The 57,908-nt window shown below is 40.8% G+C and overlaps 1 protein-coding gene across 2 annotated transcripts; it reads left to right on the forward strand.

The window, feature by feature from the left end:
- The first annotated feature begins 7,127 nt into the window (after positions 1-7,127).
- mtnr1aa (melatonin receptor 1A a) lies at positions 7,128-47,592 on the forward strand. Of its 2 annotated transcripts, XM_055010320.1 has the most exons (3): positions 7,480-7,620; positions 45,299-45,395; positions 46,011-47,592. In XM_055010320.1, exons 2-3 carry the CDS (start codon positions 45,299-45,301, stop codon positions 46,877-46,879), a joined length of 966 nt encoding a protein of 321 aa, XP_054866295.1. In that variant the 5' UTR covers positions 7,480-7,620; the 3' UTR covers positions 46,880-47,592. The 2 variants fall into 2 exon arrangements, with proteins under 2 accessions (XP_023128227.1, XP_054866295.1); XM_023272459.3 differs by lacking the exon at positions 45,299-45,395 and having other exon boundaries at positions 7,128-7,620.
- Positions 47,593-57,908: the final 10,316 nt, after the last annotated feature.

Here is a 57,908-nt window from a genome sequence, read left to right on the forward strand (position 1 = left end):
GAAGGACAGATGCTATTATAAGTTTGCATTCTGTGCTTTTGTCTGGGTCAGACCTCTGCCCTTTCAGCTGAAATATTCACCCTGCATCCCTGCACCCCTCTTTATTATTCATCGTTACTCCTTTTATTCTTTAATAAATTACAAAGACAAATACTGCTGCACGTTGACTATTTTTGCTGTGGCGCATCCAGATTGCTGCAACAAAACGTGCAAAGTCGTCATTCCATTGACTCTTCACGACCACTTTAAGAAAAGTAAACCCTTGTAGTGGCAATGTGCTTCCCTAAAAGCATGAGAGTCAAAACAAAACACAGTATCCCCTGCAGATATGTCTCTCTCCCTCTCAGATGCCTGTTTATTACTTGTCTTGGGGTTGGGTTTCATGTTCTACGCTTGCTTCTCTACCGCTGATATTACAGATTTATAAACTGCTTCAATAATCCATTAGATAAAAGTCTCATTGCTCTGGATGATTATAAAGTCAGAGTAGGGAAAAGAGTGAATCATGGGCTCCACTGAGGAATAGACCGTGGATGCAGAGAGTCTCAGCTCCTGATTCATGGAAAGAAATCTGTCAGCATCTGTGATTGTTGGTATCGCTGTATGTCGCTTCATTAAACAGCAGGGTAAAGTAAGTAATGTTTAGGTTGCAGAACAAACATTTGCTTTGACCTTGGAACAGTCTGTTAATTTGCCGTCACTTTTTCTCGGCCCACAAATGAGAGGCTGCTTACACTGGCTGGACTTCCTGCTTTGTATAAGTGTGCAGAAGCTGCTGCTCCTGACACCACAGTTGTATAACATGAATAACATGTAACGTCTTGTAGAGAATAAATGGTAAGTTGGATAACTAGCTTCTTCTTTTTGAGAGGAATTTTGGTGGCAAAGTCTTTACAAATATTCTAAAGAAGTAGGCGTTGATTTGTTGAGAAAAGAGACAGAAAAACACATCAACCGTTGCAGATTACAGAGCTATAACATGTTGTATCTCACCACAAACGTCTGTTACATTCAAGCCAACAGAATTCACTTGGTGCAGATTAGAGCTTGTCAGCTGCAGGTGAATGTCTTTGTATTTGACAGTAAACTGGGGTCTTAAAACTGGTTTGTGTGGCCACATTGCCATGATGGTGCATCAGTTGTGTTGCAGTAATGATTTGTTTGCCAGGGCAGAAAAGAGAAACAACTGTAGAGACAGAAAAGGCAACTAGCACGAGGGTGGAAAATATGGAGGAAAAATCGAGGAAGTTTTTGATGCTGCAGATTAAAAAAAAATCAAGTTATAGCGTCTTGAAAGATCTCATTTTCATGTGTCATTTTGGATATTTTTGAGTGATTTTCAACAACTTTACATCCTGTGATCTTCCAGTGTTACACACAGTGTGACTAAAAACTGAAATTCCTCAAATGGCAATAAGAGGTCGACTCCAAAAATGAGTCAATTCCCATTAACCTCCATGTTAAAATGCCTAATTTTGCCGCAGAAATAAACATGTTTACAGCTTGATATGAAGAACAGTTTTAGTCTCTATAGCTAATTTCCCTGCTCATGGAAACTGTACAGGCAGTGAATATATGTGTAACTTGGCTGTTTAAATTGTACTGAGGCCTAAAGTTATGCATAATTAGGAGCCTGGATGCCCAGAGACGTTTGCATGGCGATGTTAACACCACTCATGCTGTCATGCTCCACCTGTTTGTATTAGCTGTTAGTTAATCTGCCAAGGAATGCAACGGAGTCATGTGATGATTGGCGTACGGTTGTCTGTCTGTCTGTCTGTCCGTCTGTCTGTCTGTTAGCAATGTTACTCAAAAACGAGCCAATGGATTTGAATGAAATTTTCAGGGAAGGTCAGAAATGACACAAGGACCAAGTGATTAAATTTTGGCAGTGATGCAGCTTATAGTCTGGATCCATGGATTTGTTAAAGATTTCTGTATCATTGCAAATAGCGACACAGCGTCACTGTAACTATAACAACAAGTGAACACTACGTCAGCTGCCTGCTGATAATCACGATTGCAATCCTACTACAAATCGACCACTACAGACTTATAGGGACTTACCCATATATTGTGGGGGTGTTTCCGAATCCCAACAATTCCCACCGCCCGCTACATATTTAGGTCATGCGATTCGGTATCCATACATAACAAAACATGCAGAACACATGCCTGTGTTCAAGGTCATTTTGTTTGTGGGTGCATCTATATTAAATGGCCACATTCTATGGTGCCGTGATTTCTGTCATAAATTTTTCAAGATTTCAGCCGTTGGAAATGATACAACTGAGCAGCCTTGGCAGAGAACTGTGATCTCTGAGTGCTTTTCTTGTTAGTCAAATATTGCAGAGATGGTGATGCCTGCAGCCACATTGAGCTTCTTCAGAAACCTTGTGGGGTGATGTCACGGCAGATTCATCCATCTTTAGACAGTCAGCACTTATAACACAGGTTGTGGAGCTGTCAGTGAATCGACAGGTGGTTTAAAAACTGTATTTTTGCACCCAGCGAACCCTGAACAGCCCTGTGGTCATTCTGTTACAACTTCTGTATTCATCACGTGATGCACAGTGGCCACACAATGGCTGTAAAATGGTGGATAGAGTGCTATGAACCCTCCATTCTGTCCAGTAACACTCGGTAAGTGTAGAGAAGCTGTATGATTGTTTTATTCAGTACCATTAATGTGCATGGGAGATCAACAGGAAGTCGGCTAACCTGAATGATGGGAGTCTCTGTTGCACATGCCAATAGAGGATGGACTGAGAGGCATGCTAATGTGCATGCTCTATGGGCCTAAACTGCTTAAGCGTGCAGAACATCGAGTTGTCTAATGGAGGACGCTGGAATTTTGTAATTCATTATCTAGTTTCTTCTTAATACATCCGTGCGGCCTTGGTGGAATCAGAGCAAACATCGCTTGCACTTTCCAAATAGAACACAAGCTTAAGAGCACTATGAGATGAAGTAGGTCATATATATAATGTGTAATGCTATGTACTGTCAGCTTTTTCAGAGGCTTGTGCTATTTCCACAAAGATGTTTGATGAAAAGGTTTTTATCTTTGTCAGAAAAATTAATAAAATATGCACATCAGCAGCGACGTCATTGTGGTTTATATTTCCTTGCAGATAAAAGTTAAGAGAGAAAAAATACTGAGCTGAAAGCTAAAACGGCATTAAGATTTTTCAAAAAGATTTTAACATCTGAATTTGAAATTGATCTCATTCCACAGTATCCAAGACTCCCACACTTCCTGACTTGTGACAAGTGGAAATGGGTTTAATTTCACCAGTTAACATTTTGTTGTTACTAACTTTCCCCATAGAACTGGAGCCGTGAATCAGAGGATAAGCTGTTCTGATGAAGCAGCTCAAAATGTCCCACTTGTTCTGCTGATGCTGTTAAAGCTTCTTTTATCAACAGCAGAATGACACACACAGATTCCATCTTTCATTTCCGTCCATCTCCATCCCCCCGCCCGCCTCCACCCCCGGTCTCCTTTTACTGTTTCTTACAGTATGCTGCATTGTCTCACTAACTGCGGTGATTATTCAGAATCAATCTTTGCCGCTTCTTTTGTTTTCTCCCTTCACTTTGTTTTGTTTAACAACGGGGTTTTTTTGTAATGATGCCAGCCGAGCAGTACACTGAGAACAACAGGCTGGCCTATGGTGCAGTGTAATATCAGGAGATGAATGGGAGATAATGATCATGTTTTGCTTGAATGCGATTCACAAATATTTTCTAATAATGAGCTTTGCTAAATTTTAAAATGATAAATGATGACAAAAATGACAGAGATGGAGACTAAAGTAAGAGCTCAAAAGGCAGCGGTGGATTATTATGGCTCATAATTCAGGAGCTTTGTTGAGAAGTAGCATCATTAAGTTAATTGTGATGGACTGAGAGGGGTAAAAGATGACTTCTCTGAATAGAAGCATTGTGAAAGTTTGATCACTGTGTTAAACAACACTTGTAAACATGCACAACTGATGATGAACTGACTTCGAAAGCAGCAACGGTGGGAGTTTAAAACTTTGTTTTGATTCCACAATTAAAACCAAAAGAGGTATCCTTGTGGTATCAGCAAAAATGAGCTGCCAATGCTACAATGATGGCAAGACACACACAGTGAAAGTTTCAGGATATTTATTTATTTATATGTTTGGCTTTGTAAACTCAGACTGGTCAGAGCAGTTCAGAAATTACAAGTTTGACTCTAAACATGTTTAGCTAAACATTAGCAGCTGTTGGTGACTTGATGAATAATGTGAAAAGGCCAAGTGTTTTTCTTTTTCCAATGATAGTCAAGGACACAAAGAACATACCGCATCTTATTTTGCACCAATTACAATATATTGCACTGCTTTTACATCTGTAAATATCTATCTACTTGCACACCAGTCAGGCAGTATTGTATTTTATGACTTGCCAACCTACATTTAAAGGAGTGTGAGAGGATTCTCCAAAGTAATCAATCAAAGGCTCAATACCAGACTTGCATAGGGGCATGGAGGTGGCAGCATCATGCTTTGGGGATGTTTCTCAGTGGCAGCGACGGGGAAACAAATACAATTCCCAAAGAAAATCTGCCTCAGAGTTCAGAGACCTGGAGCAACAGTTCACCTTCCAGTGCCACAGTGAATCCAAGTATAACCCTAGAGATGGTTTGGGACAAACCTCTGACTGTCCTTGAGTGGCACAGCCAAGGCTCAGACACAAACCTCTTAAAACATCAGTGGAGAGACAGTTCACAGATACATTTCGGTCCAGCCTGACAAGGCTTGACAGGATCGGTCAGGAAGAATGGGATAAACTGCTCACATCCAGGTTTGCAAAGCTTGTAGAGACTCACCCAAGAAGAATTAAAGTAGGAATTGCTGCCAAACTATTGATTTGCAGAAAGTACGAGATTTTTTGATATGTTATAAATTTGCAAAAAACATGTTTTCACTCTATCATTGTGGGTTTTTTTATTGTAGATTCATGAGCAAAATCAAAACAGTCTGGAAAAAGTGAAGAGATCTGAAAGCGTTCTGAAGTGATTTTAACAAGATTATGGAAGAACAAGACGTTAAATTAGTTTCTGTATTATTACTACAGAGCACATGCCAGTTTTAATGATTACTATAAACTTCCTTAAAGGATTAATTAATCTATAACGTGTTAGTGTGTGATGGTCACAAGCTGGTGTGTCACTGGGTAACTGACAGATTTTTAGCTGAAACCAACTCATGTTCATAAAACTGCAGAAATCCATTATGCAATTGCTAATTTTTACTACTTTACAGCTTTTTCTTTTAAATTTAGTGCTGCGCAACGCTTTGTTGCTACTACTTTTTTGGCTTACTTGGAAATAATCCCTAATCATATGCAAACACATGTTTTGCAAATAGACTTTGTTTTATAAGGTCACAAGTCAAAAACAGTTTGGAACCAGTGCTGTATATTTGAGCAGAAGCTAAGAAACACTTATTTTCTGTATTGATTAATCTTCTGGAAATGTTCCTAATTTATTCATTTATTTCTTAGTTGATAAAATGTCAGACACAGTCATCTTCAGACATCTTGTTCTGTCTTACTGTGTAAAACCTAAATATACTCAGTTTGCAATCATATAAAACACTGAAAGGAGGGAAATGTGGTGGCACAACGGTTAAGTCTCTGGACTACTGATTAGAAGGTCAGATGTTCAAGCGCCGATGTGGCCACTGTTGGGCCCTTGAGCAAGGCCCTTAACCCTTCCTGCTCCAGGGGCGCTGTACCGTGGCTCTGACTCCCCCAATTGGGGAGATATGCGAAAATCAGAATTTCCCCTTAAATCTTTATATTTAAGAAGTTGCACACAGAATCTATGTTGTCTTTTGGCTTGAAAAAGTTAAATGATAAATTTATTATTAACATTTTGCATAACCTTTTTTCTTTCTCTGGTAGTTAACTATTTGATTTATGGATTCAAACTGCTGTAGCTCTACTGTATGTCATAAAGAAAAATCCTATAATAATGGTGACACTGGGCCGGAGGGTGGTAAATATGGTAAATATGTTTTATTCTTTGCAATATGTTACGTCTGCGGCTCTAAATAAGCTTTAGATGAGAGGTTTCGCAATTTTATTATGACAAACTGTCAGTTTCTGTGACAGCTCATGAATAGGCTGCAGAAGCTGCTGGTGCTTATGGAGGAGGGCTGACCCATTTATTGGCACCATCATTAACTAACAATAGCATAATGGCTATTCTTTGTATGGAAACACCATCGGTTCCCAAAGTGAGTCTGGTTATATCATTTAGTGCATGTTTGCGTCAGAATACTGATTGTGAGAGATTGTTTGAATTGTGCTGAAAACACCCTGGGTTGAAAAGAACATTCCTATACAGCAGATTTCAGAAGTGATCGGAAAAAGTTAATAAAGCTGCAGGTTAAATTACAATAGATTAGACATATAATTGATAATCTATTACAATCTGCAATAAATTGCAGGTTAAACAGGTGCTGTATCTGGTCCAGATTTGGAATGAAGATCAGGTTGTAAATGCTCACAGGGTCTAAGAATCAGACTAATTCCTGGGTAGGTTTTCTGTGGGTCAGACGAGGAAGAATCTGGGGTGCCAATGAAATCACAATGTGAGGGATGACCTCCTCAAACAGTGTTCATTTTTGACAGTTTGGTCAATATTTGTGCAATAGTTCTGTCACTGAAATAGGAAATGCTTTTTCAAGATGCATTTTTACATTGACTTTTTTGCACAGTTACTTTTGTAATGTTGAATACAATCTTTCTAAATTTTCCCCTTATGTTTATAGTCATAATCGTGAGAAATGTAAGTTTAGGATCATTTAAACACCTTCCAATCACGCGTCCTTGCGCTTTTACGCACGCCGGAGCTGTCGCATTGCTACATTAACTGCAGGTTTGTGCTTCTTGTTTTCCTGAAAGGAAACTAACCATGAATGATTCTTCAAAATAATAATGAATGGGCTGCTGAAATAAGGCAAGCGAGCTGCCACAAAGCCATGAATGAACACGCAGAAGTAGGACGCTGTCGGAGCTGCGCTTCCACGCGTCGCCACCGAGCGACAGTGTTTCCCCCCCGAAATAAAAGCGCTGCTCTCCGGACTGTCTGGTCACATGCTGGGAAGGAAGTGGCGGCTTCATGTCACACATGCATACCGACAAAGTGAATGGCACACGGGCGCAGGAGTGACAGCGAGGCGAGCAGCACCGCCACAGCGCGTTCACGGCAGCCGGCTGAAGCCCACGCTCCACGGGGGGGAAGGAGAAGAAGAAGAGGAAGAAGAAGGAGGGGAAGCGCGTGCGTGGGAGAGGATGGAGCTGAAACCCACGGGAGGTTAATATAGTATCCCGAGACCGGGACCGTAGCGGGAACTCCACGGGCGGCGGCAGGTTAAATTTGGCACAGGTGCGAAAAGTTGTGTACAATGGTGATAAATGGGTCCCACCTGAACAGCTCCAGTGACGCCGTGCTGAGCCGCCCGCCGTGGGTCACCACAACTTTGGGCTGCTTCCTCATCTTCACCATCGTCGTGGACATCCTGGGCAACCTGCTGGTCATCTTCTCCGTGTATCGGAACAAGAAGCTCAGGAACGCAGGTGAGTCTGGGAAGTAAAAAAAACAAACAAAACAAAACAAACAAAAAAAAAAAAAAAAAACAACGAAAAAATCTAAGTATGGGGCGTGCGTAAAACAGAAAAACAAATCAAAACAAAAACTCTATAGAAATTTTTTTAAAAGTAGGAACCGGAAAACGCACTTATACTGCATATTTTGTTACTTTTACATTTTATTTGGTCATCTTTAACAACCGTGTGTGTCGTAGATACAAACAACCCTCACTGATGTTCTGGAATCAGCCATAAATCAGCGCACAGGAGCCGCATTTACCCCAGAAAACTCTTCACTCGGCTGCTGGGTGTAATGGACAGTTAAACTCAGCTTATAGCCCACTTCTGAAGCGGATATAATTTCACTGACCCACACCAGGCAGCTGAGCAGCTCAACGCGCGGAGAAACACTATAGCAATTATTGACACTGTCAGATCCACGGGGGAAGCCCACTAATGCTTCCCCCACTATCACTGTTATTCCAGCCAGGAGCTTTAACTTAATCATGGCAGCGAAATGTTCAAATTACTACCAGGAAATTGTGTGTGCGTCCGTGCCTGTGTGTATGTGTGTGTGTGTGTGTGTGTGTGTGTGTGTGTGTGTGTGTGTGTGTGTGTGTGTGTGTGTGTGTGTGTGTTGTGCGTCACATGTAATTATGATATGGCTTGTGGATTAAATTGCGGGTCCCCGAGTGCGCACAGGATTGACGGAGCGCTGTTTGTTGGTAAAACGCTCATAAGGTAATAGTGACAGGACGGAGAGCTGCCGTGGAAACCCAAGAGGCTCCTGTCGAGCTCAGGTCTCCTCACGCTGACTGGCAGCTCCACACATCACGCCTGTCATCTTTTTTTTTTTTTGGAGGAGGCTGGTTTTCTAAATACAGTCCTGACGTTACTATTTCACTCGGCGCGCAAATGTTCGGGTCAGAACAGATTTCCATCACAGGGAAGAGCCGAGCAGAGGGGCTCCTGTGAGAAATATTAAATGTTATCTAACAAACGCATGCGAGCTCTGATGATAAGCAGCAGAAGTAGTTGTGAATCTGTGTGATTTAAAATAAATAAATAAATTATAACTCGCGCTTTTTGCATCCTAATTTATGGAACAAAGACAAGAGGGGAGATAAATTTAGGAAAACTGCATCTTTGAAGTTGTTCCATTAATTATGGCTAATCACATGTAAGGAGGTCATATTGCAGCAGCAGGAATTTAATCAAGCATGAGGTTAACTTATATTCAATCCACTTTAATGTTGTGTATGATTGAGCATACCAGCTGCAATTACCAGTGATTTAATCAGCACATTGGACAATACACTTTCCTGTTTCACATCCCATTATCCATCCTGGAGAAAAGGCTGATGTTAGAGGATCAAAAGAAAATGAGAGTTAAAAAAAAAAAAAAAAGACAAACCAGCAGTTTAATTGTGTTTTGCAAAACTCTCCATGAATGTTAACAAGGTCTACGTTGGCTGGTGACGCGTTTCCTCAAGTTCATGCCTTTGAAGCGCATTTGCTACTTTTCATTCAAGTTCTGAGGATGTGCGTGACTAACTTAAGGCTCTTACAATTGTCTGCTCAGAAAGCCATTGGCAAATGGTGTGCGAATTGGCAGACATATTGATTGACACAGAAAACTTTTCCATTCATACTTTAATCTCCATTTGTTTTAACCGGACCTTATCTGTGGGAATTTCATGCCACATTTTAACAGCCACGTTTTCCATCCACAAGGAATTCAATTTCCTTTTGTCGAATAGATGAAATCTCCTTTATGGAAAAACAAGTGGGCATAAATTTTCTTGGCATGAACTAAATGTTGTTAGAAACTGCACAGCAGTCCAACAACAAGGGGATAAATTAAATAACAAGTAATGAAATATACTCAGTGGAGAAGCTGGCAGGCGTTGTGGCCACATATTGCAGTCAGCAGCAGCACTTCTGCCTCTCCAAAGCCAAACCCTCTGTCAGCGCACGGAATGGCCAGAGAGTGAGCGAGCGTGAAGCCAGCAGCACATGGTGAGCGGTCTGGAGCTGCATGGCTGGAAACCGAATCGATGCTGTGAGCTCAGCAGAATGCCAATAAATCATCTTAAATGTACCTGTTCTGATGCATATGGGAAAGTTTTTAAATACGTGCTGAGTGGAAATTAAATCATGCCAGCGAGGAATTGTCTCAACTGATGGTGTTGGCCAGGAGGGGACATTGCCTCATGGACTTTAATGTGAGATGGGATGATATCAGCACGCCTTCTGTATCAGCTGATGAAGGCCTTAAAATCAAACATAGGCAAAATAGGCAGATGATGCATGTTAGGCTAATACAAACAAGACCAAAACCAGCCCGCCAGAGGGTCCAATCCGGTCCCACTTTGCAAGGTGTAAAAGTTACATAGCTGGAAATGAATCCTTACTGTGAAACTATTTAAAGACATTGTGAAGTATGATGTCAGTTGGCAGCTTCAGTATAAAAGAGTTTGGTGGAACCCTGCTGTTCATGCACTGACACAACTTTTATGTATTTTTTGTGTATAAATTTTATAGTTTTCTCAATCTGAAACATTTACAAGACGGGGGGAGAACTTAACCGTCTTCCTTAATAGTGAGTCAGTTCAGGAGGTTAAGATTACTTCACAGATGTGAAAATGAATGTAAATTTAAAATCATTTCTAGATCTTGACAAGTTTTAAAATACTATATTGTTCAGTTCCAGATATCTGTGACTAAATGTTTTGTGCCTTTGTAGCTACTCTGTGATCTGTAAGGTGTAATGTGTTATTGATAAACTGAGGCATAATGCTGATGAAACTGCACTTTTTTTTCTTCAAAAATTTCAGGTTGTTCATAATGTTTTATAAAAAGATACTTCAGTAAATGTGAACATTTTCAGAGTGTACTTTTTTGCACTAAAACAAGGGGAAACATTTGTTTGGAGTTGTGGTTATTTATAGGGTATTATGCTCTGATTTTACTGGTCTGGCCCATTTGAGATGAAATTGGGTTGTATGTTGCCCCTGAACTAAGATAAGACACCCCTGGACTAATAGTTTATAGTTTTGTTTGAAAATGTTGCATAGAATAAACAAGAAAACCACTTAGAGAGCGTAGTACTCTGCCAAGGCTGCTCAGTCGGTGTATCATTTCCGATGGTGAAATCTTGAAAAGATTCATGGCAGAAATAACAGCAATACAGAATGTGGCCATTTAACATAGATGTACCCACAAACAAAATGACCTTGTGCTGAGCACAGGTGTGTGTTATGCATGTGTACATTATGTACGGATGCTGAATCACGTGACCCAAATATGTAGCAGGCGGCAGGGATTGATGGGACTCAGAAACACCCCCACAATTTAATCTATTATTCCTTGTATCATTTCTGACAGATAAGTCCCGATAAGTCAGCAAAGATGGATTTGTAGTAGGATCACAATCATGTGATCGTCAGCAGGCAGCTGACGCAGTGTTCACTTGTTGTCATAGTGACAGTGATGCTGTGCCACTATCTTGCAATGATACAGAGATCTTTAACCTTATCTGTGGATCCAGACTATAAGCTGCATCACTGTCAAAATCTAATCACTTGGTCCTTGTGTCATTTCTGACCTTCCCTGAAAATTTCATCCAAAACTGTTACACTGTTTTTGCGTAATGTTGCTAACAAACAGACAGACAAACGTACGCCGATCGTCACATAACTCCACCATTCATTGGCGGAGTAATAAAACGTTTCAAGTGACGCAGCTTTCTGATTGGCTCAGTGGATGACTTACATTGAAGAAGCATGTATTAGTAGTGGTAGTTTTTTAAGTCTGCGCCTGCTAGTGGGCTGTCATAAGAAGAGTCGACATAACAGCATGTTATTTCCACTACAGAGGAGACTTGATGTTTTCTGCAATTGAGTGGGGGAAAAAAAAGTGCATTCGACATTAGCATTGGCCAAAATGAGTTGGAAAATATCAATATCACATTGGATACCAGCAAATATTCAGTATCTTAAAAACCAAAGAGAAAAACAAGATGTTTGATTGACTCTAAGCTGCTTCTTCTACTCTGAACTGGAGCTGTTTATTCCAACGTAGTGTCATGGGACTGCATGCAAATAGTATGGCACATGAAGCATATTTCAAGTGTTTATTCGATGCATTTGAACCTTTTTTGCTCGTCTTTTATCACCAATGAATACCAACGCTATTATTCCTTGGAAACATTAAGGTTGGGGTTACGTCCAGGACAATCAGTTTGATTGGGCGTGTTAGTCATAGGTTACTTTGTGATCTAAGGCTGTATTTCTCAGAGGACAATAAACAGATAGAATAGAATAGAATAGAATATTCTTTATTGTCATTATACAATGTATAACGAGATTGCAGAGAGATTTGACGTGAAAAAGGGTTAACATTTGAATTTTGAAGCACTGTGGCAAAGTGAAAAACTGAGCAAACCTTGTCTGACGGTGACCTGCAAGACTGGTTGTCGCCATTCCTCGCGAGAAAATGCCTTTTTTTTTTGGACACACGTTCGCACACGGTTCGAGTCAGCGAGTGCAAATAAGACAGGTGTCTTTGAAGAGTCTGTAAATAATCTGAAAGGCCTCATTTAGTGTTTTGTTTTCTTCATTCGTACCGGTCTGAAGGCAGAAAACTTATCGAGTTCAGCAGCACAGGAAAGTTGAAACAGTCAGTGACTTACCTACTGTACCATTCACAATCTGAAGTGACAGATAAAAACAAGCCTTAGTGTACTGATACCTCGGTGTGCTGAGTTCTGCTGCTGCAAAATAAACCAAAGAGCTCCACAGTGGAGCGCGGCTGTCTGTTTTGGAGTGAGACGTAGTGTTTATCCTTTTGCAGCATTGCGTGACTTGGCACGACGGCGGCAGAATGTTATTTCTGATCGTTCATTACACCTCTAGATTCTGTTAGAGTATCATTGGTCTCAGTGTAATGAATATTTGGAGGAATTAATGCAGAATTAAGTGGTATTTGCATGTGTCTCTAATTAAAATGAACATTTTAGGTTTCTAAATATCCATTGGCTTTGTTGAGAGATTCTAAACGGAAATTGGCTCAGCACTGTGGAGCTTAATAGAGAGATGACTGTGAAAAGAAAACAAATCCCCCTCTGTAGATGTTATACAGTAGATGTTGATTTCGCAGCTTCCTGTTTTATTTTCATCATGAGGGAAGCTATTTGAAAAGTTTGTTTTGTGAGAAACTGTAATCCGTCAGGCCCTCGCGCATCTCTGTCAAAGTTAAAACTGTGATTAAACTAAAGAACAATAAGTTTTTCGGGGTGACTCTGTTAATGCCGGAACAGAGATAAAGCAAATAATGTACTTACAGACAAATCCAGAATTTTATTTAATTACAGCAGGAGTCTTTGCCGAGTTGAAACTGGGTGGCAAGCTCTTCTTTTCAAATGGGGCTTTCATGTTTCACTTGCATCTGAAATAGAAATCTGTCTCATCCTTTCCTTCTTTGAAAAGTTCAGGCAGTATGAACATTATTTTCTCTACTCGTGCTGAGCGTAGGAGCCATCTGCAGCGCTTCTCGCTTGAATGGCTGTTTTTACTACACCAGCAGAGCTAAAGTCTGGATGCAGAGTTTAGAATCACAGAGGAGGACTTGTTTGAAAAGGTGGCAGCCATTGTAGAGCCATGCTGGGTAATGTATCCTCTGCCAGCGGTATGGGTATGGGCCGGCTGCATGGTGTGTTCTCACCTCTGATGACAAGGCCGCCTCTTTGTGAGGCCCGCTGAGCCCCCTTCGGCTCGCAGAGCTACAGTTTCACCCACAGCGACCCAGGCACACGGAGCTGTGGATGCACACCACTGCGGCTTGGAAGTTGTGCCACTCTTGTGTCGTCGGGTCTAAAAATAATTTTGCCTTCACAGTTCATTTGCCGCATGATCAAAGCTCCTTGTTTTACAAACTGCAGCTTCAAGAAGGGGCAGTTTTGTATTAAGCGAAGGATAATGAGCTCCACATTATGATGGTGAATCGCAGTTTTGAATTCCAGCCTCTTCCCATTATGAGACCACTTTGATTGTTATTGCTTCAGTTTGATGTTTGACCTCAAGATTTTGCTACAAAGTTCTCCGTACGCACCTTAACCCTTAGACGCATAAGTGGTGAGGTCGTTTTCTTGTACTCCATTTAAATTTTTAAGTTACCTTTTATTCTTTTAAAGAAATTCTAATACTTGTATTACTACTCCAAGCTCTTTATCACTGATAGTATCATACAAGAGGTGAAGTACACAAACTTGGAGGGACAGAGAGCAGCAACAGCTGGAGGAAGAGTGGAAAATGTCAACAAAATGGATGCTGACATTATTCTATTACTGCTCTGTGTAATACTCTTCTTCTTTTCCAATTATCAAAACATTCCAAATCTGTTATGAAGTGAAAAATAAATGTATGTCAAACATGAAATCATTCTTGTGTGGACAAAAATATAATACAAACAATAATACAAATTATTTTCAACCAAAATAGCAAAAATAGCATAAAAACACATTGATCCTTATGCAGGTAATTTTTGACCCATTTGTTGAAGAGTGTAGGGTCCAATTACTTGTGCAGCTAAAGGTTAAAGAAGTTGTAGTCCTGCTTGATTTGGTGCCAACTTAATTGGAGCTGATGTTCTGTTTGCATTAGCAGGAACTTATTACAGCTCCATAAGAACAGTAAACAGGGATCAGTGAGATGAAATTATAAAGCAGTGATGCTGGATGTACATTACTGTTCAAAAAGTTGGAGCCACTTAGAAATGTCCTTATTTTTTTTTTTAAAGAAAGGCATTTTTTCAATAAAGATAGCATTAAATGAATCAGAAATACAGTCTAGACATTGTTAATGTGGTAAATGACTATTCTAGCTGTAAATGGCTGATTTTTAATGGAATATCTCCATAGGGGTACAGAGGAACATTTCCAGCAACCATCACTCCTGTGTTCTAATGCTACATTGTGTTAGCTAATGGTGTTGACAGGCTAATTGATGATTAGAAAACTCTTCACTCAAAGTTCACTCCAACACTAAGAAAACAACGGTATGAAGAGGTACCATATTTTCGCGACCATAAGGCGCACCGTATTAAAAGGCGCAGTCCCAGTTCCGGGTGCTATTTCTGTATTTAACACATACATAAGGCGCACCGCATTATAAGGCGCTCCGTCCATTTTGGAGAAAATTTAAGACTTTTAAGTGCACCTTATGGTCGCGAAAATATGGTAACTACAAACATAAACCTGCTTTGTGAATATTATCAAAACAAATGCACACAATCCGTGGAACGTGTCTCATTTGTAACAATCTGAAGTTTCGCCTTCATGTGTGACACACTTGCAGCTCCAGTTCAAGTGGGCCTCATAGTTTAAGTTGCTGAAAAGGCCTCCGGTTAAGGTGCTCAAGTTCACATAAGAGGTACTTTATGTCTTTTGCTGAGACGTAATCAGATTATTTTCCTAATAAAATACACAGAATTTCAGAGCAGCCGCATATTTCACGCCGTTCATCATGACCAAGGTATTAGTTTTAAACTTGATACCATCCTGAGTATTTATCCCACGGATCATTATAATGTAAAAGAAAATAAAAGCCATTCCAAACATGGCAACGAGCAACATTATTTAATAAAGGCCTCATGCTTAGCAAACGGTCGGCCGGCGGTGTCATATTATTCTTACTGCTCTCTAACAGGTACGTGGAGGTGCAGAAGTCGTAGTTGCTTGCTGGGTTTGTTGGTTTCTGCGGCGATGGCTGTGATAAGCGTCGGAGCGACGCAGTATGGTGGAGCAGCTTAGCGGTGTAAGAACGGAGAGGAAAAGGCTCAGTGGGTGAAAAACACAGACTAATTGGGGAGCCACAATAGCCAGCAGGTCATGACTTTGCAATTAATTTACAGTTTGCCCAAGCTGAATAAATGAACATTGAGTGTGAGAGGATAAGGATCTCCTTCTTTTGCTCATGAGGCACTTAACTCCCAGCAATAGATTAGTTAATGCCCCTACTGTCAGCCAGGACACGAAGAAAAAGAGCGTCTGCTAGCAAACCCCGCGGGCTCCTTTGCACCTGATAACTTACAGTCAGCATTAACCACTTCCTCCGGTTCTCCTGTGTGTCCTCAAACATCTAAACGGCTTTATATGTTTTCATTAATTACGCCCGACTTGCAGATCTGCTTTGTAAAGATTTCCCGTCAGACTGCTTTCTGGCTCTCGTAAAGATTAAAACTCAAACGTTAGATCGCACACAGATCTAATTAGGTAGCAGATATATGCACGGTTGTGGTTCCGCTGCTGGGACTGCATGGATGATGTTATCATTGTTTGTGTTGCCAACCTTGTCCGCCTTGTTTGCTGTTGCCTTTCGTTCTTAGTCACAGCATGAGGGAGAAAGAGAGGGGAGTGTTCAAAGAAGTGCATGATTCTACAGATAAAGACAAAGGGACGCATCAGATTGGCGTGAGCTCGTCATGCAGACCAGACATACGGTGAAAGAGACAGTGTTTGTTTTTGGAAGAAAGCCACTGAATTGCCATTTCAGTCATGTTAACTTGATGCTTGACCGGGTGGGTTATTGTTTGTGTAACATTATTGGTAACAATCATGGGAAATTGCTCTGCAGAAACTGTGTTTTTCTCAGTGCGACTGGATTATTTCAGTCTTGGCATGTGCTACAGTGTCCTGCTGGCTTTAGGCCTCTGAACAGGGTCATTTGAGAAAGAAAAATTGACCCAGCAAGCACTGTTTGACTTCTTCCACTCTTTACCGGGGGCTCCATCATCTCCACGATTTCACGATTTTCTAATATTTACAGGATTACCTGAACACACAAACCCTGCCAGCGGTAATCCATTCTGTATATATGATTTGCATTTGCTGTATGATGCTGTATGATAAGAATGTAGGCTGTTTTCCTCCGAGAAAACACCTTTCCGTTTTTCTTTTCCTTTTTCTGGTTGACATTCTGCGTAGCATTTCACATTCCACTCACCAAGTTTTGAGCCTCATCTCCCACCTTCTTTGTGCTCCTCCTCGCCGTCCTGAGCTTACTCAGCCTCACACATGCACACTTGATTTTTTTTCTTTTTCTTTTTTCTTTTCACTTAAATTTGACCTTCCAGGCTTCATATTCCATGACACCCTGTCTGTTTGCATCACTTTGATCCAACACCCCCACCGTTCTCTGAGGACGTTATGTTGTCAGACCGCATACCTGTGGAGGAATTCTGCCAATAGCGTTTTGCATCAACCCAGTCAGGCAATAAGGCAGTTATCACACGAACCTCGTCCGCCCCAGATAATGGCAAAGTGGATTAAAGCCGTTATTTATGCTACGTCTTAAACAATGACTTGGATTTAACAAGAGCAGGCGTCTGACATCTGTTTTTTTTTCTTTTTTGTCGTGACCCTCCCTGTGCATGTTTCTTTTCTCTCGTTCTGTCTCTGAGCGTTGATAACGGAGAATGTCTTCAACTTCAAAAAGAGAAAATCACAAAATACAAAAGCACTATAAATACTTTCAACATACAAGAGAGCATATTTGCAGCTGCTTGAGATTGCACAGCCCGCCACCACTCCAGCAGCGCCTCCCTCTTTTCCATGCTTCCCTCTGCTATTTTTAATCATTTACAACATTATACAGTGAAAACTTCTTTCTGCTCGATAGGAGCTTGGTATGACGCACATGGGAAGCTTAGGGCTGTGAGATCAAGTAAAGCCTAATGCTCATCCAAGGGGAACTATGCATAACACATGCGTACTGTAGAGTGCCTACTGTAGAGCGGGAACTATTTGATTACACACATACATGAGGCTGCAGAAGCTTAGAGGTTAGAGATGCTAGCTGGTAATGGGAAGGGTGCCAGTTTGAATCCCAGTTGAGAGAATCCAAACAGGGAAGCAAGAAACACTCTCATCTGTGTTCAAGGTGCCCTTGAATGAAGCGCTTGGTCCACCATTGCTAGTCATTGGACAACAGTGGAAGACTGTGGATGGAGTCAGCAGCTTCCAGCTGTGGATGCGTCAGACTGTGTGATTGTTAAAGCAGGGCACTGATGGAAAAAAAAAATATGCAGGCTCAGTCAATCTCCCTTAGATAACATTTTTTTTTTTAAAAGAACAAATACTTTTATCTGCCAAAAGTTTTCTCCCTTATCATTGTCCCTGTTGTTTATTTCTCAATAATAGGTCTGAAAACAGGGCACAGTTCAATGTTAACATGCAAACAGCTCAATCAGAAAGCCTCATCACCCTTTACAAGCTGCCGGGGTGATTCAGCTGAGTGGCGTGTAATGACGGTTATTATGGCAGACACATGAGCACCATTTGATGTAGGCCTGTGAACACTGACCCATTCAGCCCCGTCAGAACCCCGTCACTGGGTTCAGTGTGGTGGCTGTCAGTCTGCACATGCATGCACACACACACACACACACACACACACACACATTGTTCAAAAAACAATTTTAGCAGCTACCCCACAAAGAAGTGAGGGCGCTGCATTCCAAAAATATCCCAGAGGCTACACAGGTCATGTTGTTTGTGTAAATACATAACACGGTTCAAACAAAGCCAAGTCTAAAATAGAAAAAAGTCTTTAGTTTGATATCTCCTAAATCTGAAGCGGAAATGTCACTACTTATGATTTATGACAATCCTCTGATTGGGTACATGATTGTCCCTATTAAACCTTCAGTCTGCACAAGACCACATTCATTCTGAATTTCCCCCCAAACCTTCAGTGAAATTTAGTGTTGGATAATAAGCAGTAGCTGGAAATGTTTTCTGTTCTTGGAATCACTGTGAAACAACTATTTGTTTTAAAAAAAAAAAAGAGTCTTTATTCAGTAAAATATGACCACTCAGCACTAAATGTCAAAAGATTTATTTACAACATGCTGTATTATCTGTAAAAAGCAGAATTAGTTTTTCAACTAGAAAAACACTGGAGACTTTTCTTTTTGGAACATTATGCAACTCATCTATTTACTGAATGAAGTCTTGATATTATTGGGATCTAATGAATTAAGGCATTAAAGCTACTTTAATCAATATCTTTATATTATTAATGGATCAAATGTCCAGTTGTCACAAGAGAGAGAGAGAGAATCACCACCCAGCTCTGCGGTTTCCCAGGGCTACATCGAACATTTCAGTGTCTTTTACCTCGTTGTTTGAGCATTGCAGCCTGTTTTGGTTCACTCTTACCACTTATGGCAGCAGACAGCTGTTTTTTTCAACATAACAACCCCCCAAAAAACCTCTGGCAAACCCCCTGCAGGAGACCAGTGATGAGCAACTAGCCATAAAGAGCCATAAAGTGAATGTCAGACTGATGTCTATCCAACTCTGTGTTGCGTCCAAATATGCATCTGCTTAACAGAAAATGGTATTATCTCTTTGTTTAAACAACACATATATACACACACACACACACACACACACACACACACACACACACACACACACACACACACACACACACACACACACACCTGTAAACATACACATCTGCACATATTTCTTTTACAGTGAAGATGTAGCTTCAGTATTGCACGTACATTGTAAAAAGTAGTAGCTTTTATGTTTTCACAGTGACTACGGGTGCCCAGAAGGATTATTTGAGTTCAAGAGTCTGACGGCTTGGGGGATGAAACTGTTCCAGAACCTGGCTGTTCTCGTTCTGATGCTGCAGAACCTCCTCCCAGAGGGGAGCAGGAGAACAGTCCATGGTGGGGGGGTGTGGAGTCTCTGATGATGTTGCAGGCTCTGCTGAGACAGCGCTTGTGTACAACATCCTGGATGGATGGAAGAGAGGTCCCGATGATCTTCTCTGCCGTCCTCACCACCCTCTGCAGCAACTTCCTATCTGAGGCCCTGGAGCTGCCAAACCAGATGGAGATGCAGCTGGTCAGCAGCTCTCTATGGTGCCTCTGTAGAAGGTGGTCAGGATGGGAGGGGACAGCTGTGCTCTCTCCATCCATCGCAGGAAGTGCAGATGTTGCTGAGCCCGTTTGACCAGAGATGATGTGTAATGACCAGTCCAGACTGTCTGTAATGTGCACCCCCAGAAATTTGGTGCTGCTGACCACCTCCACAGATTTATTGGCAGTGATGAGAGGTGAATGGCTGGACTGCTTCCTCCTGAAGTCAGTGATTAACTCCTTGGTCTTCTCAACGTTCAGGAGCAGATTGTTCATGCTGCAACAGTCCACCAGTCGCTTCACCTCCTCTCTGTAGGACAGATCGTTATTGTCCTGAATGAGACCCACTACTGTTGTGTCATGCACATACTTAATGATGTGGTTTGAGGCGGATGCAGAGCAGCAGTCATGTGTCAGCAGCGTGAACGGTAGTGGGCTAAGAACACATCCCTGTGGGGATCCAATGGAGACAGAGATGGAGCTGGAGATGGTGTTTCTCACTCTCACTGACTGTGGTCTGTTACTGAGGAAGTCTAGCAGCCATTTGCACATTGGGGTGTTGATACCCAGTGGCCTCAGTTTGCTTACCAGCTGCTGGGGGATGATCATGTTAAATGCTGAACTGAAGTCAGCCAGCAGCATTCACACATAGGTGCTCTTGTCCTCCAGATGTGCCAGGCTCAGATGGAGAGCAGAGGAGATGGCATCCTCTGTGGAGTGGTTCGGCCGGTAAGCAAACTGATATGGGTTGAGTTCAGGGGACAGTGTCGCAATGATATGGTCCTTTACCAGCCTCTCAAAGCACTTCATCATTATGGGTGGAAGTGCCACAGGATGGTAGTCATTGAGGCAAGTGATGGTGGATTTTTTGGGCACTGGTATGATGGTGGCGGATTTAAAACGGTTCTAACCCCCTTGTCTTTTTGGAATATTGGTGTTCATCCCACTAACTGAGTTTCAGAGACACTTGAAAGCTGTTGTGGTGGCCTGAAACATTACTAAGACACTTTGTGTTGTTGTTTTCTTAGATTTATCACCAATCTGCTTGTGGCAATGAGCTAAAACTGGTAGACTATGGTGATACTGCATCTACATGTTTAGTATTTGTGGCTGTGAAATGATCCAACCACCAATCTTGCCATTATCTTCCATTAAATCAAGCCTAATCGGTTCAGTTTAGTTTATTTTTCTCTCAGGTTTTAAATGCTTAAAATCACTCAATATCCACTAAGATTTGCATTGTCAAGTGCTCTTATTGTGGAAGCATTTCATTGACTCCTACACTTTGCTTTCATTGTAGAGTTATGAAACAACACTGATTCTGAAATGGCGCTTTTTTAGAGGTGCACGCTAATTCTCATGAGGCAGATTATGACACATTCTTCGTGGCCTGTCATGTTTGTAAAGTAATTAGTCGAGTCCTCCGCTTCTCCCTAATGAGCAGGAGCTTAGTGTGTGAGATTTCTTCATCACAGTATGCTTTCCTTTAATGACCCATAAACATGCTCCCTGCGATTATTGTCTAAATGGGTGTATTTTGTCACACTTTCACACACATTCACACTTAGCTTGGGTTCATTCCAGCATACTTTGGGTGTTGTCCAAAAGCAATGGGGAATTATGCAGTAGGAAGTTGCATGCTCTTGCCGTTAAGCGCTCAGTGACCTGGTCTAAGCCTCGCTATCTCTGAGAATGTGAGACTGAACCCATGTGGCACGCAGTATTATTAAGAAATAATCTGATATATTTTTATGGAAAATATTGCGCTGCGATAGAAACTGAAGATTTACAGTAGATGTGTTTGATGTAATTGCTGTTTTGGGATGTGTATTAAAAGTGTGTTTGCTGATTCTGCGTCTTATCTTATGAATTTTAACCAGAATCGATGCAGCGACAGATTAGACAGTTTTGTCTTGTTGTTGCAACTAAAGCAGACAGACGGAAGGGTCAAACAAAAGCATCCAGCGGTAATAAATCACAGGTAAGATGACATGTTCTCCTATTAATGTGTAGATGTTAATGAGGAGTGACATTTGGACACTTTTGAATATTAACCTATTGTCCTCCCATAATACTGCGCAGACAGGATCACCTTGTATAGCTAGTCAGAGCACTAATGAGAGGACGATGTTTTTGCTGATAGCAGTGAGAGCATGTTGCTGATGAGGTCATTAAGAATGTGATTCGAGGGAGAGATTTGTTTCCATTTAGAGCGGCACCCAAATTGTCTGGATCCTTAAAATTGTTTAGCTCTGATGCTATCAGCTCCTCTATCGAGGCTCTACAGAAGATAAGGGATTTTGGAACATTATTATAGGAGAGCAGAAACACAACATCTCAGTCCCTTAAACGTCTTGTTCCAGGCCAGCTGATACATTCAGGTGACTTGTTTTTGTTTTTTGTTTTTTTTTGTCTTTTCAGCCCAACAAATTTGATATGGTAGATTTTGGACTATATGTGTGACTGAGAAGCATCTTTACATGTATAAGCCTGAACAAATACTCAATCACAAAAACATGAGATAATTTTATAATGAAGTAGTTTCCTTTATGTAAATGCGGCGCAGGGAGTGGAGGTCCGATGCATCACGAAAGTTTCGTTAAACTTCTAAACTAGTCGTCGAACTGAAACAAGGACAGATGCTGAACAGTTTTCGTAGTAAAAGAGAAAGTTTGCAACCGAGCCGTCATGTTGGTCTGTGTCTGTGCTGAGTGCAGCCTGTGCATCTTCTTCATGGCTGGCAAACAGACTTTAGGTTCATTACCACCACTTACCGGGCTGGAGTGTGCATCAGTGTTACCGGTGTGCCAGAAATTAGGGAACTGAGAAAGGCATGGTTAAATGTGATTTTTTTTTAATGTGTTATTTTTTCTGTAATTAATTAATCGGAATTAAGACGTTAAAGTCCTAGCCCTAGTTTGTTTATTCATTTTTTACATCCTCAAAGTTTAGCTCCCCCAGTAAAATAACACAAAATTAAACTAAGATGCACCAGGGTCCATTTGTTCCGTGTGTTAACACAATCGAATGAAAATAGCACCTGTTACATTCAGATTCAGGGTTTTTTTTGTTGTTGTTGTTTTTAGCTCTTTTCGGCCCAACAAAGTTGACCTGATAGATTTTTGACTTTATCTACCACCGAGGGGCAGCCATACAGTCCAAATATAGATAAGATAACCACAAATAATAACTGTGTCTGAAACTCGATTTATTAACACTTGAACAATTGACTCTTTGGTACTTTTTTCAAAAAAATTACTTAAAGATATTATATGTAAGCACGGTTCCTACATTAAACTACCTTAAAGCAAATAGATCAGTGTTCTATATTACATCCATTCTTTTTGACGTTGACAATGTCCAAACCTGGAGAAATCCATCATTTTATTCAGTATAATGATTTCTTTTAACCTGTCAGTGTCATTTCTACATACTAGCTAGCTACGCTGTTGCTTCTTCATTCTTTTCTTTGTATTGCTCACTCATGATGGATCAGGATGATTTCAGTATGATCATTTTGACCACAGACAAGCATTGAGTTCACCACATAATGTTAGTTTAAATAGCTGTCAGGCCAGTTGCCTCATCTGATGGTAAAGCAGCAATTTACATTAAGTTAATGACATACAACTTAGCAGAAATTCTACGGTGTGTTCAAAAGATGTTTTGAGCTAACCAACTACTAACCAACCAAGCAACTTTGTATTTTTAGGTGTGAACCAATAAATACTTTTTGAGCTCATCAGACAGATCCTGCCCAGCAGCTTCAACAAGCAAGTTCATACCATGAGATCACCGCATTACTCACAGAGAGACGTGCAGAGAGGGTGAGGCACGCTGTTATCTTGATACTTTCAAAACAACATGAAATTATCCCCAACTTGGGGTCAAGGTTACGTTAGAAAAATCCCCTGGACTAGATTTGATGTAACCAAAGTGGAGGCGAGTTACATCAAATCATTATATCAGAACAGATTTTGGCCCACAGTAGTCTTGGGATGGGGAAGTTACATGAACTGGCGCTGAGAGATGCATAGTTGGCAGGACAACTGTAGGGGGAGGGTGACGATGCTGCCCGAGGAGGTGAACAGCTTCCCACTGAGGGTGAAAAATATAGTGAAAGCAAAATATGAGTTTGCTCTTTGCTTCTTTTTCTTTTTGATTCAGTTAGGTTTCAGAAAGAGCTGCAGCAGATGCTGTCAGTTTTTCTGTGCTTGGCCTTAAATACAGTATCATCAGAGCCAGAATGAGTAATTAATCATCCATTCATCATCTGTGTCCATTAATACCATCTAAGCTAAATCATCCTGTCCGGAATCCAAATTACTGCCCAGATCAGGTGTGTGTGTGTGTGTGTGTGTGTGTGTGTGTGTGTGTGTGTGTGTGTGTGTGTGTGTGTGTGTGTGTGTGTGTGTGTGTGTGTGTGTGTGTGTGTGTGTGTGTGTGTGTGTGTGTGTGTGTGTGTGTGTGTGTGTTTGCTCGTCCCTCTTAGGAACAATCTCAAGATTCAGACTGAGGACATTTTTGCAAAGTGGGTCATTTTGACTGATCCTCACTTCTTCGCAGTTGAGGTCAGGCTGGAATAATGAGCGTTGGAGGTGGATGCAGGTTAACTTTGGGTGAACTGCTGAGGTTGGACCTGCAGTGCTGAGGGTGGAGCGGAGGATTAATGACTAAAGAATTAACCTTGCACCCTGTGTATGTGTCTATATGTCTATGTGTCTAAATACAAGTCTGTTGCGAATGTGTGTGTTTCTGGGAAGCTGAAGTGAACACATACATATATTTAAAGTAAATTTTACCCAGTTTTTGTGCCACTTGGAGGCTGACCAACTGAGGAAAATACCACTAAACCTTACAACGTTCTTACCCACCTCAACATTAAAATGACTGACAGATAAAAGTGAATGAACCAGATTGTCATACAGAGACTGAAGATTATTTAACATACAGTTTCTGATTAGGAAAACTGCTATTCTATTTGTGAAAATGCAAAAAAAAAATGGAGATTTCATTATTGCGTTGTTTGCAGCTGGACCACAGTGAACCAGGTTTAGATCAAAAAACAGTGAGCTTAGGCAGATCAAGTCTGGAACAGATTGTTGTGCAAAGGCTAAAGACTCTTTAAAACATATTTTTTGATATGTATAATCATGATTTTCTGTGTTAGAATGTAAAAAAAATAGAGATTTTAATATGGGTTTTTTTTGGGGTTTTTTTTGCATCTGGACCATTTTAGACCAGGTCCAGATCAAAAGCCGGTGAGCTTAAGTGGGCCAAATCTTGGGTAGATTGTCATACAAAGGCTAAAGACTCTATAAAACAGAATTTTTGATATGGAAAACCACTATTTTTGTGTCAAAATGTAAAAAAAAAACATGGAGATTTTAGTGTTTTTTTCAACTGGACCACTTTAGACCAGGTCCAGATCAAAAACCACTGAGCTTGGGTTAATTCTGGAGTAGATCACAGTTTTTGTACCAACACAGTTTTTACTGGTACAAACTCAATCCATGAAGGCTCCATCCGGGAACCCAGTGGACCTAAGGGATCTACTGCCGATGTCCCAGGATCAGACATAACAGGACACCCATTGAGGTCCCATGTTTGTGTAACAATGATCAGAGCTGTTGTGGCAGCAGGTGCAGGTGGTTTTAATGTTGTGGTTGACCAGTGTGTGTGCAGTAGTCGTCAGTCTGCCGTTGGGTATTTGGCAGGAAGTGATAAACAGCTGTCTACTGAGGTTGGAAACAAGGTTGACGAGTGAGTGAGCTGAAACAGTGGAATTGTGGCTCGTAAAACCAAGACAGTGAGCTGAAAGATTCAACGACAGCCTGCAGGTCTCAGGGGAACTACAGTCATGAGGTCATTTTCTGCAGATTTCTGCCAACCAATGATTAGTGCAGCTTTAAAGTTGTTCTTCAAACAAAACTGTATAATTTCAGCCTCTCAAATTTAAAGATATGCTGCTTGTCTGTGTTTCATGTAATTACAAATTGAATGACTTTGGTGTTTGGACTGTTTTTAGATATCCCTCTGGGCTCGTTTGGGATACATGTAACAGTTTTCTGACATTGTACAGCCTAAACAATTGTTTGCTTTACACAAAAAATATGAGGAGATCATTTTATACATAGAATTTTCCATTAGCTACAGTTATGCTGTGCTGATTTTAGTTTATTTCCTCACTTCCTTAAGGTTTCACTCCACCAATAAATCAACACAACTCAGATGTGTGTGGGTCCATTTGTTTCCTGCGTCAACACAATCGAATGAACGTATTTTACGAGGAATGTCGTCTCCCGAGAGCACAGTCGTGTTTTGGTTCTTCTTTCCGCCAGCAGCTTGTTGATGCCATTGTTGCAGAATTTTTTTGCGAGTGTGTGAAACACGAAAACTGAAGGAGAGAAGGGTTTTTATGACAAGCGTTGGTGTGTGATTGATGTTTGGCTCCCAGCTGCTCAGAGTGTTTACACATGATGCTTATTTTTCTGTGCATTTACTGTCGCTCTATGAAGCGTCTTTCCACACGCAGATACAGTTTCTGTGTGCTTACGCCTGTGTGACTGTGTACACTCTGTTTAAGTGACCTTTTGATCTTGTCGTCATAAGTATGATGGGAATGATTGCACATGAGAAGCAGCTGAGAGACACAGAAATGTGGAAACTACTAGTGAGGCAAAATGCTAGTTCCTTTTTAATATAGGGATTAGTGAGACTTTGACATTCTGGCTGCTCGGTAGCTGCATGACGCTGAAGCAAAGCTCTTACATTCAGTAAATATGAAATTAGATACTGTGTCCAACTCCTATGCTTAGAGTGACATTCTGAAAAAAAAACATAGTGAGATAAGCCGTTAACCACAGCAATAAAATATGGCTTATCTTTTCAAAGCCTTCAAATTTATGGTATGTAAGTCTGAAAACAAGGTTAAAATGTGACATTCAAAAAATGCAGAAAGAATCCCAACTATGGTATAAGGAGATTACATTGAGCTCTTTCGGGTCAATTGGGGTCAGATAGGATGATGGAAATAACTGCTGCACAAACCAATCATATATAATAAAGCTCAACAGATGCTAAAACTCCGGTCTGACCTCAATTTTCCATGGGAACAGCAACCATATATCAAAATATACAAAAGATTGTTAGCTTTAGGACAGTTACATAACTCGTTACATTACCAGTGCATCACTTAAAATCCTGTCTGCTGCATTTCTCATCAGCAGCACAGCGGAGCTCATCAGCAGAGATATGTACCGTGGATTCTCACTGAAATATCTCTTCAAACATGAGCCTGACTTGCTGCTTGTTAGTGCAGCGCTGTTGTTTTCATGCCAAATGAAAAACACATTTGCATGCTGGGGACATATCAGTAAAGAAATGGAGAGAGAGATGAAGTAATCTTTCAGGATCTGCTTTGGTCTCCACCAACTTCTAAGTGGTCTATAATGTTATGGGGCTAAACATTTAGGCTGAGGGGAACAGTGAGTAAAACAAAGCAGTGTAACTACAGACTTAAACTCAGATAAACTAAGCTACACTAACATGCCAACTACACAGCTGTTGGTCACAAGTGATCTCCGTCGCTGATATTGATCGGTAATTGCGAAATTTTGCAGTGGAATGTTATCACTAGTGCTGCAACTACCAGCTATTTTGACAACGGAATCATCTAATGATTATAGAAGCCAATAGCTGACTATTTGGATAATGAACGGTACAATTACTCAGTGGGTCTTATCTGCTTTTTAAATGTAGCTTGGGATAGTTTTAGGCACATGCAACAAATGATCAATTTTAAATGACTTTGCAGACTATTAAAATCTGGATGTTTCATAACTGCCTTCAGTTAAACACAAGCAAAACAGAAGTGCTTATACTTACCCCTTACAAATGGATAGCATCCATTAAGCAGCATATTGGGCCAGTAAGAGACTGTGTTAAACCTTACATTAGAAATTTAGGTGTGATTTTTGACCAGTCTTTGTCACTAGACAGCCATGTCAGCCAGCTAATTCACCTCTGTTTTTACCATCTGCGCAACATAATTTAATTAAAATCTGTGGTGTCCAAGGTGGAATTGGAGGTGATTTTTCTTTTGTGAGGCAACTGAAAGCGTTTTTATTCAGACAGACTTTTGGTTGACCTGTAACCGCTTTATTTAATTTTTTAACAATTATTACCTTTATCATTTTTGTTTTATTCTTGTTTTTTTTTTTATTGTTGTAAAGCACTTTGTGATTTTGTATCTGTGAAAGGTGCCATATAAATAAATTTTACTTACTTACTTACATACAAACAAGCCAATTTAAAGGTTTGCTGTGTAACCTATGCACTCTTTGTTTTGTAATTTCTGCAATTTCTGATACCCGTCTTTATTATATTATGTTAAACAACTGTTATACTCAGCAGCCTGCACCAGAATGGGCATCTTAGCAGGTAAAGAGAGAGGCAGGGACAATAAAAACTTTATACATGCTTTGATGGGCCTTTTTAAACGGGGACCTGCATGGATCAGTGACAGTCGATGGTATTATTAGGGTTGGGTCGTACAGTTTTTCGTGACGGGGTGCACGGCTGTACTGAGGACACGGTGCTTGTATGCTGCTGTTTGTTGACACAGTTGTTACAGTTGAATGTTTGACGCCACCGGTGATCCTTTTCACCGAGCCGCCTGACTGCAGTTTTAAAAGATCGTCCTCGATGTTTAGGCACAGCTGGGTCAACTTGACACTGGTTGCCTGCCAGAGTTGAAGTCTACTGGCAGTAACCCTGGATGACTTTTTGGTTCATCCAATGTTCGTCCAGTTGTCCTGTGGAAGATTAGCAACGGAACTCTTAGAAGGTAGTCCATATTTTCACCGACTTATCAGCTTGTGACACACTTTCCTCCAATGCATCTGTAAACACAGTTATGTTTTTTTTACCAGCTCATTTAGTCATCAATTTTCGTTGACTGTGTTGATTATGCGCTGCTCCCCCTAGTCATCAACACATCAGCAGCTGTATGGTGACATCCACGCTATGGAGACAGATGGTTTTTAGGTACTGATGAAAACAGTGAATTCATGGTTTCTCATCACCAAGCTCCAAATATTTCACCCGAAACAAGATCCTGAAGTTGTACAGCAGCTGTTGTGAGAAAGTGGAGCAAACAGCACTTACACACACACACACACATGCACAAACACACACACACAGATACACACCCGGCATCAGCTGTGCAGTACGATAAGCTCTGAACTTCCACTATGTATGAAACTGCTTCCACAACTGCAGTCAGCTGAAAATACCTTCAATTCGAGGCATAAATATTTACTATTCCACAGTCTCATACTGTACTCTCATTTACGTCACACAGGGGGAAAACTGTACAGAGAGGTAAGTTTTAATAAACTTGCATTATATAAAATATAAGATAGATTCTTCAAGGTTTTCCTGCTCTGTCTGCAACTGCCACGCATTCGTATTTTCCGCTCTGTCCAGGTTCAGCCTCAGTCCAGGAAGGAATGTGAGGATCGGGCAGTGTGGTGAACAATAAGGGTGTGGAGGTCAGGGAGGCTGATGGGTGTAATCAGCTGCACAAACATGTGGCCTTTGATATCAGCGCAGGTTCCCTTCCTGTCTCCTACCAGTAGTTTAATATTGATTACTTTAAATTCTGAGCAACTCAGGAAGCAACTCCCTTTAGCTTTATTGTTTTATGTTCATTTTTTTTCAGATTTACCGAAATTCCCTTTCCTTTCTGCTTGTTGGAAACACTCCTCCATACGTTTGCATTATTTGCATTCTTGTTTGCAGTTTACAATAAATTTAAAATGTGCAGAAAGGCATGGAATCTGCATTCATAATTATATAATTGCTGTACAGTAATTTATATCATCAAGAATTTAAAACAGAAACATTCTGAATTCCACTGAAGCGGCATTTTTTTTCATTGTTCAATAACCTCAATAACCTTGAAGCATGATGAGTGTGCTCATTTCATAATGAGTGGCGGTAACTCCTCATTAAATACTTGCTTTCCAGGGACCTAAATGACATAAATGGGATCAATCCAATCTTCTGACAGGATCAAGCTGCTTGGTAATTGCAAATGGGAATCCAAGCCACCCTGTAATTGGTTGCTCTGTGTGTGTGTGTGTGTGTGTGTGTGTGTGTGTGCGTGCGTGCGTGCGTGCGTGCGTGCGTGCGTGCGTGCGTGCGTGCGTGCGTGCGTGCGTGCGTGCGTGTGTGACTGGGTGAAATCCAAGCACTTAGAGGAGGCTTTGTGCCATTTGTGCCAGTGTTAACTCTGGTATTTGAGTTTTTTTTTTTCTTTACTCTCATTCTTTTGACAAATTGTTCAAATTTGGTCATTTTGTCTGTTTCTATTTGAAGGAAATTGTACAGGAGTTCATCTGATTCTGTGTTGTTGTGTTGTGCCCTGAAGCTGTTGCTGCTGTAGTGCATATGTGGCTGACTAGAACTGCCCTGTTCTCTTGCTAGCATGTTAGCAGCTAGCTTGCCTGATATTACCAAGACTCCAAGTAGGCCTATTTCATGAAAACATGTATATGAAGTTTGCTGCATCATTTTCTTTGATTTCTGGTGTATTGAAACACAATGTAATCATATTAATATTACAGCAGACTAATCAATCTTTGTGACAAGCATTTAAAAGGCTCATTACCACATACTTGTTATGCCTCCTTTAATTGGTTAATTGTTAATTGTTCTGTTATCTTCGTCCTAATCACAAGATGTTTATTTTTGTCAGTGCTTCCACGGCACAGTTCTGACTTGTAGAATATGCTATTATTACTCCGCCAAGGAATGTGACGATCAGCATACATTTGTCTGTCCATCTGATTGTCTGTCTGTTAGCAGCATTACTCAAAAATGGATTAACAGATTTGGATGAATTTTTCAGGGAAGGTCAGAAATGACAAGGACCAGTTGATTAGATTTTGGCAGTGATGCCGCTTATAGTCTGGATCCACAGATTTGTGAAGAATTTCTGTGTCATTGCGAGATAGCGGCATGGCGTCACTGTAACTAGGACAAGTGAACACTGTCAACTGCCTGCTGATGATCACATGATTGCAGTCCTACCACAAATCGATCATTGCAGACTTATCGGGACTTATCGGTTGGAAATGATACGAGGAACATTTGATTAAATTGTAGGAATGTTTCCGAGTGCCATCGATTCCTGCCGTCCACTACATATTTAGATCATGCGATACGGTATCCACACATAACGTACACATGCATAACCCACGCCTGTGCTCAGCGCAAGATCATTTTGTTTGTGGGTACAACTAGATTAAATGGCCACATGCTATGTTGCCGTGATTTCGGTTCATCAATAATTAATAAACAAATGCTGCATTCCTAAAAAAAATGCTGCATTTCTGACAATGCCATATGGGGGAATGAACAGTTTTGGCAGAGTGCTGCACTCTCTGAGTGCTTTTCTTGTTCTACTACAACTATTACTTTATCCACCACACATTGTGTATCTGTTAGGGAGATCTGTCTCCATATAGCTTGCAGGGATCATCAGTCTGGCGTGCTAGCAGACAGCTTTTTGTTGACAATATTTACTTGTCTTTGCTTCATGTCTGTATTTGTGTGAGTTATGAAACTTGCTTGCTATGGAGCAGTGCTTTTCCCAAGCCTTGGAAAAGTTTACACGATGACTTACAATGCCTCGGAGGCTAAAACCAGAGAACAAAAGTCTCTATGTGCAGCAAACGACACAGATTATATGAAAGATTGCAGCGTGATTGACTGCAGCTCTGCCCTGCGAGATGTGCACTGACATACAGTACCGGGCACACCTCGTCATTCAATGCTTTTTATGTTTTTGTATTATTTTCTACATTGTAGATTAACCCTTTGATGTGCAGTGGGTCAAGAGATACCAATTTTCTATTGGATTTGAGTCACTTTTTTTTTTAAGTTATTTTTTTGGCCTTTATTAGATAAGTGCAGTGTAGAAAGGAGGGAGCAGAGTGGGGGAAAGACATGCAGCAAAGGGCCGTGAGCAAGAATCGAACCCAGGCCGCTGCGTCAGGGACCAGCCCCTGTACATGGGTCGCCTGCATAACCTGTTGAGCTATCCGGGCGCCCCGGATTTGGGTCACTTTTGACCCATGTTGCGCATCAAAGGGTTAGTGCTGGTGAGTAACACTTTTTTGTTTACAACATAATTCCATGTGTATTCTCTTACAGTTTTAATGTCTTCAGTATTAATCCACAATGTATAAAATAATGAAATAAAAAACATCGAATGAGAAGGTGTGTCCAGACTTTTGACTGGTAGTGTACATCTGTGGCTATGTGTAGGTTAGTTTATAGTGTATATCTACCTGCTCAGACTGGAGACATCCAACTTATACCTGAGTATACGCACCACTACACCAACGTCTGCTTGTTTATTGTTGTTCCCCCTTCACATTTGGACTGGTCTTGGCATTAGATGTCAGGTCGCTTGGGACACAAACATTCAACATACTTTAGATTGAGCTGCAGTTCATCAAAAGCACCATCTAACAGTCTACAGCCTCGGGACTCTTTGTCATCCTCTAACCTCCTGGAGTTTCAGAACAACCAGGAGGAGAATTGAATGTTTCAACACCCTCCATGTGACTGTCTGCAGACAGTACCTCTGTTCTTCTATACAGTAGCTCTTCTGTCTGCAGAGTGGGATGTGCACACTCTTAACTGACAGTGACGTTTGTTGTGTTTCAAGTTTTCACGTTCTCGTCAGGAATCGAAGCGATATGTTGTTTTGTTTTTATATTACTGCTCCAGGTGATTTGCACTCAAATCTGTAGGAGCATACGTTAGTAAAACAGCAAAGGCGGCTAAATAACACTGCAATTTTTTGGAATATTTTTGCCTGAACTTTAAACTGTAGCATCAGTGGGGTTGTGCATTAAATGAGTTTGTGTGTGCATGGGTGAGTGTTTGAAAGAGATGCAGAGATAGAGAAGCCACCATTACACTGTATTCAAACCAATCCTGTGTGTCCTGGTTGAACTTTAAGTGCATCTCCCTCTATCTGGGTCAAGCCATCAGCCCCCTGCCATGCTCAGCACTGGTCTGCCTTTCAGACAGATAGTCTACTGGACTGGAATCACCCGTGGAAGAGTGAGGCATGGTCAATGTACAGGTGTCTTTTTCAGTGAGTTTGATAGGTGGATTAGAAAAATAATAATTTGGTTGCATTGTGTTCACACACTTGCTGCGTGTGTTCTTTGTGCATTTGAATGGACTTTCACACAGGACAGAAGCATATTGGGAACTGCTGGCTTTTATTTTGATGATTGCGGTATTGTGGTGGTAGGCTGTGGTTCAGGTGTTAGAGCAGGTTGTTCACTAACCGAAGGATCGGGGGTTCAACTTCGTGTCCTTAACAAGACACTGAAGCAGGGATGGAAAGTCTGTCGTGATAAAATGTGTATTTCCATCAATATAATAATTGCTAAGTTTTAAATAATCTATTTTTAATAAAGGCAAAGAAACGCATCCGTCCGTACGTTATCTATACACTGCTTAATCCTCATTAGGGTCACGGGAGGCTGGAGTTTATCCCAGCTGACTTAGGGTGAAGGCAGGGGACACTCTGGACAGGTCACCAGTCTATCACAGGGCTACACATCGAGACAAACAAGCACACTCACACAAGTACAGACAATTCAGAGCTGTCATTTAACCTCAGCATGTTCTTGGACTGGGGCTGCACAGTGGCTTGGTGGTTAGCACTTTCGCTTTGCAGCTAGAAGATCCCCAGTTTGCGTCCCTGCCTTTCCGTGATCTTTCTGCGTGGAGTTTGCATGTTCTTCCTGTGCATGCGTGGGTTTTCTCTGGGTTCTTTAGCTTCCTCCCACAACCCAAAAACATGCTGAGGTTAATTGATAATTCTCAGATAAGTGTGAATTTGAGTGTGATTGTTAGAATGTAACCCTGTGATAGACTGGTGACCTGTCCAGGGTGTCCCCTGCCTTCGCCCTAAGTCAGCTGGGATAGACTCCAGACCCCCGTGACCCTAGTGAGGATTAAGCGGTGTATAAACAATAGATGGATGGATGGATGTTCTTGGACTGTGGGGGGAAGCCGTAGATCTTGTAGCTGTAAGGCGATGGTGCTAACCACAGAGATTATAATCACCCTCTTATGGCCTACTTCTGAAGGTCCACGGGTAATTATTTAAATGGTAGCACTGAAAAACACACATAAAGGTGAGATCTGTGGGGTCCACTATTATTTTCAAGGCTGTTTGTGAACCACGGAGGGGGAATGGTCTGTAGTTTCTTTGTGTAACTGAACTTTTCATGATATTCTTCACTGCTGTTTGCATCTGATGCGTTGAAGTGAAACTATCAAGCAGTTTTTTATTGAACTGATTAAATGTCTGTTGTGGATACAGTATCGTTCCATCACTCAGATCTGCATTGAACCCAGAGTTGCTCCTGAGGGCTGGTCAGGGCCTCACTGTCAGTGATGTGTGTTTGTATGTGTAAAACAATGATGTTTTTCATTTTCAGTGGAAGAATGTAAGCTTTTTTCTGAGATGGTGATCTTTGTTGACTTATGGAGAACACATGTGGCCTTCAGAGTCATTTCACAGGCTTCACAATATAGTTCCAACGCCCCTTTATCTGTGTCACTGATATTTCCATCTGTCTTGTCGAATCCAAAATGCAGCCTCATATTACCTTTAAGATGGGTTGCTGTCACAATTATATATTCAGCACAGCTTCCGTTGTCTCCACCGACTGTTTGAATGGTAGATTGAATTTTGGGTTGCATGTTTTTATGGATGACCTTGTTACCTCCGACAAATGATTATTAAACACAGCCTGGTTTATTTTCTTACACGTAACGAACAATGCAAATCACCTATCCCACTTTTACTGGAGACTGAAAGTCATAATTTTTGCTACTGATTAACCTACTTACTAGGTTCTGATCAATTATTTGGTCTTAAAGCAACCAAAAAGCCCCTTGTAAGTAAGTAGACCAACTAGTGGCATCTTCACCAGCGATCTAAAGCTAATATTTATTTACACAGCTGGTGTGATTTCAGTATCAGTTGTCAGCTAAGCATATGCTAACAGAAATGGTAATTTTCAAGTAAATTTTTAAATTCTTCCTACTTTGACATGTTGGGTGGTAAAAAAAAAAAAAATTTAATGTGAGCAAGCTTGCACAAATTCAGAATTTGATGTTGACTTTGGAATATTTAAGCCAGTCCTCCATGTATGTTTACAACAGCATCATTGAGTTACCACGCATTTCTCTATGCAGTACTTTTAATTTTTTTTTTTTTTTTTTTTTGCTCTGCCGATGCTTGTGGCCTCACAGAGAGAGTCAAAAGAGACTAATTAAGCAGAGAGCGCCAGTGAAAGGTTTGATGAGGGAAACTCATACAAATGTGATGCTGTCGCTGCACCGCTGAATGTGGCTCACTGGGGAGCAGCTGCGATACTGTAAATCTTAGCAGCACCAGCAGCTACAAGAGCTGTGGCCACATGGTGCACCCAACCCACAGCTCCCCGGGGGATCTGAAGTACAGTATCCTGCACACCATGACCTGATGTTCACTGAGATCAGTGTGGTGGAAAGATAAAAGCTACTACACCCAGGACAGTTTGTTGTTGAACGCAGATATTAGAGTTGCAATTGCAGTTCATTTTCATAGCTGGTCAGAAACGGTTAAATCTTTTTAGATCCTGTTTTGCCACTAGTCCATGACACATGAAGACGGTGTTATCAGATTGACAACATGACATTGGACAACTTGTCTAGGGGGCTTTATCTGGAAGACGTGACTGGACCTGTCAGGCTGTGTCAGGCCACCAGCTGTGGGGGTCTGGCTGACATCCAGTGTGACACCACCCGTGGTGTTTTGTCATCTCTGCTCCCTGAACAGAGAGAGTAAGTGTGGCGGACAGGTATTTTCACAACACATGATCCTCAACATTGCAATGGTGGCTGTAAGAAAGAGGGTCCAGCAATTTGAGGTTGAAACTGCTTAGTTAGAAGTTTTCGAGGTGTTTTGAAGGCTGCACAGTTTGGCGTTAAACCTCAGTCTCACCCGGGTTGCATCACAATGCTAAAACCCACAGGACATCCGAACACATGAGCTCATTAATCTTTCCCCTAAATAAAGACACAATAGTTACCAAAACTCTGAATTGTGTAGCTGTAACAAAATTCTTCTTATTGGAGAAATAAAAAGCTCCATTGTTTCAGATTTGTCCAAGACAGAGAACATTTTGTGTTAACTTGAGAGTATCTCGAAGGAATCTCTTGCCCAATGGGAACGCTTTCTCAGTCTGATAAGATAATTGCACAGAAGCATACGGAGCTAAACATTCTTGGATGTCACGAGTCAGGACGGAACCTTGAATTAAAACACAGCCCACGAAAAGAAGAATTTCATTGCCATGGTCATTGAGAAGATATTTAACTTGACCCCGCTTGTGTGTCGGTGTTAAATGCAGTGATTAACACTTTATTCTGACATTTAAAAAAAAAAAATTCTTCAGGCTACTTGGTTGCAGCTGCTTGTTAAAAAGAGCCCTGCTGCTGGATGCAAACAAAAATCAGGTTGGCAGTGCATTATGCTGCTTTCCACTCTGCTATTTCTGGGCGGTACTTGTCTAGCACAGAGGGCACTGGAGGTCAGTTTGTAAATCCTTTCTTTGCTTTGCCACGCCGAGGTAGGAACAAACCACTTCTACCTAAACCCACATCAAGCAAAATGCTTCGTTTTATGATATTCTTGCAGCATCCAAAAACGTATTCCTCACACAGTAAAAAAAAGAAAACTATTGACAGGATTCCTCTTGCATGTTTTATTACTAATGTGCTGTATGGAGTGTGTTTTTGTACCCATCCTGCTCTTGAAATAGCTCCTGTTAAAGAAGTGAGGAGATTAAACCTGCCGAGAGTCTCATCATCCATGTCTGTCGCTGGCTTCATTCATAAACACAATATCCGCAAATCCAGTAGTGACCCAGGAATATAATCACTCTGCTTCTTTATAGGGCTGCCTCCATCTCTTGCTCTCTCTCTCTCTCTCTGTTTCTCTCTGGGCTATTATCAATGCAGTTCAATTAAACTTCCAGTATCAGTGTGCATTTTGTCACATTTCTATGTGCACACCCGGGAGCTCTACTTCTACTTCTGCCAGGACAGACTACCGTGATAATCCAGTTCCTTTTTTCCTCGGTCATAGTGGCAGATAGGAGATATTCTGAATGAATTCCAGGAGACCTCGCTAAATGCCCCCCAAAACTCCACAAAAAACACATTACATCCTCTTATTCATCAAGCACTCATCTTTATTCAGGACTGTCTTATTAGCACAGTTACTGATCACTGCATCATGCATGAGCAAGCAGTAGCACAGTAATGATGAAAGGAAATGACAGGGAGAATTTTCACCTACAAAGAAAGAAAAGGTGCGATACTTTGATGTCTCTGCTTTAATGGAGTGATGACCAACACAAAGTAATGGATCATTGGATCGTGGTGACAAGGTCGGCGAATGTGTATCCAAGTGCGTCGGCATCTTTGCTCAGAAAGGTGTTCCAGCAAAGTGGAATTAAAGTCAGATAGGTTTGGTTACTGTCTCAGTTGGTAACATTCCTTCTCTCATACCATTTTCACTGCAGTGTCATTTATAATGGTGCATTATAGGATCAATGCAATTCTCATATAGATATATATATATATATATATATATATATATATATATATATATATATATATATATATATATATATATATATCATTACAAAAAAGCTGCAGTGTCTTGCAAAGATACTTTTGTTGTGGCTCTAAAAGCAAGGCAAGACATTTTTATTTGTATAGCACAATTAATGCACAGGAGCACTCAATGTGCCTTACATAGAAACAAAAAAAATCCCAAGAATTAAAACATAAAAATTAAAATAAAATAAAACCTGATTATGAAAACAAAGTACTGAAAGATAAATATGAATGCAATATAAAAGAAAAAATTGCATTGAAATTACTAACAGAACATACAGTGCAGATAAAAGATTAAAATGTCAGTGATTTAAAAGAGCTCACCCATGAGCACATGAAAAGTTTTTAACCTGGATTTTTAAAATATAGACATTTGGTGCTGACCTCAGTTCTCTTGGTAACTTGTTGCATTTGTGTGCAGCATAACAGCTAAATGCTGCTTCACTATGTTTGGTTTGAACTCTGGGCTCTACTATCTGACCTGAGTCTGTAGATCTCAGAGCCTTACTGGAGTTATATTCCATTAACATGCCATTAATATATTCTGGACTTAAACCATTCAGTGACTTATAGAGCAGTAGCAGAACTTTAAAATCTATTCTATGGCTGACCGGGAGCCAGTATAAAGACTTGGACTGATGTGTTCTGATCTTTTTGTTCTGGTCAACACTCAAGCAGCAGCTGAATGAACTGCAACTAAAGGCGTTCTTCGGTTAGAGAGTGAGCAAACCTATCACCTTGTGCTGTTGTATGTGCTTGGACCTGCCGTCTCTTAATCCTGCTTTTGTGCAAGATGGAAATAAGCTGGTCGGTTGGGCAGAAAATTCCCTTCACCAAACTTTGCAGTGTCATGAAAATAGTCCTCTCTAATTGAAACCCCTGTGATGTATCCATTCGACTCTACATGTAGTGTCATTTTTATCGGAATTTGCATAATCTTGTCGTATTGAAATGTATTCACACTCCAGGGGTGGTTTTTCCACACATTAACATGCATTAAAACGAACGTTCTGCAGTATATCCTGCCAAGGGCGGCAGACTAAAGCGTCTTTTCATGCTTTTTCTGCATATTCACACTGACCTCAATAACTTCCTCTGACAAGGTATGCAGTTAGGCTTGACTTCTGACCGTGAGTAATGACATGCCTAGTTCAATAGTGCAGTCGGGACATAAGGGCGCAATGTGTCAAGGCTAACGTATTGAGACTGGCTCCACCTGCTGCTGACCTTCAGCACATGCACATTGTACCTTACGCGAAGCCTCAGAGTCTTACAGGGTGTAGCGGATGGTGCAGTGCGTATACCAACTGTTGAAAGTCTTTATGAAGCAAAACACCCACAATATTTCAGAAATTGTTTTAAGCAAAACTGTGTACATTCTGCTGAACAGTGGCCTCTGTGGCAATAAGTAATGAACACAGGATTCTGGTGCATTAAATTCTGCTGGGCTCTAATTTGGAGCAGTGAAGGGACCTAGAATACCGACTGTCAGCAGCTCACTTTTGCAGAAATGGCTGTAAAACCGCGAGACCAAAATGGAAAAACTTAGAGTCTCCTTGGCCACAGCACAAGGCCAGAGTGAGATTTTAAAACAACTCTGCCAAAAATGGACATTTTTCTTGAGAGTAACAGCCAATGAGTCAGAGAAAAAGATGCTATTGAGCCTGTTCTTAAAACTGTCAATGCACGATAAATTCTGCATCCTATTCACTCAAAGTAGTACTAGATGGCCTTTTTATTGAATGTGTAATGCTTGGCTATCCTGGAAAAATAGCTTCATTTTGATAACTTCCTGGATGCAGGATGGGGTTCTTCAGGAAGGAGGAGGTCAAGAAGACTGTATTAGAAGTCACAGTATTTCACCAGTTGAGTGAAGAAGATGCTCTCTTTTCTTTCCATCATGTTATTGTTGGACCAGCGGTTATTCTCATCTTGCCTCACCATTTGTCACTTTCCTTTTTGGCCCTTCAGGTGGCTACCAAACCACGAAATGACTCACAACCACCCACCGCTATGGACTGTGTCACTGATACCTTTTTTTTTTTTTTTTTTTTTTTAATCTGAACCTAAGTTTACATGTTGTCTTTCCTTGGAGACTCACATACGAGCAACGTTTTTACCTGCCTGCTTCACACAAAGTGGGATTTCGCTGCAAGAATCAAAATAACTTTGGTTTTGATACGTTATATTCAGTGCTTGGAAATGGAATATTTAGTTTTTATCAGAAAGTTTACTTCAGGTACCTTTTAAAAGAAGGAGCCATCAAATTAATAATGAATTAATTCGTCACTGTAAGAGTCTGTCTACAGTTGGTAGCCAGTTGTCTGCACAGATTGCCTGTAAAGTCGGTTGGCATCATTAAAGGATATTTTTGCCAGAAAGAGTCCCATAAAGTACTTTAAAAAACACATTTTATACAACTTTGGAAGAAGTCTGGACCTCAAACAAATGCTTATGAAGAGAGAGTCTGTGGAGCTTGACTTTTTGTTTGAACTGGGCCTATAATAGACATTTTGAAGTGTATCTATATATCTTATCTTGTATATTCCAACTGGGCAATTAGGACCTCGGTCAGAGAGGTTGTTCACTGACAGAACTACAGTTTGCGGAGATATCACATTTTGAATGACAACAATCAGACAGACACTTACAGGGCAGCTTGTCAGAGAACTGAAAGATGTTGCTGCTGGAAAACACAGCAGGACTCTCAGAGCGAAACAGCGGTTTGCTATTACAGTGAAAAAGGTATTTTTCCAGCTGTAATGCAAAGCAGTCTGCAGGAAACAGACAGCTTACCACTTGTCTAACACCGCACTTCTGTGAAGCATGAAGGTGGCAGTCTCATGCTGTGGGTGCTTTTTTGTTCACTGCTGAGGAACGGCAAACATGTGAGATGTGAGAAAAAATAAATGCAGCCAAATGCGAAGCCTTATGTTATGGTGACAGTTTGTGTTCCCACACAAAAGATAGACAGCCAACTCTTTCAGTAGAGACTATGTTTATGAATTCAAAGTCCCACTGATTAAACGTAGATCAGTTCTTGGCTTAGACCTAATTCAGGGTTAAAGCCCAATTATGGAGAATATCCGTGTAATTGGTCGGCCTGCTGACTTGGCCGATGTTTGCTGTATGTTGGTGTTTGTGGGGGAGGACGCCGTTGTGAGATGGGAGACAGCGTAGTGCCAGAGGAGATGATTGGAGTAAACAACATACACGCTGATTAGTACATGGAGATGATGAGTGGAAAGTTTTAAGCCTGTTTGGATAATGTAAACGTGGATGGATGATTGGATTTCAAAGAAGAGGTGAGATTTGTGAATGGAGAGGAGCCAAGAGGCAGACCTGAAATGATTAGACGGATAAAAGCAGCTAATGAACAAACAAGAGAAACAAGACGCACAAGAATAAAGTAGTCTCTCTGCGCCTACACTAAACCCCATATCAAATCGCAGCTCTTTCAGATCACTGCAATGGCTTCAGGACAAGAAAGTGGCCGCCCTTGTATGACCCAGTAAAAGTCAGGTCCTAAATCCCTTTAGAAAATCTGTTACAAGACCTCAGTATAGCTGCTCACAGATGCTTCACATACGGCTTGACTGAACTGGACAAACCACTCTGAAAAATGGCTGAAAATTCGACTTCAGATGTTCCCAGCCGTCGTTGTCATTACAGCTCAAATTAGCACCGACTTCGACTGTTAAAAAGTAATTTGGATGTGATGGCCGTATTTCATTTTCAATATGTCTCCGAAACAGTTCTAAGAGCATTTTTTTTGCACTTGTCATGAGGTGGAAAAAAATAAATCATCGTATTCCATTTTGAGATTATGCTGCAACACCATAAAATGTGGAAAAAGTCAATCTAACATTAAATGAACTGTATATTTCAGCTTACCAGGCTGTGTCAAAATTCAGTGCGAGCTACAGTGACAAAAAAATGTTCAGATGGGCTTCACTTGTACCTAAATCCTAACAGAAATTGGTCGAAAGTGTGGGATTGCAGAAATGGAAAAGGGACACAGCACTGGACCATATCTCTCCTCAAGCCAAATGAAAACTCAGAGCAATGCGTCAATCACAGGACTGGTCACACTGATAGAGACAGTGAGTGAGACAGTCCAGCCGCCAAAAGAGCCAGCTGCCTGTAGGCATTTCACCTTGTCAAGGTCAGGCCTGTTAATACTGAGTGACTTGAGTTTAAAATCCCGTAACGGGGTTTTTACAGTAAAGAAAGAGCCGGGAAACTCCCTGAAGTTGACTGTTTGCATGCTGTGTCTACACCTTCTCTGAAAGTGGACACGTTTTCATTTGGCAGCACAAAAGCAGCTTCCCTAACTGCACACACATACTCACACACATCCACACTCACTCGTTTTTGTCCATTAGGACACCATGCACTCACATCTATTCACCGGAGTCTTAATCTAATGCTAAGCTGTGCCAACAGTCACACCTCGACCATAGCATTTAATGTTTATCTTGTGGGATCAGTTATTTGTCCATTGTCCCCATATTGACTGAGTGACTAGATATTGTACCAACAGTGTGGTTGATTAAAAGATAAGCTCACATAGCCAGAAATGCCTCCACAGCACTGCAGAATGCTCTAGACTGTTCCCTTGACCAAGTCAGTTTATTTAGAAAATAATTATTTAAAAGGTTGAATTCTGCCACCAATACAGCACCTCAATCTCTCTAAAATAATAATAAGATATATGAAACTTCCACAGTTGAACAGAGAGGGGATCGACGTAAACACGGCTAGACTCACTCGAGACCCCAAAGGGTTCAGAGGAACTATAGCAACCAGACTCAAGTTAACAAAGCAGGAATTTAAACAAGAACTAACCTAATCAAGGTAAAACCTGGCTAGGAAAGTTAGCGGACATCAAAGGCTCAATGTTACAACTGGGGCTAAAGCTTTGGCACAAAGGAATCTCAACAATAGTTCTGAAAACTCCGAAATAACTAAACTGACTGGCTCCATCAGGGAGAGAGCAGAAACTTAGCTGACGACGGGTTTGAGGAGGGAAGACAGGCAGGAGGACGTTGGATGGAGGTGGCGTGTTGCACAGCAGCGGGTAGCATCTTGGTGCTGGCTGTGAATGGTGGAGTGCGGTCTGTGGAATCCAGGATGGTGTAGACTGACGAGGGAATGAGGTGGAAGAACCAGGCGGGTGGAGACGAGCACCTGGGAGTCCAGAACTGTAACACAGAAGATGTGAATAATGTCCACCTGATCCATCAATTTCCCGCATCCCATTCACTGTCTATGTGAAACGCACCACGTTTCATGCTGGTTCTGTTGCGTTGCGTTTCCCTCGAGCTCATTTACATAAAGTAGACTCGACTTCTACATTACGCAAATTTCATGCAACGTGTGGAGGTCTGACACATCACGAAACTTTCATCAAAGGTCTAAACTAGCCGTCATTAAACTAAAATGAGGACAGATTCAGCAACTGCACAGCTTATTTCTTGCCTCAAATGGTTTCAGAAATACTTCTCGCTTAAGTGTTTTCGTAAGAAAAGAGAAAGTTTGCAGCTGAGCCGCCATGTTGGTCCGACGCATCTGTCGGACTCAAGTCATGTGACCATGTAATGTCCCACTAGTGACCCACTAGTGGGTGATTTTCAGATGCGACACGTTTACATGTGGGAAAAATGGATCAGGTGGACACATACCTTAAATACACAAGAGGACACAAGGGAGTCATACGGAACTAGGATCAAATACGGACCGTGCAGTTCAGCGGTCTGACGAAGAGTGCTGGCATCTCCCATCCCTTATGGAAAGAGAGGATGATTGTGGAGATCACTCCCACCTGCTGTCGCATCAGTTCCACTGGTAATCATTGGAAGCACCTGGTCGTGCCACACACCACGCTCACACCCACCTGAGGGAGAGGAAAGACGGAAAGAGGAGGGGGAAGCGAGTAGGGCCTGCCACTACCTGACATCTGAGGTAGAGGGCGTAACATCTATGCTCTGCCACTTCACTGTTATGATTCAATGTCACCACTCTTATCGACCTTGTTTACAGTTGTAACAGGCATATTCATTAACCCACACTACCTGTGTGGTGCTGGTAGACATAGTGAACAAAGTGGAGCATTTAGCTGCTAAAGAGCTATTTTCCTGAGATGTCACTGGAGACCAACACAGAGCTAAAGACAGGGTGAATATCGGACTTATCAGGTAAGCATGACTCCAAATGAATGACTACTAGAGGTGGAGCAGTTGTGTTGGTCGCAGCAATCTTATATTGTTATAACATTAAAAAATACATGAACTGCTGTTAGACTGTATTGTGTTGCATGCATTTTATTATGTAGTTTACCGTCATTGGTATACATGAGATAGACAAAAATAATAGAAACACAGCATAGACTATAGCCTCCAAACTGTGGTTTAATCCACACATCTCAGACAATTACAACTAAAACTGAACCTTCTAACCTTCATGAAGGGAGGATTTATTGGAGTGTATTAGTGTTAGCGAGGTGTACCCAGCAATAAACTGGTCACCAATTCCTGTTGTGACAGTTGAAGCAGCAATTATTGACAATCTCTAAACACAACATCGATGAGGCTTATGTGTCTTACAAACATGTCTACAAACAGTTATGCAACTGAGCTGATACGTCTAAATCCACTTAATTACCTACACTACTTAGAGTACTTACTCTAACACCTAAACACTTGAGCTAAGCCTAATTCTAACCTAAAAATCAAAAGTCTTAAAGGTGCCCGGTGGAATTTTGACCACTGTGGTACAATACAGCAGGGTTTCGATGGTGTTTTCTTTGTGCTTTACCACACACGTTGCACAAGCATATGAAAAACATGGAAAAATCCTCACAACAATAGATGTATGAGACTGCACACACACACACACACACACACACACACACACACACACACACACACACACACACACATTCACATACAGCCAAGCTCTCTAGCAGCCATGAGGTCTTGTGACAACAGCAGGTGCACCTAATTCCCTATAGAGGGCAGCTGAATGACAGATATAAAAGGACAAAACATAATTAATAGCTGCATGTGATCCCTGGCAGCAGAATGGTTGGCATGTTCTGTTGCAGATAACAGGCCGCTGAGCTGATCAGCAGTGTGCTTCTAATGCCCAGGTGAGACTGACAGGTCTGTCTGCAGGCTGGGGGAGTGCGTCTGATACCGACCGCTCAAACGTCAGTGCGAAAATGAAATTGCCTCTTGCGCCGGGGTGATTGTAGAGATATATGATGCGCTCACTTCCCATCTGACATGCAGTAAACGCATCTTATCAACTGTGACAGGGTGTTGTCACATCTGCAAAGCTGAATCCGGGCTTGTCATTAGGCTCTGTAATATGGTGCTTACTACTGTACACGGAACACGCTCCACTGATATAGAAGTGACAGCTGTGAAAATGTTGCGTGGCTAGATGGCGGGATCCTCTGGCATCGCCGTGACAGGCTGCTCAACGGTAAATAAAGCTAAAATGCACAAGTCTATGTAATTAAAGGAAACTACAGTACGTGTCCAATGTGCACACGTTATCGGATATTTGCTCTTTTGAGTCTTTCGAGTGCACTTCATGTATTTCACTTGAAAGAGGTTGAGGGTCACGATCGCTCTCTGCCGTCTTTCCTTGTGCATAAGTGTATGTTGTCCACCGGGGACAAAGAATCCATTTGTGTGCTCCTGATTGCTGCCCAGCCTGTAGATCATGTTTGCCTGGCACGCATATTATGGCATCCTTGCTGACAATTAGAAACATGCATTATTTAGCGACGGGGACCTCCCTCCCGTTCATTATTCACCAACATCAAAAGGTGACAGTTGAATGCGAGTTGAAGTTCACACGCGCCAAATCATCAGGGGAAACTAGTGAATGTGTTTGTGCATTTACACACATTCACACAAACAATACAATTTTTTTTTTTTATTTGCAGATGCATTTCCTCTCAACATCCAGCCTTGAGGCCCTCTCCCTGCGGCTTATGTTAACGAAGCTGCAACAGAAACAAATGGAAGTCTCTAAAGGATTGTGTTGGTGTTTTTTGTTTTTTTTTTGCATGTTTTAGCATATTTACCAATCTTGTGTTCTTAAATTACTGCCAACTGTTTTCCACAGACTTTTGATTTTCAAAAGGATTGTCCTCTCTGCTAGATGGTGCAGTATGAAATGCCTCGAGGCTTGATGTAGATCATCACACAGTACATCTTCAGTGTGATATCTGAGCCATTACAGTGAAATAATGCAGTCATAACTCCACTTCACTGCCCAAATTAGGAGTTTCTGACTGAAGTAGGACAGAGATGGCAGCGAGCAGCAAACATGGGTGACAGATTATTTTTTCAGCTATATTTTCAGTGTGTCATGTTGTCTGTAAGTTGATATTTGCTCTGTTGTTTATCTTTCTCCACAGTGAAACAAATAGCTCCCAGAAAGGTGGGAAAAAGCAAATATGCTCAAATAAATAAAGCCGCGTTACAGGCAGATAATTCTAAAAGGATTCTGCGTAAAGAATTTGGCAGTCAGTGGATAAAATAACTCAGTCTCTTTGTCTCTTTTTATCTGGATGTTCAGTCTGCTCTGCTGCTGTTGTCAGTGACTCATTCGCTCTCGTCCGTCTCTCCTGTGGGTGTTTGTTTTATCTGCAGGGAACATCTTTGTGGTGAGCCTGGCGGTGGCAGACCTCGTGGTGGCCATCTACCCGTACCCTCTGGTCCTCACTTCCATCTTCCACAATGGCTGGAACCTGGGTAACGTCCACTGCCAGATCAGCGGCTTCCTCATGGGCGTCAGCGTCATCGGCTCCATCTTCAACATCACCGGCATCGCCATCAACCGATACTGTTACATCTGCCACAGCCTCAAATACGATAAACTGTACAGCGACAAAAACTCTGTGTGCTATGTGATGCTGATCTGGGCGCTGACTGTCGTGGCCATCGTGCCCAACCTGTTTGTGGGTTCGCTTCAGTACGACCCACGAGTGTACTCCTGCACCTTCGAGCAGTCGGCCAGCTCAGCGTACACTATCGCAGTGGTTTTCTTTCACTTCATTTTGCCCATCATGATTGTCACCTACTGCTACCTGCGCATCTGGATATTGGTCATCCAGGTGAGGAGGCGGGTCAAGCCAGACAATCGGCCCAAGCTGACGCCGCACGACGTCCGAAACTTTATCACCATGTTCGTGGTGTTCGTGCTCTTCGCCGTTTGCTGGGCGCCGCTCAACTTCATCGGCCTGGCTGTAGCGATCAGACCAGAGGTGGTGGTTCCCCTCATCCCCGAGTGGCTATTTGTGGCCAGCTACTTCATGGCCTACTTCAACAGCTGCCTTAATGCCATCGTGTACGGTGTGCTGAACCAGAACTTTCGGCGCGAGTACAAGCGTATTGTAGTGTCGGTGTGTACAGCTCGCATCTTTTTCCAGGACAGCTCTAACGACGCCGGGGAGAGGCTGAAGAGTAAACCATCGCCGCTCATGACCAACAATAACCAGGTGAAGGTGGACTCTGTCTGAACCACGACCCAGAGACACAGATGAATATGCTGTTACTGAGAGTTTAAAAAAACAAAACAAAAAAGCTGAGTAAGAAAAATACCAAATATAAATCTAAAGCAGCTTCTGTCCTTTGAGCTGTCCGGACTGTCATATGGTGCTATCTGACCTCTGAACAATCACAGTAAAAACAGAGGTGCATATAATCCTTGTCTTTTATCAAGCACTTTTGTTTGCCTCTGCAGTACCTGTAGTACAGTAAATATATGGTCTGTTTTGTTTTCATGTTTACAGTGATGATATAAATGTATCATGCATTATATAAGTATTTATTTTGTATGAAATGTCATGTAGATATATAATAAGGTATATCATCAGGTTACAGTTAAATGAAGCAAAATTTTATGAGGCCAACAAAAAAAAATTATACAAAACTTGGTTGAAAATATAACTGCAAGTTTCTAAGTGAAGTTAACCAATTTTAATAATCTCATTTGTGACACTGTAACACTAATTGAGTGCAAACAATGTGGGTTGCTGCTGTCTTATTATACCCTACAGTACTGTCCCTTACATTAGGTGGAATATATATTTTAGTAAGAAAGATCTCTCTATCTTTCTCTCTTGCTCTCTCTGTCTTTCTATCTATCTACCACCTTGTGAGCTCATTATACTGTATGCATGGATATCAGGAATTGTTCATATGCAAAATAAAATCTGATATTGATGGAGGAGTTGCTCGAGAAATGTGTTCAATTTACTCACAAATGCAAGGTTTTTACAGTTCTCTTTATATGTATTACAACTTTGGGCCATTACATAGTTTTGGCCATCATCCTTATTGGTTAAATGAATGTCTATAAAGTTTTAAAGCTGCAGTTGGCAGGATTTTTTAAGCGTCATTCCATATTAAGTGGTCTCGTGAAGGAACTAGAATTCTGCACCTCCTATTTTCGTTGAGTATTTCCAATTATGTGGTGCAAACCATGAATCAATGACAAAAAAATCGTGCAGGAAAAGTTGTTATTCCAGTATATGCAACCACTGTCTAGACTGCATTGCAACAGATTTAGCAAAAAGAGAGTCTGACAATGAAGGTAATATAAAATCAGCCCTTAACTGTGCATAACTTTAAGCTTTGATACAATCTGAATGGGGAAGCTATTTAAAAATTTACCCTCATAGAGCTGTTTTGAAAGGTGAAAATTAAATATAGACACCAAACCTTTACTTGTAACCCCTGTAAACGTGTTTATTTCAGCTGTAAAGTTGAGAATGTTAACATGAAGGTCTATGGGGCTCGACGTGTTTTTGGAGCCAGCCTCTAGTGGCCATTCGAGGAACTACAGTCTTTGAAATTTGTGCATTGACTTCATTGTTTAGTCCCAGAGGTTGCCATTTGGTCAGTTTTGCCAAAGCATCATAGATAGAGGCAATAACTCCTATATTCTGAGCTTGTCTTTCTCCTTCTGGGTAGGTAAACCACTAACCTTATTTACCTGTAATAGTTCATTGTAATGGTCATAGATTTACCATGCAAACTGGCAGTGAGTGGCTTTAAGTGTTACCAGTACTTTAGCCTTATGCTAACTATAGCATCGCGATGTAAAGTCCATGTTTTTGTTGAAGTTTACAATCAAGCGTGTGTGTATGAAGCATGCTGCAGAAGGGATAGTAACCTAGTCTCTTTTTTTTTTTTTTTTGCTACCACTGTTTTAAATTAACATCCCTAATCAGTTTTTAGCAATGTGGCTATAATAAGATGGCATCAGAGCATATCAATATTTGTTTTTGTCCAAACCAGATTGTTGCTGGAAAGTAGACAGACTTTTAAATGATGCTGTACAGATTGTCCTATATTTCTATTTTTGCCAGAGTAATGGGATTTCATCAAAAGTGGAACATAGTCACCATTAGCTTAAAAACAACCGATGAATATCACAAGACACGTTCCTGTCTGCTCTGCGTTGTCTAAGTCTTATGTGTGGCAGTTCAACGCATGAGCTGTCCGGTTCTGTCTGCAAACAATAATATAAATATATGATAAAAAGTGTTGGTAGGCATCAGTGTCCTTCAGCATGTGAAGGGCTCTGCGGTGCATGGGAGGCAGGGACTCTATAGGTTACTGTACACCAGTGTTTGCATGTGTGTTGCATAGTGTGCGTGGGCAGTCCGGTTCGTGGAACACAGACAAAGGCACCGTGCACCACAGAGGAGAATGGCTCAACTATGCATTTGAAATCCACTTGGCTTACATAACGGCCGCTGACCATCATCCTCAAAGCAAGAGCTGAAAGAGCCAGCTCCCGGTGGATTCCCTGCCCCCTTCTCTATCCGTTTAATCCCAAGAGCTGTGTGTGGTAGGAAAGACTGAATGGGTTGGGCATGAGCAAATGTAAAAATCCCAGGGATTTACGCTGCCCCCAAACAGAGTCATACAGTAATCTGGGCCCAGGATTTTTTATAGCCCTGGATGTACAACAAAATGGAAGAGAAAAGTCAGGTGTTACATGAGCAATGGCAGTGGTTTAGGTTCATCTTCCATTACTGATTCAATACTAACAAAACAGAGAATAGAATGTGTCCTTTACTGTGGCGAGGCCATTGACTAAAGCCCCAGTAAAGTATTACCTCCTGAAAGCAAAACACACTAAAGCACATACCAGTCCAGCTTCACACCTTCAAGTTCTGCAGTCTTTGTAAAGTCTCCACAAGAAAGATGTCAGTTTTCTGCAAAAATGTTGTTGTTGAAGAAGAGTAATAATAAAAAGAGCATATCTTTATAATAGGAATGTACAAATGCAAGAGTAGCCAAGCATATTTCTCTCCGGGAGAAATTCACCTCCATAAAAACACACCAACTGATTTCTAAAGGGTCAGTTCACCAACAAAACACACGCACACAAATCCAGACATACATTTATCAGTATCACAGCGGGAAAAGTCCCATAATTAACAAAAATGATGACAAAAACATCTGCATAGTTATTTTATGCAAAAATGATTCTACAATTCTACACTTTAATTTAGCAAGTGCTTTTATCTAAAACAACGTACATCTGACAGTAGATACAACATAAGCAAGGACTGAGTCAGGAGAAAATGGCCTGGATAAGAGCCATAAAACAAGCACACAACAAATGATCATTTCAGCATCTGTGATTCGTTCTTGACTTTGTGAATACCATTAATTAAGTACATTTTTGGAGAAGCAAACACTGAAACCTTTTTGAAACAGGCAATATATTATTATTATTATTATTTAATGTTGGTATTTTATTACTTACTGCTTGTTGTCATGCACCGTCCAGTGGAAGCTATTTATATTTTCGTCATGCCATGTATGATGACAATAAAGCTATTCTATTCTATTCTATTCTATTCTATTCTATTCTATTCTATTCTATTCTATTCTATTCTATTCTATTCTATATTCAAACGCATAAAATTAACATTTTAGTTATTTTTACAAATTAATTAAGTGAAAATAAACAGAGATCAGATCACATCACATGGTCAAATCTGTAAAATTAGAATCAGTGGTTCCAGATTAGGTACCACTGTTTAGAACATCCTCTGGGAGTCTTGTTTAAACCTGTGAAGTCTAAGGTCTGGTGTTCTTTTGGTTTTGAAGTGTGTGATATCATCGTGCCAAGATGAGATAAAGAGCTCTAATGCCTTCAGAGAAAAAGGTTGTGGATGCCTATGATTCTGGCAAGAGACTTAAAAAGACCTCCAAATTATTTGAAATAAATCACTCCGCTGTCAGGAAAAACCATCTACAAACAGATTCAGAGGGATTTGTCAAGGACCCGCCGCCCCGGCAAAATTCAGCTCAAGAGCCGTCCGTCTGATGCAGAAAGAAGAATCCAAGAGCCACCAAGTTTCCACTCAGCATCTGCAGGTTAATTTGCAGCTTTGCATGCCAAAGTACTGATTCTACATTTAGAAAGAGAGTGGTAACTCTTGAAACATTCTTGCAATGCATTTAGTTTCCCTTTCATTTCTTTAATTGTCCCTGGATAATATCAGTACGCAGCTGTGTGACTGTGACACTGTAGTGTATGTTCCTTTTGTCTGGAACATGTCTTCCATGTCTGTTTGCTAAGATGCTGTGTGGCAACCAATAATGTAGTATTTTTGGCCATTTCAAATGTAATAAAGCCAGAAACATAATAACACGCCAATAATGTAATGAAGTTTTTTGGGATAGTGCAAATTAATGAACTTTGATTTAGACAGAAATAGATGTAAATATGCACGATTATAGCAGCAAAGCTAATTTACATCTGCAGTCCCTAGTCAGGTAAAAAAAAAAAAAATACAACAGTGAAGCATAGGACAATAAGTCACAATAAAAGCACATTACAAAAAGTGCACAAAGAATTTCATGCACAAAACCATTGATCTTTCAAATATGTTTAACAGCATCACAATTATCCACTTGTTAGAAGTATGTTATCCTTGAAAATGTACACTTTTACTCCATATTCTGCTTCACTTCCTACCTCGTGTTCATTTTCTCTTGGAAGCTCTTACTTGCTTTCTCCAGCTTTCATCCAATAATGGAAGTCGTTTTCAGATACCTTTTACCACATTTCCCAGAAGGATATGTCAGCTCTGATTTCTGCCCGAACACACGATGATATAGACGTCTTCAGAGCAAAGAGAGGAAAAAAAGAGAATGCACGATGAAGGAGATGAAAACACAATCTATAGGATAAAGTGGATAAAAGCTTCTCTGTATTTTTTTTCTGCAACCTTGAAGCTAAAAAAAGCAAGCATTGTGCACTTTTGTTTGTCATAATGGAGATCATCTTTGCAGTACTAACTGTTCTACTGGAACAATGACACTTTACAACACATGCTTTCATTTAAAGGAATAATTCTGCTGCTTTCACATTTACTTTTCCTTCCATAACAGGTAACACAAGAAAAGCACTCAGAGAGCGCACTACTCCGTCAAGGCTGCTCAGTCATTGTATGATTTCCGATGAATAAGTCCCGATACGTCTGCAGCGGTGGATTTGTAGCAGGATCACAATCATGTGATCATCAGCAGGCAGCTGATGTAATGTTCACTTGTTGTCATAGTTACAGTGACGCCTTGCCGCTATCTCGCAATGATACAGAAATCTTTAACAAACCCGTAGATCCAGACTATAAGACGCATCACTGCCAAAATCTAAACAGGTGGTCCTTGTGTCATTAATGACCTGAAAATTTCATTCAAATCCGTTTGTCCGTTTTTGAGTAATGTAGCACACAGACTAACAGACTAACAGATAGACAAACATATGCATCCCTAGGCAGAGTAATACAGTTTTTCTCAGTTGATAAGACACTAAATTCCATTCACTGCACACAGCCACCAACTGACTGCCCACATTGTATGAAGCCAAATTCACATATCAGTATTCAACAGTGGGTAATTTCAAACAAATCACAATGAGGTAAGTAAGCTTTCAACAAGATACAAAAAAAAATCCATACATGAAACATAAAAAAGAAAAAGGCAAAACGGTTCTGTTGAAAAAGTCAGTAGATGTCCACAGAGGAATAAACCTGACTGCAGCAAAAACCTGTGAGGAGCAGTTTGTTTATGTGCATTTTTAAAACAGAGGAGAGAACCAGCTGCTATTTCCAAAAATTATTCAGTCAGTAACAAGAGGAACGACTGCACTGTGGCTACATGGCTTTGAACAATCAACATTCACTTCGGTCATTCTTGTAAATATGAGGTCCACCCATACTTCTTCAACCCCATATTACATATGCACACATGCAAGAAAAAAAGCAAATAGGAAAATTGCATTTTAAAGCATACTGTGAGATAAATTAGCAAATATGAACACATCCCTTTAAGCCTGACATTGGCTGCTCATTTCAGGCAGCTTTCTCGCTTTCCTACAGGAAACAACAACCTGCGAGCAACAACTTACAGAGCTGAGGACTAGCGTTTGCTTCTCCTAAGCTCTCGACCCACCTAAAAAAGTCTGTGGACAGTACATGGGGGTCTTGACTTACACTGGAATTCTGTTCCTACTGCGTGACGTAACGCAATTGTCACCATAAGTTGGAACTCACATATGTACGTAAGTACTTACACTACCAGTCAAAAATTTGGACTTTCTCATTCAGATGAATGAGAAAGTGTGTCCAGATGTTTGACTGGTAGTGTATGTCACTAACCCACGCTAATGCAGTGGTAAAACCATAATCTAAGACAAAAAAAACACTTTACAATAAAAATTTTAAAAAATACATAAAAAAGAGAGAACTTTACTATATCTAATTTCACTTTCATGGAGATGGCTTTCCTTTTCTTCGAGGCACTGCTATCAGAAGAGTTTGACTTATGCTTGGGAGCCATAATGAAGGGCAAAAAGTTTCCAAAAAACAATACAAACGAAAGAAAGTGAATGTAGCACAATCCAATGTGGTGCACAACCGGCAAATGTAAACAAAGCCGTCTTCCTCGTATAGCACCACGTGACGACTCATTCATCCACTCAGCTTGCCAACTAGTTCCCACGTAAAATTTGTTTAAACCTCGCAAATGTTGCACGTCGGAATGATTGAACAAGACTTTCTTAATAAATTTGTGGGCGATGGCGACACAACCACTAAACGCCGTGGGTTGAGGACATCGTAAGCTGAGGACCTACAGTATAGTTTTGTTTTCCAGTCACTAACATGAATGCCAATTGGTGATAAAGAATGTAGAAAAAGCTTCTGCTTTGCTACTCACAAACGTTTCTTGTTGGTTTTATAAAGTTCTGTTTAATAAAGGTCATATTGCTACCAAATCATCTTTGGTTTTAATGAGTTCATGAGCTCCCAGACTATTAAAATATAGACAAGCTTCACCTGCTAAGCACCAAATATCAAATTATGGTTGTCTCTTTAATTGGTAAACATCTTATCAGACTTTTAAGTGATTTTATGGTGTTGTCATTTGTGAGAATTAACAATTGTAATTGTTAATAATGTCATCTCTACATGGGGAACAAGTTTCCACCCTCTATAACTATTTTGCGTGTCTCGTTAAGTCATCCCCTTCTGTAGAACACAACAGTCTGACTGCAAATCATTATCATTTAGTTCATTAATATAGATTTAGGAAAGATAATAGTTTGGGTTAAAATGCACTCATTCACATTAAACATATGTACCATATCAGCGAGCCCTGAACATGCTGCAACTTGATAAAATTGCCGTTTGAATTCCTGAAAGGCAATCAGGATTCTTGAACAAGGTCCTGATCTGTGGCTGTGGGTCCCACCAACTTATCTAGTGTTTATGTGTACTTGTTTCTTGCCTGTTTTCTTTCACAATACCATTCTTTCCTCCCTTTTACCCCTCATCCCAACCAGGCAAGGCAGATGGCTGCCCTCCCAGAGCCTGGTTCTGTCAGAGGTCTCTTCCTCTTGAAAGACACTCTCCATTGTTGCATATATTCTTGCTCAAAGGGTGCCTTTGTATTCGCTATCTTTTCCAAGTATAATTTGGTTGCATCTTAAGGTCAATTAATTTTTTTCAATGTCTATGTGTGCAGGCCAGTACTATAATAAGTACATATTGAACACAGAAAAGCACAGGAAAATACAGCAGCTGGTTACACATTGGATTACAGTTCTGTATCTGTGATTATTCTTGAGGTGTGCCGACATAACACAAGATTTCTGGTGATATCAGGATTTCCTATTGTATTTAGGCTCCGTTGATGGAAAACATGTAGAAATCAAAGCATGTCTTGCAGCAACTAACGTCAGTAAAGATGTGGATAACGGAGAATCACCTCATGCAATCTCTCTTCTTTGTAGTATCATTTGTTTTCCTGTCTAGTGCACAGTGTAAAATGAACTTTCCTTTTTGACAAAATGAAACAAGCATCAGTGGCAGATGATTTAATTTATTAGATACTATATTCATCCCCTGGGGAACTTCAAGGTATCAGGTAGCTTACATGCAGATAGGTAAACAATGTACAAAACAGCATGCAACTGTCATGCAAAAAACATTTGCAGAAACATGCAACAACACAGCTGTGCAGACTCACTGCTACGTAGAGCAGTGCAGTATTATTTGTAGGAGGTCAGTAACATTCTGAACAAGGGGACAGAACTGGGATATGCCTGTATGTCTATGCAGAAACAGAAAAGGGAATAGGAGCTGAAAATTTACTTTCAAATGTAATATGAGCCTCAACCTGGAGCTCTGCTACAGTAGGAGGAGTTGACATTAAACAACTATCACTATTTTTATGAGTGTGCACATTACTGTGTGAGCACCGAATTATTGCTTTAGAGGAGAGACGCTGCAGTGAATCATATTTGAGGAACTCTGCTTCGGGTGACACGCAGGCTGCTGTGAGAATTTTCCCAGCCCTCATTCTTATTACTTTGAGATTTGTGCGCTACACATGGCCACCGTTTCACTAGATGTGAAAATGCTGCTTTAGTCTTATTGTCCGTGATAAAGCATGTGAGCTGCAGCCACCTTTAGTGTTCTTGAGGAACGCTTGCCAGGGGAGCGTGGGTGTGAAGTCCTGATACTACAGGTTGAAGTGGCATGTCTGTGCCCTAATTAGTGTGATGCTACTTTTACTTTCCACGATAATTAGATTTTATTAGAAAAAAAAAAAAACGACTTTGCAGGTGATGCGGTTATCCACCATGAAACACCGATGCTCACACGGAGATGCAAACATATCAAAGCCTTTTAACTCAGCAAGCCTTTTCCACAACAGACCCATCCTATTAGAAAAGGACAGGTGTAGATAATTATGGTAAAAATTCCTCTCTTCTTTCCAAATCATAATAGCGTGACTCAATGTTCCCTCTAATTTTTCATGAATCTGAGCAAACACACAAACTCCCTGAGCGTCCCTTGGACCACTGTGAGCAACATCAGACGTGTGCACTGTGGTCACACCAACATCACATCCATTCAAGTTACATGGTTCATTAAAAGAATCAAATTACAGCATTTACATTTCTGTTAAAACACTTTGTCAACAGGAGCCAGTTGAAGGCTGCAGTGATTTTAGTGACACTACAATGTATAAGAGTGAAGTTATTGAATATTTGTCTCTCTTTACTGTTGCAGTGGTTTTTGCAAATTGCAGACGGACCCTGTTCACTCCATAGACACCAATGTTATTCCTGTAGCTTGAAAGACAGCTACTTTTGATAAAACTGGGCTTGTAGCACATTGTCTGCCTTGCAACAATGGGAAAGAGGCACCGTTTATGTTTTGACAACCTATTTCTAATGAGTTATTGATGCTGGAAGTCTGAATCTGTGAATATCTTTCCAACTTTACTGAACTTGGGGCCACTACCACCTAAGGAGTGATATATTTAATTTTGAAAAAAGCATTTAGCCATACTTAAAGCTTTAAGTGCTTTATTAACACGGAACTAAAAATTTTGTATTGTTTTATTATCACAGGTTCTGTCTGAAAAGAAGTGGCATCATTTTAAACAGTGAAATCAAACTAATAAAATGTAATGACCAACCAGTGAGCAATACTGGATTCTGCAAAAACATAAACAACTTTTTTAAAAATCTAAATCTTATCTTAACACAGTTAATGTATTAACTTATTTTTGTGTGTATGCATGTATTTATTGATTTATTTAGTACTGTTAACATATCAGAGTTCTGAGTGAATTTTTCTTAAGATAGGCAAAGGCCATTTATTGATTACATATAGGCTGTTAAATGTTTATGAAAAACTAAAAAGCATTTAAAAAAAAAAAACAACTTAGACATTTACTGAGTCACTAAAATACTGTAGAGTACAGACCACATCAGCATGATTATAAGCATCCTCTGGTAAATTAACAACCAGATACTGATGTCTCTCACCATATGGACTTCAGGAGATGATTAGATGATGATAAACTGTGACCTACTGGTTGGGTTCTCTCTGTTCTCATGTTTCTTACATGTTTGTCCCCTGACAGCTGGGTCCTAATGTTTTTTGAGCAACACACCATACTATGACGTTTTTACAATGATGGTTCTACTATGGAACCAGTTTGACATGTTCAGGTGTTCTTTGTGTGAAAACTCAGAGATTTCAGGTATCAGAAGGTGGTTTTCAACTTTCTTTGTTAACTTTCTGCTTCAACTTTAAACTAAATTTCCTTCACTAACCCCGCCCTCTGGACTTCCAGTAAGCTGTGTTCCTATTGGCTGTCCAGGTGGCTGCTTGGTGTTATCAGGAACACCTGAGCAGCTCAGTGTCTTCCTGCTTTATTTAGCTGCAGACAAACATTTCCTCTGTTTCTCTTCACCAGTGAACTGGGTTTGGCTCCATTGCTTTAGTTTGTTCTTTAGGCGTTGGCTTGCAGCTTCCAGCAGTGTTTTAGGGCTTTGTACTGGATAGTTGTCTTGGTAAATGTGGTTCTTTAGCCACAGTTAGCACATGGTGCTAATGTGTGCAGTGATTAGTGGATTTGGTACAGCTGAGTTGTGTCTTTATCTTGGCTGTAGTGAGTCTTCAGAGGTTTTTGGTCAGACACATTCTGTATTCTTGTTTGAGAACCAGCGTTGGTTGTCCAGAAGGTAAGAGTTCCTGTCCTGATTCTCTGTTCTCAGAGGTTCTCTGGTAGGCTGCAGGAGACTTTAGCGTTTGGGTTGTACTAGTTTGGTTTTTGTATGGTTTCATTTGGATGACTATCTTGAGGCCCCTCCATGTGGTTTAGTGAAGTTTTCTGGAACAGTTCCACAAAGCAACCTGCAGCAGAAGAGCCTTTGAGAGTTTTTAGGAAGTTCTGGAGACCAGACTTTAGAGCAGCAGAAACATTTGTCAGCAGTTTGAGCAGGAGAAGGTGAGCTTCAGAGTAGAAATGAGATGGAAACCTTCTTGACCCGTGTGGTGAGATCCTGTACCAAGAGTTTGAGCAGGTTGTGAAGAGTCTGTAGTTCTTTGGTCTAAAAGCACAAGAAGAATCGACTCATTAAAGGAGAAAACAGGAGATATTGTTGGTTCTTCTGTCGTTCTGCAGTTCCCTTAGACTGAATATCAAGTTTATATT

This window comes from Amphiprion ocellaris, chromosome 4 (genome assembly GCF_022539595.1).
Source record: "Amphiprion ocellaris isolate individual 3 ecotype Okinawa chromosome 4, ASM2253959v1, whole genome shotgun sequence".
Taxonomy (NCBI): Eukaryota; Metazoa; Chordata; class Actinopteri; family Pomacentridae; genus Amphiprion; species Amphiprion ocellaris.

Coding starts and splice junctions, on each gene's coding strand:
- mtnr1aa (XM_023272459.3), top strand. CDS start 7,449: ATGGTGATAAATGGGTCCCACCTGAACAGCTCCAGTGACGCCGTGCTG. Junction 7,621..46,010: donor CAAGAAGCTCAGGAACGCAG/GTGAGTCTGGGA, acceptor TTTTATCTGCAG/GGAACATCTTTGTGGTGAGC.